General features: G+C 41.4%; 1 protein-coding gene across 4 annotated transcripts; it reads right to left on the reverse strand.

The window, feature by feature from the left end:
• Nucleotides 1–43,767: 43,767 nt before the first annotated feature.
• lnpa (limb and neural patterns a) lies at nucleotides 43,768–58,377 on the reverse strand. Of its 4 annotated transcripts, none has more exons than XM_014172924.2 (13): nucleotides 58,238–58,377; nucleotides 57,180–57,277; nucleotides 54,853–54,894; nucleotides 53,988–54,175; nucleotides 53,825–53,883; nucleotides 53,550–53,590; nucleotides 50,591–50,671; nucleotides 50,406–50,457; nucleotides 50,104–50,313; nucleotides 47,422–47,527; nucleotides 47,153–47,223; nucleotides 46,633–46,821; nucleotides 43,768–44,810 (listed from the first exon to the last, which is right to left on the reverse strand). In XM_014172924.2, the coding sequence occupies exons 2-13, from the start codon at nucleotides 57,204–57,206 to the stop codon at nucleotides 44,641–44,643; spliced, it is 1,236 nt and encodes a 411-aa protein (XP_014028399.1). In that variant the 5' UTR covers nucleotides 57,207–57,277; nucleotides 58,238–58,377; the 3' UTR covers nucleotides 43,768–44,640.
• Nucleotides 58,378–72,089: the final 13,712 nt, after the last annotated feature.

Below are 72,089 nucleotides of genomic sequence, written 5' to 3' on the forward strand. Positions count from 1 at the left end.
TCTCTTGTTGGATGGGAGAGGCGCTTTATCAAAAACAGCCATTCATCAGGCGCTCTGCGAGACAGCTCACATCTGACCTCTGCTGCAATAATGCTGCATCAAGTAGGCCAACTACCCAGTTTAGCGGCAGAGCAGGGAGCAGGGGCCGGCTCCAAGATTAAGTGCGCTGTTTCAGGTTTTCATTCCCAGGGGCTCCGCCGGCTGATGTTGTATTGATTGCAAAAGTTTACCAGTAAGTATCACAAACAACAATAGCCAGGTCAACGATCGGTGATGCCTGAACCACTATTCCCCGGCGGGGGGCTGCACGTTCAGGGCTAAAGCACTGCCATCATCATGGCTGTGTGCAGGGCTGTGAGAGCGCTCGCCCGGGCTGGGGGGAGAGGAGAGGGCCGCTCCGCACTGGGCTGGGCTGCCTGCTCCTTCTGACATTTAGGAAAGCGATATGTCAGTGTGAAATGAGCAAGCGTGAGATAATTATAAGCCTTTGCATTATAAAAGGCTGCATCGACAAACTGTCCGCCTGCCACCAAGCACCAAGCCCTGTTAGTTGCTCCTAAGTACTCCTTCTCCAATTTAATTGCCAACAAATGTTTGTAACTCTTTTTTTCCAAAAGCATATACACCATTGACTTTATATATATTTTTCTATAATTTATGAAAATAGGGAACCTAAACCGAACACTGATCATTACCTATCCTTCTCAAATTATTCCACATTCAAGGAAATAAGAAAATGGCTACACCAGGTTACAGTATGTTTTCTCGAGGAGGAAAAGCACACTGACATGAGTGAAGGGAGTGAATGTGAAGTAGAGGATTCACCCTGAGGCCATCACTGGCTGGCTGAATGATAGCGCATCCTTGGCCCTGCATGAGGGACAGTACACAACTCTCCATCACAGTGCCATCAGACCATTACCAGGGGACTGCGGCTTGGAGCTGCACCGAGCAGGCCTCCTCCACTGCCCCATGGAGCTAATCATGTGATTTGATGCAATGACAGAGTAATGACACAGATTGGTGGTGTGTTCAGCTTCCCCCTGCTGGAGGCTCACGAGGAGGCGCTGGAGCCACTGTGAGGAGGCGAGGAGAGCAGAGAGCCGAGAGAGAGAGATACAGTACTATGCAACACTACTATAGACGTGAAATGCTGCTGATAGTCTACAGATTTGTTGAGCCTCTATAGATTGATAAATGATATATATATGATATATATCGAGATGCTACTGAAAGGCTAAAGATATGCTGTTGAAATGCTGCTGTAGAGCATATACAGATGGACTATCCAAATAAAGTGTTACCTTTTGAATAATCATATAACTACTTAACTAGTTGCTCCAACCGTGCTGCACACACCAGACCCACACAGGACAGGGCCTCCAGGGGCCCCCATTGATTTTGTTAGTAACTCTCACTCAAATATCCTTAACATGGCATAAGTCATGGCAAAATGTGTAGAACTGCAGGAAACTTGCTTTAGGAAATTCACTTAAACTAAAAATGTTCTCTCCGCAGTCAAGACTGGGGCCACATTTGTTGGGGGCCTCCCAACCAAATCTCACTTAGGGCCCTCAAAAGGCTAGAGCTGGCCCTGATGATCATGATCTAGAAATGCTTAACTTTGTTTTCTTTATTTGGTCCCTCCAACGTGTCTACTCACCCCCACTGTTGAACTGGCTTTCAAGGTGAGCGCGTGCCAGTCGTGATGCTTGAGCCACAGGTTGCGTGCCTCTGGTCATTTGGTTCATCCCTGAAAAATCTGCTAGCTGGAGCTCGTCTGAGTGGTTGGCTGGAGCTCGTCTGAGTGGTTGGCTGGAGCTCGTCTGAGTGGTTGGCTGGAGCTCGTCTGAGTGGTTGGCTGGAGCTCGTCTGAGTGGTTGGCTGGAGCTCGTCTGAGTGGTTGGCTGGAGCTCGTCTGAGTGGTTGGCTGGAGCTCGTCTGAGTGGTTGGCTGGAGCTCGTCTGAGTGGTTGGCTGGATATGTCCTCACCCCTAGTAGCTTTAACTGATTCACTAAGATCTGCCCACTATAGTGTTGTCCTGTCAGAACGTGATGTTGAGGCCCATTACTATACACTTTGTCACCACCACTCACACAGACAGGTGACAGACAGACAGACAGACAGACAGACAGACAGACAGACAGACAGACAGACAGACAGACAGACAGACAGACAGACAGACAGACAGACAGACAGACAGACAGACAGACAGAGAGAGCGAGACAGAGAGAGCGAGACAGAGAGCGAGACAGAGAGCGAGACAGAGAGAGACACCGACAGAGAGAGACACCGACAGAGAGAGACACCGACAGAGAGACACCGACAGAGAGAGAGGGAGAGACAGAGAGAGACACAGACAGAGAGAGAGACAGAGAGACAGAGAGACAGAGAGAGAGACAGAGAGAGAGACAGACAGACAGACAGACAGACAGACAGACAGACAGACAGACAGACAGACAGACAGACAGACAGACAGACAGACAGACAGACAGACAGAGAGAGACACCGACAGAGACACCGACAGAGAGAGACACCGACAGAGAGAGGGAGAGACAGAGAGAGACACAGACAGAGAGACAGAGAGAGAGAGAGAGAGAGAGAGAGAGAGAGACAGACAGACAGACAGACAGACAGACAGACAGACAGACAGACAGACAGACAGACAGACAGACAGACAGACAGACAGACAGACAGACAGACAGACAGACAGACAGACAGACAGACAGACAGACAGACAGACAGACAGACAGACAGACAGACAGACAGACAGAGAGAGAGAGAGAGAGAAAGAGACATAGACAGAGAGAGGGAGAGAGAGAGAAAGAGACATAGACATAGACAGAGAGAGAGAGAGAGAGAGAGAGAGAGAGAGACATAGACAGAGAGAGAGAGAGAAGAGGCGCCGCCACATGGTAGAGCATCTTTCAGGAGATCACCAAGTAGTCTCACATGTGAAATCAAGATTAATGGGGATGTGGAGGGATTCTTTTTATGTCCTCAAGTAACTATATTTCTCTTAATGAGGTACATTAACAGTAATAGAACTACTGAGAAGTACAAGCCGTTAATTAATGCCTCCACAGTCATCACCAGTGGATGGGAGGAGCTGGTCAGTGGGGCCCATTGGACCAAAGATTATAGGTGCAATCTATAAGATTTTTCATTGCTCTGTGCTAATTGATCAACTTCTGGAAGAATATGAAGAAGCTACTAAATTAATAAACTAGCTAATAGCAAGTCCCGTGTTACAAACCTCATCAAAAATACATACATTTATTTGCACAGATGTGAAATATTTGTTATTGTTACACTGACAGTGAAAAAAATGATTGCTGGACATTTGATTTCTTCCCGAAATTCATTTAATGTTCAGAATAAATCTAGTATAAATCACACAGAACGCACCTTTTAAGGGGGTTTATTTTGCCTTTTGAAATGCAATATATTTAGTTATCTTAGGTGGTCTTCTATCGCGTTCTTCTGAAACCCATTTCCATACACACTCTACTGCTCTCTCTCCATCTCTGCTGGCTTATCTGGGCTGTAATCCTGGCTGTAATGTTCTCTTGTTAGGCTAGCCGTGTTGGCCCACACCCGTAGCAACAGAGGGAAGGCCTGAGGCACCACTGGAATTAATTACAGACAAAAGCGATGGTGTTTGCAATTGTCATGCCAAATTATCACTAGCCATTTAATGTACCTCATCTGAACTGATCCACACTAGCTGAACTGCCTTAGGGCACCTATTCTTCTTTTTCCAGGGGTGGGTAGGGGATGCTCGGTGGGTTGTGAGTGTGTGTGTGTGTGTGTGTGTGTGTGTGTGTGTGTGTGTGTGTGTGTGTGTGTGTGTGTGTGTGTGTGTGTGTGTGTACGGGGGAGTCCACATCTGCTGGGGGCCTGCCTAAATCCTGGGCTGGAGGCAGTGTACTAACAATGCCCCAAGCAAATAAAACGTGTCGACCATAAGGAATGACCCCCCCCCCACCCCCCCACCCCCCCCCCACCCCAGCCCCTCCAGCCCCTCCGATCCACTCCAGAGAGACGTTCAAAGCCCGTCCTGACATCTTTAATTCTGTCACTCTGGTGATGATAATCCTTGATGTGTTTAGATGTGCTGTCAGTGGCCATTTGCTCCACACCAACGTGCGCCTCCACACAGGGTCGCTTTGCCGTAGATCCTTAGATCTACTCCTTCAAAAAACACATAACATACAAAAGTCCATGGTTTTCAAATAACGTTCGGAGGTGTCACACATCGAATCCGAGAGATAGCAAATATTCTCTCTCTCGGTGTGCATGGCAACTGCCCATTAGCACACGGATTGAGGCGCAGTGTGGGAATCTCAGCGGAGCTGAGGAATACTTAAAATCATTTAGTTGTTTTCTTTAATCCTGCCATTTATATGGCTTCTTATATCAAAAGGACACCAGGCCTTCCCAAATGTACACTTACACATAAGCCACCATTATTTTTCTGCTTCTACAGCAGAAAACCTAATACCTTAGTTCAATAATAGTACGAAAGGGACAGCTTACCCATAGTGCAATAGAGTTATTCCACCACTATGAGCAATTCTATGTTGTCGAAAACACAACACAGACCTGTGATACCTCAAATTGCCAAGGCAAAATAGGGATAGCTACGGTAATATCAATGATACCATTAGAACCCTAAACAAACCCTAAACAAACATATTGGTTTCTTTAATAAGATAACCATCCGACAATTAGTCACTGAGTATGAATGAACGACCTATCCCTCTGAACGGCCTCGCCGCTGATGTTTTGACCATACGCCTATAAGCGCAAACCCTATGTCCACATGCGCACACATTCATAGTGACGCTTCTCCACCGTACTGAACCTGCTACTGAGAGCGTATTTTCAAGGATGCCGACAAACAAACAACACAAAAAAAAAGGGGGGAAAAGCCACAGAAACGTGAAGGACACAACGGGTTACTCTCCAAGGGACTGCATTCATTCCTGCCATTGTCATGCAAGCCCGGTTGTAAGTAATAATGTGGCCTTTAATGACGGAATGATGGACCTGCCAAACACTGCTCCTGCCATATACTGTCTGCATGTCCCTGCCGGCAGGCGCTCAGATGCCCATCTGGGACATATTAGCATATCCTCGTCAATCCACAGCCCGCTTTAACATAATCCATATTTGTTGGGTAAAGTCCAACAGTGAGCCTCCAGTACAACGGTCATATGATGCTATGACACACCGCAACCTGCTCACATAAAGCATGCTTGGGCAGCTAAGCAATTCAGAAATGCAAATATCAGGGCACGCGGCTCTCTACCTTGTACCTAGAGGGACAAATCCCTTTTGGCCAGACATCTCCAGACTGTTGCCTTGGTATTCCTCCACGACTGTTCGTGTGATTTTTATTCTAAGTGTTAGAGACAGAGGGGGGAGAACAAAAAGAACCTGCTGTCATGCCTGGAAGTGAGTGTGTAAAATACATTTAGTCACTGAGGCATGGTACAGTATGCTTCACCTATCAGAGAAATAATGCCGTATTTGGATACACATTTGCTTGGTAAACATGTTGCTCTCTTTCCCTAAAAGGCACAGCCCGGGTTGAATTACCTTAAAGCCCTTCGCTGACTTATTAGTGCTGTTATTTGCATGCACTTGCTGGAATATGTCGTCCTCACGTCAACATGTGTAGCTACACAAGATGGCTTCCTACGCGGCTACTTGCTATGTGCATTCTAGAAACTGATAGTGATCTAGCACTGCACCGTCAAGCAGATTGGTTGTCACTGACAGGAAAACACTGCAGTGGGTTGATGGTATCATCTGGAAGGATTGTCAACCTGTGCCTTCACGTACATCTTCTGCACGAACCAGTCTCGTACAGAAAACGCCCCCCTCATTCATTTCTCTGTATAGATGACCTCGTATCAGTTAGATGATCAAAGATGCAACATCATGGGTCCTGGGTCATGGTCGGTACCCAAGGAAAGGAAAGCCACATACATGTTCAGTCATGTACAACACAATGAAGAAGACAAATGGGTAATGAACGTGAAATGTATTTGAACAGCTCGTACAGAGTCGTACAATAAAAGCGGGTCAATATTTCCTCTGATCATTCTCTCGACATCAAAGAGGGGTGTAATAAACCTTTAACCTGCCCATTAAGCACATTCATTCTATATAAACTGCAGATTCTACAGCAGCACTCTCTGGTAATACACTATATGGACACGGTGACCTTTTCAACTTTGGGCGAGCTGTCATCGATGTCAATCTTAATGAGATCCTAATCTAGATCTGGAAAGTGCATCTTGCTGGCAGACCTGCTTCTCATGAAATGAACTAGCAAGTTAAGTACATGTATGGGCATATTACAGCTGAAAGGTTCCTGAACAAGTAATTTATCAACTTCAAAGGCAAAGCTGTTTACTAGTGTAAATATAGCAATGAACCTGTTCTTTTCTCCAATATTGGAACACTGGCAATAAAAAGGATACTGTCCAAAGCAGAGTTAAAACCAATACAATCCTCTAAATGTTATCTGGCTTACATCTAAGGAGGGTATATCCATCTCTAGAAACTATTTCCAACAATATAATTGTTGACAATTTAATAAACATTTTGTCTTTAACATACTGCCATTCCAAAAATTATCTTTATTTTGATGCCGAGGGGTTTGCTTTACAAAACCATCCCACTGGTTAATTTTCAAGAAACGTGCAACGCTATATTTGTCCAGATATCTCACTGTTGTGATTTTTCTTTAAGTTGGCTACATGGCATAGTCTACAGATAGAAATTCAGCAGAATTCTGCTAGCCACTAGAAAACAATACCTGTCATAGACCATCATCACATAAGCCTTCTGAGATATCAACTCAGAGAACTTTTAACCCAGGAATTTCAAATCCTTCTGTCAAAGAGGGAGCAGAGATCCGGGGATCATGACACTTTAGTCGGCAGCAGTCACACAGCTCTGAGCTGGCTGCTACTCCAGCTGGACTCCACTGCTTGGCAGACAGGGCCAGAGGGGAGGGGGGCATTTTAGTTTGCCTTGTACTTAAACACACTGAAATTGATTCCACTTATATCAGCATTCACATTGTTCTAGAAGAATACATTATAAATGCTCCCTGGCATTGTTCACGAAGTAAATAAAGCGCATACTGCTGTCTAAAGCTGAACAAAGTGGAATAAACAGCAACATAAAAAAGGCTGGAATTTTTTGGAGACCTGTCAATTGTCAGATCTACCTAGTAGAGCTTATACCAGATATGTCTAGCTGGAGACGGACTCAGACAGTGGACGCTGTATTTTAATTAGATTCACACCACTGCGCTCGAGGGCATCCCACGCCAAATGTACCGTATCCATACACACCCTCGCTCATTCATTTCACAAAGTTGAAGAAGGAACTTCCTGTGCCTCCCTTTCACCTGCAGAGCAATTACAGGATGAGAGCTATTCAGCATCAAGGCATCACACTTCAACATCCCTAACAATCCTCCTAAAAATGCAACCCCCCCCACCCCCCAAAAAACGATGAAACAAACAATGAAAATTGCCCAATTTGAGCTGCGTTTCGGGAGAGGTGAGTAGGAGCCCTGCAGTTCACACACCTCCCCTAACCCAGTACCCACAACGAGGAGCCGGAGAGGGCCTCGTCTCAGAGGGGTGTCATGCTGCATGTCATCAGACTGCTTAAATTGCACTGCCAGTGGATAAGCAGCAGGGGTCACATGAGGCCCAGTGTGGACTGCAGTATGTAACGCTTGGAGGACCACGTTCTGAAGGCCAGCCAGTAATGACCGCCAAGCCGTCCCAACAAAGATAGAGGGGGAGCTGTTTTTGTGTTTTTATTTCAACATGCGCGTGCACATACACACAGTGGATAAAAGGCCAAGTGAAGCCCCTCTGTGTAACCTTACAGAGAGTGCAAGGTTTTGCTCATTTGGACTATACATGATCAATATATCTACAGCATGTCAATCTTCAAGAAGGCAACTGAGTTTGGTAGGGTCCATTTCTACATTAATATAATCAAACAGGATAGAGTATCACGTTTAGCTAAATCTCTGTAAAGGGCATAGCCGAGGCCGAGCAACTGCTGTTGTAAACCCAAAGCCCACATGTGACTTCCCCAGGCCTCAGTTGGGCAGACAGCAGAGGGAGTTAACAAAGCTAATTAGGAGAGGCTGACATGTTAAAATGAGCTGCGGCTCGGGAGCCAGCTCTATCACATATGTTTCCTTTGTGGCGGGTGAAGTGGCTCCTTTGTTTGTGAATTGATGGCGTTTCGCTCGGCGGTCCCTTTGGGGAGAGGCACTGACCTGCGGAGGCCTCGACAGCGAGAAGTGGCTCCTTCTCGGTCTCTCCAACGCCTGCGCCTCCAGCTGTCCCACTCCCTGCCCTCCCCAAAAACCTCCCCCTCTCAGAGCCACTGAGGCCCAGAGAGATGGGCAACACCTGTAAAAGAGCGGGCACCCCCTCCACCCAGGCACCCACAGGCAGCCTGCCCACCTGCTACTGAGCTCTCTGGGCCCTGCAGCTTAAACGCTCATTTTGTGCCTCTCAGCACGGGACTTATTGATATAAATAGCTGTGCACAAAGTGCACACTCTGTTTTCTCTTGGTCTGGTGCAGTAGGTGTGTGTGATTATATTCAATGTGTGGCTCTTTCAGGGTGGGATGGAATATGAGCAGACTGGACACAGGGTAAATGACAATCAAAATGACCAATCACTGACGGTGATGACTGTTAAAGTTACATTTAGTATAGTGATGGAATTATATGTAGACCTACGTGATTTTGGCACCCCATTTTAGGAATTGACTTGAAATGTAAAATGCTAATTTATTTGTTTTAAATACTAGCGCTCAATAACCTTGTCATTTGTCATGATTCAGGATTGTCAAACTTGCTCTGTAAACAAAATGTTAACAGTGTTCTTGAATAGAGCTATCCATGTGGCAAGTATCAGATACAACCTAATTTGAAGTAATATTGAATACAGTGTGGAGTCTGGGGTAGATAGGTTATGTTAATATTTCAGATTTGATTCTGCAAATACTGTTCAGATTAAGACAGGCAAGGGACAGTTTACATCTGAATGATTTTTTAAATTATTTTTTTTAAATCATACAGACTGAGTAAGATTAGTTCATTATCATTTACTTATACATGTAATTACAACTGAGTTAGTTTAAACATGAATAATCAGAGGGAACCTTTACTCTAAAGCACAGGGGCCCGGGCATCGAAGAGTTAACTTGTTTTATTGGTGTGTAAACAACGCTCCGAAAAAGTCCATCTCTTTCACCCACCTAAACCTACATGGCAACAGATTAATCTTCCCCTATTAAGATGACAACACAATTTGCTGAGAAGTTCACTGTAAATAAATACGCTGAGGAGGAGATCATACGTCAGGCTGCAGGCTGGGCTATACCATTACAGCAGGACATTTGTTTCCATACACACTGGAAGCCATTCAGGGGATGCCATCGCCTTCATGAGGTGAAAGTGAAATCTGGGCCCGATGAGGAAAATAAGGACATCAGGACAACCACACATTAACTTTCATCACGAAAGTCATTTCAACCACCAGGAATATAGAGGCTCCTTCTATCCTGCTCATAAAAGGGGAAAGGTGTAATACACTGTTTTCAGTTGAAAGGATAACAGTAGTTTTGTCTCCATTAGACATTTTAAACAACAGTAACAACAACGCACCATCTGGTGCCTTACTATTTCAACAACATCACAGTAAAACACGATCTGGAGATTATTTTCTCCTTAAACAGTTCAATAGGAAATGACCCCAACATGGTAAACATGTTCACTATATAGTACTGTAGCATTCCTGAATATTCTGCAGCTTGAACAGTCCAGACCTTAGTTTTGCTGGGGAAACAAAGCACTCCAGTCAAGTGGCTGCATTGATTTTGCAGTAATTGATCTGATGGTTCCTTGTGATAATTGACAATTATCCCTGATTACCAGACAGGGGCTTAGAATCAGTCTAAGAAAATGACCAGCATTATGGGGTGTTGTACAATGGAAGAACAAAGATAGATCAATACAACTCTCAGACAACAGCTGAGAAAAACAACTGAAGGGTGTCACACCGCATAATACTTCAGGAACGCTGACAACCCTAACCCAGCAAGGGGTGCTATTGAAAAGGGGGCTAATCATTTGAGGACAGACAATCACAGAAAAGGGTTACGATTTGAGGCTGTTACAAGCGTCTGTGCAATGTGTGTGTGTGTGTGTGTGTGTGTGTGTGTGTGTGTGTGTGTGTGTGTGTGTGTGTGTGTGTGTGTGTGTGTGTGTGTGTGTGTGTGTGTGTGTGTGTGTGTGTGTGTGTGTGTGTGTGTGTGTGGACTTGCGTGCCTGTATATATGTCTAGTATATGTCTATATATCTCTATGTTAGTGCGGATGTGACCTCTGCTGATTGGTCCCCTCGATTCCAGCAGACAGATGCAACTCATTGCAGCTTAATAAATAAAGGAGCCCAGGGGATCCCTGCTAAATGGTTCTATTAAGTTGGAAACATGTCAGCCAATATAAAAGCGGCCTGACCTCGGGAAAGGTCAACTGTGACATGCATGTTTACTCAGGAAAACAACCAAAGGCTGGAAGGTCTTGTTTTATAGGGCTGCTTCAAAAGGGAGAGTCAGGGCACCGAATTATTGGGATTATGTTGACTAGGGCCTTTGTTCCCATAAAGAGCGGCTCGACGTTGTCACTGGTGCTTTGCTAAGGAAGCACTCAAATCCTCACCGCCGCCATCAAAGGGTAAGGTACTGAGATAAGCATTTCATGGTTTCAAAGCACACAAAGCCTCGTCAAGCTCCACTGCTTAACAACACGCAGAGAGATAGATATATATAGATATAGAGATAGTAAGAGAAAGACAGAAAGATTACCACAGTATTAGAGGGAAACAGAGGAGAGAGAGGGAGAGAGAGAGATGGGGCAGAAAGTGAGTGGGAAGAGGAGAGTGGAACTGGCAGTCACCCTGTCTGTGACATGAGCGCTGACTGGAGAAGGCTGCAGCAGGGCTGCTTTAAAAAGAGAACAGACCCTCTCCTGCTACAGCAGCACAGTGAACCCTGTCGCTCAGACACAAGGGAGGTGAGGAGGCCCGGCTTCCCTTCCCCACTAATCAGCCTGTATTATGTTTAATCAGCTGATCAAAACACTCGGAGAGAGAGAGAGGAGTTTGCTTGCTTGGTGTGCATATTAGGCATGCAGTCACAGCGTTAACTAGCATTGATGAACTGTTTGCTTATGCAGTAATAATTAACTTCCATTACATTACTTTGTGTGATTACTTTCTTAATTGCCTGAATTATGCATCAATTTAATATCTAATAACCAGTCTCAGACATTAGACAATGTATCAGACACAAATTGCAAACAGTTTCCTGGCTTTAATTAAACACACAAGAATAAATGAAATGTTGTAGGATGGATGTCTTGCAGTGATTTCCTGGCTGCTTAAATATGCTATTTATTATAAAAACATGTAAAATTAACTTTCTCCTCAGGAAAGCAAACCACAAGATGCCAATTACAGTATGCAAGTTGCTTTGCCGTGGCTATTTTACAATCTAGATGAATACGTCGGTTGAGTGCGACTCATTGTTGCATTATGCAAATGCATCAATGAGAGAAGTCACTGACACAGTAGGTTTATGGCTTGTTTCAAACAGAGCGTCTTGGTCTTACGAAACGGTTATTAAAACAGATCCCCTGACAGAGTGCGTGACCTCGCTTTTCGATCATACTGCAACACATGAATTAACAAAAAAACAAAAGCCATCCTTCTTAATTATGCCCTGCTCCGTAAATATACGGCCGTTTGATTTAAAACGTTACCTCCACGACTTCAATTGGAGCTGATCAAGAACCAGCCCATCTAAACACCAAATCGTTACATGAATTGACGTTTACTTTTTACTCCTCTTGTATCTTAATTTCACCCTCATTCAAAAAGTCATCCATTCATATTAAGAAGGAGATCAATAACAGTGTCATCAACAGTGACTCTTGGTGAGCAAGCAACAAAAGGAAGCGCACGAACTACCGACCTTTCCCACCAACAGTAAATAATAAGTGCTAAAAATGGATGGTATTGAAATGGATGCAGAAGTCAGACATCAAGACGCTGCAATGACAGCGATCTCTTTAACTGATCTAAACTCATGCAAATCCACCAGACTGGTGTTAGGCCTGGCAGCGCCATTAGTCTCTGCTTTTTAAATGATCTCCAGGGCTGGTAAGGGCTGTGAGCTGCTGGCAATGCAAGGTTAGACACAAAATGATGGCAGCGTGTGGATGCTTCACAGACCTCATGATAGTTTCCGTCTGTCATTATTTACGTCTGACTAGACGCGTCATGTCAGCTACCTAGAGAGGCACTTTTAATGTGAAACCCCCCATTCGTTCTCCTATTGCTTTTGCACAAGCAGAGTAGGATACCATTATTTCTCTGCTTCACTACACTTAGGTGAAGCTTGCCCCCCCCGTCTCTCAGAATCAAAAGACAGATCCTCCGCCTGCTATTATACATGCTTGTGTTCTAACGGAGAGAGTTGACACAAAACGGCCATTTCACACATACATACTAGCCTACGTCTGCAAAGATTACTCAGCGTTTGATTTAAATGACAAAAACGCTACAATACTTGAAGTCGCTGTTGGGATTCCATCAACTAGATCTGTGAGGGAGACTTCCACCTGCAGTATGAAGCTACATTGGGATTCATAGACTCAAATAAAAGCAGTGATATCAAAACTGGATCCACATTCAATTTAACAGCTCTACCATGTCTAATAGAAGTTCATTCAGGCGCTGTGAAGTCCCTGAAAACCCCAAACGTACATATTTTCATGGTCTCATTTGTAGTTTCTCCTCACTACTAACAGTTTTTATTTCAAAGGGGTTGTTCTGAGGCTCAATAAGCTGGTCATTTATCAAAAGACCATCCATGAATCAAGCAATGTTGCAGAATCAATCATTGATTCACCTTATTCCCATGTTTTTCCATCTGAGCCATATAATGATCATTAAACTGACCATGGCATGTCTGAAAAATGGATTCATAATCCACTGATAGCATCACCAGAGATCCTGAGAAGAGCATCTTAAGGGTAGGAATAAAGCAATAGCCTGGCACACCACAAATTCAATAATGGACTTTTATAATAGTAATAATAATTGACTGTGCGTGTATACCGCTTTCCACTAACATCTATAAGCACTAGACTATAAAGAGCCAAGGAGCTGGGCTAAGGAGAGCTAGCCTTCATGTTCCTGGCTGAGGTCCATCCTTATGCTTTGTGCACGTGATCACAGCCTAGATGAGCATGCCTTAATGGGCCTGCTTAGCCCCATCATGACCCAATGAGTGTCGGTTGTGGAGTGGATGTGTCTGGTATGCGTGTTCCCAGCAGGGAGACGGGGCCTTACGAAGGTCACCATTACAGTAGTCCAGGGGCTCTCTAAGTGAACCCAGGAGAGGATGATAAGCGATGTCCAACACTGTCTCTCTGTGCTCTCACCGTGGCCTCAGCTCTGGCCAACCTCAGCACTCCAAATGAAAAAGTGTATTTTTCGTTTTGAATATAGACAGCGCAATTTCTACATTTATTGTATAAATGAATATCATTCTATTAAGTTTTTATACATTTTAGTGGAATTATTCAGCGAAACAAAATGAACTACAGCCAAGAGGGTAAAAAATATATATAATACTACTACCTTGGTCCAGAGTGAGAATCAAAAACCAATATTTTTATGTTTTGCAAACCAATACTTGCGTAAGTATAATAGAAAAAAAAGAAGCTTTTTGCCTCCCGAGATATCAGTTCTCATAAAGTGTGTGACAATATTGCCCTGTGTTATGGCCGCCTAATGGACAATGTAGCATTAATTCAGCTTCAGATGAACAGGCAGGACAGCAGAATCAAAAATGAAGAGGGGCCCAAGGTGTATGAATTATGCATATTATATTACCATACCCCTGCAATACCATGTATGACAAAACAATGCAGCGGAAATTGGCCTGCAACCGAGATATTGAACAATTTTCTACATGGTTCTTGCCCACCTCAGATGTGAAATTTTATTTCGCTTGTTCAATAAGAACACAGCAGTCCATATAAGGTCTGTATGTTCCCATCCAGCACTTCTACAGAATGTAATGTAAACAAGGGGGGATAATTGAAAAGAAAGGTCTCCTGACTGACCGCTTTCCCGGAGACTTATCATTGAGGTGGATGGGAATTTGGCTGAGTGGCAGAAAAGAATTACCTTCTTTCATTGATTTTCCTTTAGAAATCAAAGGTAGATAAATCAGATAGGGCAATTTGCTTTGGCTGGCCCAGTAAAGCCATTCATGTAGGCTGAACAACATGTCAGAAACTATTATTTGCAATCATGTACCTCTTATAAATCCAGAGCAAAAATGAATACATGAGAGTTCACAAACAAAGGAATTCACTGAGAAACAATGCATTTTGAGTTTGTATTAAGCTGCCCACACTCTTTGGTGGGTAGAAAGACCCAACATGTTTCAGTACAGGAGTAAAAAATATAATAGAAATTAACAGAATGTACAGTACACACAAATGACATCAGTAAGGACATCCTCTATTCCATTTCAGGGATATATTTCCACCCCAAGCAGTAACCCCACTCTAAAGGTCCTGTTTGGGTTCTGTGTGGCTTAGTTGGGAGAGCGTGGCGCGTATAAACACCAAGGTTGTGGGTTCGATTCCCAAGGGGGAACAGTACAAAAACGTATGAATATGTATCCACTCACTACTGTAAGTTGCTCTGGATAACAGCGTCTGCTAAATGAATAAAATGCCAAAGCTGACCACATTCATTTACACATTATGCAGTACTGGTTCGATGCTATTTCAGGGGCATGTTTCATTTCCAAACAGGAACTCCTTTTTAAAGGTCTGGCTTGAAAGCTGACCAGTGTGACCGCATCATTTACATAATTTAGTCTGCTGTTAGTGGAGCCGTACACGTCCCAGTGCTGTGTAACACAGTAAGTGGTATTGGGCAGTTCTTTTGTTCTGGTCTCGTAATCATTACCTGGCATCTTATGGCCTTTATGGCTTTAAAACTTCAGTGTCCTCCCCAGAAAACAAACAGGGAGTTATGGCTGATCTTTTATTAAAACTTTAGGAGAGTGTCCCCCTCTGGAGGGGGTGGAGGAGGAGTGGGACAAATTAGCGTTGACAGTAGACACTTAAAGCAGGAAAATCACAGGCCCTCTGGGAGCCAGCGGCCACATGGGGCTCCCCGCCTGTGTAAAGAACACTCCAGATTTCACTTGAGATGCAGTCGCCTTTTAACAGGGCAGGGGGAATGTCAACAGACCCTCTTGAATGAGCCAATGAAAACACTAAAGGAACAGGATTAACCAGCTGATATCACAGAGAGTGGTTTGTTTAGCAAACCACCTCCCCTCATTGGAACAAGGCCCAAAACACAATGTGGACTGACTATACAAGCAGAACCTTTCTTTTGTTTAGCATGTTTCTAATGGACCAAAATAGTGTGCTTAGTGTTTCTAATGCCATTTTCGAGCCGCTGCACAGTCTACCATTCAATTAGGTTACAATTATACTCTCTTTTAAAGGAGCGGTGGCTTTTGAAACATAAATCCAAAGCATGGACGACTGTCTCTCCAAGCCCCATAAATTACTTTCAGGGTAAGTGACAAGTCTAAAGAGATGTCTAAAAGAAGTGAAGATATCCTTTAACATATCAGAGCCAAATGTACTATGACCTTTTAACTCAGAGCATCTTCTTTTCCAATTACGGTCTGATAGGAAATTGACTTACTTGTTCCTAAGCTCGCCCTCTAACCTTTAACCTACATCTTCTAACAGACATTTAATTCCCACTTAATTCCTTGTCTGTTGGCTACTCCATTATTCTTTTTATTGTCCATTTAGTGCAGAGCTCTACGGGTCATAAATTACCATGTAACAACCTGAAGCAGTAATTACCAGACATCAGGGGCATTCAATCTCCTAGTAATTTCTCAGCAGCTGTGATGGAGAGCTCTCAGCACAATTAATGCCTCAACATTCTGAACAGGCAATGTCAAGGCCTCCTCAGGACCCACCGACTACACGCTAAACGAAATGAAAGCTAACCCTGATGTGTATTAGAGACAAAATATAGCATTTGATTTGCTTGCCAAAAGCTTTCGAGCATCGGTCATCCAATTACGTTGGCGCAGAACTTTGACCTAGATCCTCAACTACGACTAAAGCAAACACAGCCAAGAAGTTGACACTTGATATGGGATAAATATATCATGGTGGGTTGATGTTCTAAGGGTATGCGCTCTCTATAGAGACCTAGGTTAATGTATACTGAAACAAGAGAGGATACAGTTAAATATAGCTATGGCCACGCTAAGCAAAGCCATAGTGAAATCCTCTGAGCAACACAGGGGCAACCCTCAGACTTTCACGGTCCACAACAGGCTTGTGTAAACTGTGTCATGTTCCAACAAGAAAGCACAAATTGGTGTTAATATCCAGACAAACCTTTGTCATGTTCTTATAGGCTACGGTAGTGCACTCAACTCCGAAGATGCTGTGTTTATTGCCATTAAAAGAAAACTAACTGTACAAAACTCTCAATGAAAATGTAATTGTCGCCTACTCTCAGGAAATGATTAAATGAATGGTACTTTTTAAGCAAGCCTGATACTGCAAATGATCCATGATTTTTTTTCATTAATGGAACTTAATGCTATCATTAGAGCTTAATTCACTGGTTAATATACAAGCTGCAGAAGTTCCTGTCATGCACCAAGAACATGTAAACACACAACAAGTCTGTGCGTGTCATAAATTGAAAATTAGCTCGCTCTTCTCCAGAAATACTGCCGAATGAAGTCGAATTTATGAGCTTGGACCACCAGAGCTTACAGCTCGTGTTATGACCTTGAGTCCATGTTTATTCGAATGCAAACAGTATTACTCAAGCTATTTACATGTAATATGCATTGCCATGGGCCCAAACTAATTCATCCAATAGGCCTGCTTGAGAGTAAATGCATTCCTTAAAATCTGCATAAATGATGATATGTTTCCCCTCTGATTACGACTGAGCTAGGTCACCATTGATTAAACACTGACTGTTGATTTTACACAATACACAAGTAATATCTAGTGCAAAAACTCAAGGACTGATTTACAAAGATAGCTAATTCTGAGCAATAAAAAAGGAAAATGCTTGCTTAATTTTTTTCAGTTAAGTTCGACCTTTTTGTAAATACTTTATGATGAGATTTTGAACAACCGGGGAAAATAATACACTGGTGAAGACTGACTGAAATGACAGTCGCACCGACCAACGTACTATCCCAAAAATGTTTTATTGCAAGATATTTTAGTACAGTTGGGTTAGTTAGTAGCTACGACTGAATCAAAATAAACCATCTACCTTAAGGAGCTGATTGGGTCGGGATGTCCAAGTAGAAACGCTGTGCCTTAAGGAATAAAAAAAACATTGTTAATATGAGTATCACACAAAGGGATTCACAAAAAATACAATTTGTTTGTCTTTTGAGCATCTTTCACTGCTTTCAAAGACAGCTCTCTAACTCCTGTGACAAGTGATGGGGATGTGAGGCGAGTTTAGTCATTTGCAATGGGCAACTAATTTATTATTGAAAAAAGTGAGGGTAAAACATTGAAGGATTTCCCTTTAATCAGATCTCTTAGGAATCCATGTAGTGGACCAATGCCCCAATGAGTTCCCTTTAAAAAGGCAGGAAAATAAGATTGGCTGCTGCACGCTGGCTAAGCTTTACCCTCAAATCAAGAGGAATCTGGGGAATTTACTTCAATCTAAGAGCCATTCGCATCTGTGAAAAGTTCATTTCTCTTCACCTATTAACTCTGAATAAAGCCACCATCATTTATGCATTTGTTCATTTAGAAATCCTCAAGCTCCTAAGCTAAAGATCTGAGCCAAATTTGGAACTTACGGATGACTAATCACAGAGGCGCTTCAGAACTGGAACCACAAATGGATCCTTCACAGCATTGTAAATCAGTACCTCAAAGAGTATAATTTAGCCACAAGCATAGACTGCTTGTTTATCAGATGGTGCCCGGGATAAGAGTCTAGGATGAAAACCTTCCCGTAAATCTGGGTACCTTTTATGTGCTCATGGAGACACACTGGCTGATTCAAATTGTGCAGGGCACTCCAGAATTAAAAAGGAGAGGAGGCCTTTCATGTCAAGCAGTGGGCGTTATATGATGAGCTCTCTGCAAGCTTAATGGACGTCCTTTATGGAGACATCCAAACATGGTGTAATTGGTCTTAATGCATTCTGAATAGAAGAGCACGGCACTGACAGGGAGGCATGAGAGAATTTGGTGTCCTGCTATAACACTGTCATAACAAAACACAAACACACTTCCTGAAAAAGTTGGAGTATTTTTTTGTGCATTCATGTGCTTTTAAATGTAGCCTAGCAGAGCTAGTTAAATTAGCATCGCAGGCTACGCTTGTGTTTTGAGAGTTGACAAGCTGCCTGCTCAATAAACAAACAGTCTAGTTAGTTTTCTGATATACTGCTCAGAGTGACACTGCTAAACCCCAGACGATGCATCAAAACTCACAGTGACTGATTCTGATATCTCAATAAGCACCTGGATAGCTCTTAACATGTCACACCTGCACTTCTATAGCATTCCCCGCCTGGCCTCACTGGGAGCTCAATACACCTGCTTCATGCCTTTTAACATCTCAGCATCTGGAAGCTAAACATCATGCATGATTAATTAGAAGGATTTAGGATCTTGGGAACGCTGTTGCGATTTTTAATCCATACTTTTCATACTGACATCTTTCAGGTGTCTACACTGACATACCTACTAATATTATATACAGGACAGTGACAAAATACTGGGCTATGTGCACCTCGGTACATATACACTTTTGTTGCATCTGATTAAGTTATTTTCACAGTGGAAATGTGGCCTACCTGTTGTGTGTCATCAAAAGCTTTGTCTCCTTCCACAGTCCTCATCGCTCCACGGTCCTCACCGCTCCGCGGTCCTCACTGCTCCGCGGTCCTCACCGCTCCGTAGTCCTAGTCCTCATCGCTCCACAGTCCTCATCGCTCCACAGTCCTCATTTCTAAAAGACAACAAAATTAAGGAAATGGTCAAGAAAATGATTAGAGTTAGTCCTGTGAGAAATACCATTAAAAATGAAAGCATTTTCTTTCGATCTTAGTGTCACCCCGTATGCTACCATATTCAGAGTGCAAAGTACGATAAATAGTTTCCATTTAATGAGCATATGCTATTTAACAAGGGAATACCAAGGGGAGACTTTGTTGATCAATATTATCGCATACTTCCTATTCAATCAATTTAGTGTCTGCTTATGGTCCATTACCTAGTTTAATAAATTGTGTTATATCAGAAAAGTGGAATATACTAATTCCCAACACCCAAAGGCATTTATTAAGCAGCAGAGAAGTGTTCAATGCCAGACAAATTCCAAACACATTAAAGTAGTTCCATGCATATCACACTGTGATATAATCAACAATTTACAAATACAATTCACAAACAGAATGAACTGTTACTTTATCAAAATGGCTAAATAAATATAATACATTGATTATCGTACAGGCCTACACAAGTCATTTCCGTGATCTGTAGTTATTCAAATCTTTCATCGAGTGTGACTAAGCTCCAAACACAACTATAACACTGACTTTGGACCAAAGCAGGTGTTTCATACTGGAACAAATCATGATTCCAATGATGAGGCATACAAGCTAGCCTTCTGAAATGGAATGCAATCTCAACAAAAATGATGAACCATAAAAGTGGTAATAAAAACATTTCCACATTAATTTCTGTGTTTGTACTCTAGAAAACCCTGGCTAACTGTACATGATGTCTCAGTGCCTTACAGTCTACTCATTATAGGGCTATTATAGCCACATGGACTAGGATGCCAGGGCCTGAGTGATTTGGACAGGAAGTGACATTACCATTTGAGTCATGCCATTTTATGAGGCCAATCCTCTAGTCTTTCTGATGGTACGCTATTGATTATGAGGTGAGAACTCCACCACCACCCCTGCCAAACTGTGTCCACCACATGTCAGGTCGTAACACTGATTTTGCCTTCCCACTGGGCACAGACGTCAATTCAACGTCTATTCCACATTGGTTCAACGTAACTCCGTTGAAATGACGTGGAAACACCATTGATTCAACCAGTGTGGTGCCCAGTGGGTTGTGTCCTCCTATGTCCCATTTTGATATTGGATCCAACATCAGATGAGCAAAGTCCTCCTGAAAGAAGCGGAGAGGGCAGCGACGTGATAACCCAGAGTGTCCTAATTATGGTATTCATGAAAAGATGAAATTGAGTGCAGTGTAAATCTGTAGCTCCAGGCTAAATCAACAGCTCGACATTACACCGTGACCCCCACACGTCTGGAGGATATGGCAGGCATACTGAAACGGTGTTTTTTTTTCTAACCGGCAAGAGTGAGGGAATGAAGTGCATCGATTGCTTGTGATTATTAACTAGACTGAGATAAGCCCTCTCCTTATTATGCAGATTACTGAGGCTCCCCGCTCCAGCATATTGTACAGATGCAGGGGAGCAGCTGCTCTTACAGATGGTGGGTACACGGATCTATCATCGTGCCTCCATTGTCTACACTTCAATTGTTTGGGGGGGACAAGAGAACTGCATCAAAGAGGAACCCGACTGTAATGAATTAAGAAAGAGAAACGAAAAACCATCAAGTAAATTTATACACCGGAGGCCTCGGGAATGGGGAAGAGCAGAAAGCACAAGCCATTTCATATATACAGCCATGGATTCACCGCTCATGTATACTGCACCCAAAATCTGTTGGATGCAGCAACGTGCACCAAACATATGTTGTTTTTTAATGGCTATGAAATTGGTGCAGGAGACAGGAATAAATTCAAACTTAAGAGTCAAGCTTGCCTTTTGCCAAAATAAATACTTAACCTCATTTAGAGTGCGATAAAAAACAAACATTTTCCACTGACAAGCATCGATTTTTGCAGCTTCTTAATACCAATTTAGATGTTGATGAGTTATAGCAAGGGATCTACTTCTTTCATCACTTTGCAGGATTAACCATCAACTCTCTCATTAATTACACTACATTAATTGCCCATCCATTTGCTGTAATCCATATCTCGGTGCATGCTCGTCCCCTTTCAGATAGTAGCCAACTCCACCTTATCCCAGTACGAGGCCCCCAAGGCTACTACAAGTCAAAACATTGCACGGAGCCAAGCAAAATGAAGCAGGTACAGTATATGCAGACAATGTCAATTTTGCCCTCAAGGGGAACTTGTAGTTGTTCTTTTGACTCGCCACGCCTCCTGCTGTGCATTGCTGAGATCAGGACACTACAACCAGAGGTACCTCCTCTGCCCTGATCAAACATGACATTCCACTAGAGGGAATAACATGCTTAAATTATAATAGAGAAGGTCACAATGCTGTTGTAAGTCATAAAGGCAGTCTCGCAGAATGGTGCGGTTAGCAAGGGTAATATAGCTTAAAGAATTAGTCCATTGACACCAAACTGAATACAATAGTCTTTCTTTAACCTGCCCTCAGACATGCTGTGAATTACAATTTAAAATGAGATTATCCTGCCAAATTCAAAACTAAACTGTTGTATACACTTGCTATTGATGTAGATCTTATTGATGGACCAAATGATTTTGCTTTGGTTTTCTTGGGTTTCCAGAACAAATATTATATTAGAAATGGTCCCTGAAGTTCTTAATTTCAATAATAAACACAGGCTCATTGTCCGTCATATAGGATATGGACTTCTACATGGCCATGATGATCCAATAGGACACTCGATATCAACCTTACTGAACATTAACATAGATTTGGAAAATGTTAGAAACACAAAAATGTTACTTATTACAAGAGTCCTTTGACAATTGAAACCCACAAGAAAATGTAACTATACCAAATCAAGAGTTTATTTACAACACTGAATAGATAGACCAGCCGGATCCAAACCATATCAGTAACAAAATGTATATTTTGCGTGTCCAGACCTCCCATTTAAAAGCAACCTCCATGTTCAGATAAGCAAGCTTGCATTAAAATGTCATGTCTCCAGACAGGGTCAAACAGATCCTCTTCAGCCTGACATAGCCAAACAGATCCTCTTCAGCCTGACATAGCCAAACAGATCCTCTTTAGTGAATTTTTTCAGCACACTAGGCCTGTCTAGTGTACATGCCTCCAACCAGTATGTGCTCTGCGCATGATGACTCTTGAAATCAGAGGCCAGAGGGAATAGGATCTTTACCGCCATAATCTTTGCTGTTCTAAGACCACAGAAAACCTCTACAGGGCTTTACATGGAGTTAGTATTGTAGGGTTGTTTTGGGCAGTAGTATTATAAAAACATGTTAACGGTACTTGTTTTATGCTAAATCAGGAGGTCATGACAGAGTAAGTTTTAAGTACGTTTTTCCAAAAGAAATGCTAAGTTAATTTATAAAGCTCGATATTGGTGTTCCGTGAGGGGAGAAAAAAAAAATCTGCATAGTAGGTAGTACTTAATGTTAAAGCAGCTATTGGGTCCACTGTGGTTAGCTGAAATGGTTATTAAACAGGAGACTTTTCAAAGCAGTAGGAAATCCCTCTCCCCTGTCCTATCTGATTTCATGCATATATTCAGTATTGACATAGAATTTATGGCATAAATCACTTCTTCCTACAAAATTCAACCCACCCTGAAAGGAACCTCTGGTTAGCATGGGAAATAAAAAAAACACATGGTGAGCAGCAGAATAAGTGGCTGTCTGCCAGCAGGTCAAAAACACACTTGCTTGTGTTTTATAATTAATTCATCTCACTTTTACCTACTGTATATTTAAAAAATGTTTGCCCATCTCAAGCAGAGTGCCATGGCTAAGGAGAATGAGCCTGGGCAGCACAAAGCCAAGCCCCCCTCAAAGAGTCCACTTTAACTTGTCTGTTGTTAGGACCAGGTCCACATGGGGCCCAAATCTGATTGGAAAGCCCAGAGGGAGGAGTTCCACCAGTCACTGGGGCATTGTTAGTGGCTTCAAAATGACCAGAGAAGAATGGCTGATTATGCAACCACAGCCAGTGTTACTAATAGGAATTCTATTTGAATTTCTAACATAACAGATGTTTGCTGGGCACCTCCATGGAGTGTGCATACACAGTTATGCTAATTTGCCAGTGTTTCCCTTCAAGTTAGCTCTGAGTCATTAGAGCACACAGCTAGCTTGGATCCCTCTGTCAAACTAATAATTGGCCATTATTGATATTAATTAACATTTTTGCACCCCCATCTCCTTTTCTGACCTGGTATCTGTTGGTAAATCTAGTTACTGTGGCCTATTAAGGCGCTGAAATCCAAGGGACCTTAGTAGTCATGAACCATTTATCAGAAAGAGAACACAAGGCCAATTATAGGCAGTGGGCAGACAGTTGTCTTGGTTCTCCACTGACTACTTTTTGATCACCATTGTAAATTGCTAATAGGGCAGAAACTGCTAAGCAGGGAGTCTGTGGAGGGGGGTTCTATTGCTCACTCCCTGACTGACAGGTGAAAGAGACCAGTGACGGCTTCTAAGCTTGATGAGGTTACCTCATCAGTTGTTCTTTATTGCCCAGGCTCCTGATGTCACAGCTGTACCTCTGTGAGTCAATCATTAATTAGGCCACGAAATGTACAGCAGGCAATCGTTATTTGATGAGCCCAGTTCTTTACATATCACAACACTTGACAAACAAAGTCTCCACCATTCGGTTCTAATAAGGGTTTAAACTAAATAACGTTTATGGCCACAGATCAAGAGACCCTAATAGGTGTATATTGACAATAGTTTTTTTTTCTCTCAAGACTCAAAGGGACTTGTCTTGCTGTAGCAGGAAAATATATCAAAAAGACTATCGTCAGTGCTTGGATGTTCTGTGTAAAATCAATAGTGAGGCATAGATGGCTAGAGTTTTCACAGTTCTCCTCCGTCATTTAAAAAAGACTGCACAGTGCAGAGCAGGCCCCAGGAGAATTGTGTAACTTAGCAACCATGCGGTTACCACCGATTAGCTAAGGTTTGCAGTTTTGCCTTTTGTTGCAAATATTGATATCATGATATCACATGATGAAGTTCATGCAAACACACGGGCGCCATCGCGTTAGCAGTGTTTCCAGAAATGTCCAAGGTTCCAGAACTTCCCCATCAATTCGCGGGCTACACTAACACACACTCTTTGATAGGTAACCTATTTGGTGGAGCAGGAACTGTTGTTGTGGAATAAATTTAGTGGGCAATAAAACATGTTATGCCTTGATTACGTACGTGCATGTATGGATGGAATAGGAAGCTTTGAGCACGCGAGTGATTTTCGGGTAGTTTGAGACGCGCACTGAGAAACATTTGACAACTTGCGCGCCAAATCTTTTACTCTAGATCAAGTCTGATTTACCGTTCCAAACCATTCCAAAACTAGCACATGCAATTGTGTCCCTGTCACCTGGCATGTACTTACTTGTTTTAATGCTGCATTGTCAGGTCAGGTTGAAGGATATGGTCATTGGGCAACATGGTTCAGTGTTTTTGCTATTTTCTATTTACCTGAAATCCCTCTTTAATTTGACTGGCAATTATATGCACTGATCATGTGACATAGGCCAACAATCCATCATACGCTTTTTTCATCATTTGGTAGGCTGCATTAATTTAATTATCAGTCCAGAGGATATTGTTGTGGCTATACTGTACTGTAGGCCTTACAGTAGATAGGCTATTCATTGACTATCACAAGACTTCCAATCGTTCCTGTTTCAGTGAAATATTTCATATACTTTCAAGTGAAGGCTCTCCCCAGAGAATTACTCTCACAGCCCAATTACAAGTTCCATCATCAATCATCAGCATTATTTATTCAGTAAAAGTAATTTCTAATTAATAACTGATGAGCATTATGGCCTCGAAGACTGTAAAGCTATTAATTATGGTTGGCAATAGGGACTACAGTATGTCTGTAAAGGACTACCTGGCAAGTATTCATAGCTATTAGTATCACGGCAGCACAGAGTTAATGTCCAAAAAGACAACAGCATTAAACTGTTTCCCATTGAAGCTTTAATGTGATAATTCCATTCATAAATGTTGTCTTGGGTCCGTCATACAATAGCAATAAATGCAACAGTTCAGCGCAGTACTCTACAGTATGTGCAGGCAGGAGCAAAGTCATATTAGAGACCACCGTTTAAATGTTTAACAAGTTCAATCAATAGTGTTGCGGATACAGCGGCCTACACATAGTGCTGGAGTGTAACTTTCTGTACCCTCTTTTCCACTGCGCCTACTCTCCCCTCTTATGAATGCATTTTCCCAACCCCAACCTCTTTTCAAATGTCAAGATGACATTAGCCATGGGTCGTCTTGAACACAAGATACTCAACAAGGTATTGGCTTTTGAATCCTGGAGTTAGGGGTTTCAATGGCTTGTGGCTATTTTTACAGTGGACATTGCTCCTTAAGCAGTTCGACCAGAGGTCAAGGACACAAGCAATAAACTCCAGTAGACATTTTACTGGTTCCTGATTACCAGAAATGTGTCCTTGTAGGTAACAGACCATATATTATAAAGAGTGAAGTGGTTGCAGCATGTGCAGTTGTACTGTGCTTTCACACCATCAATCCAGCTCCGTTCTGAAACAGTGGCTCCATTTGAGTATAGATATTGGTTTCGGGGGAAATGTATAGAAAATGTATTATTTTGACTGACATTACACCATTAGATGTAACCAACCAGTGTTGTATGCTAATTGAGTTTAGGTTGGTGCCAATGAAGAGACAACCTGGTATGGTCCTGTCTTTGTAGTCAATTAAAATAGTTTCTACCATCTGCAGGTTTACCAATAATATGAAGGTAAACGGATTACTTGTTAGGGATGCACACCCAGCTTCTCAGTGCAGAATAACCCTAAAACAACATAGACATGCTGGTAAAGCGATGATCTAAACGTTAGTGTTGGTGCATAGGCCTAAATGTTCCGAATCTAGATGGGAGGCTTGATTGAGAGGGGATACTTGCACTGGCTTCCACACATGCCTCGTTTTATTCAGGCTAGTGTTTAACTGATCATTTTGATGATGGATTTCAATTATGTTGATTTCAACCTTGGGTCACAGCATGGGTTGTTTGAATATGAATAAAGATTATTGTTTGATTTTCATCTAGACACGTTGTCAAAACAGATAGATTATGGAGGGGACAAAAGGGAGTCAAACTTATGATAAAGAACCATGAAAAGCTGTAATTCTTTCATTTAGGAAATGAAAATCAGTGAAGCAGCTCTTTAATTTATCCGTTGTTACAATTCAGCACAATTTCTGCACATTTGAGGCACTTTTTTTTGCATATCTTCATCTCATAAAATCTAGCTGCAACAAACAGAGATGGATTGAGTCATGCATGGCTGTTTGAGCCATCCCGAGCTAAATGTAATAAATGTGGATGACTATAATGCTGAATTGCAGCATAGTGTCTTAATCTGTATGGCTGCTCTGTTTAATAGAACACCATATTAAGACTTCGTACCCATGACTGAAATCACAAAGCTGTTTCTTGAAATGTAAAATGTTTTACCTGTCCTGATTCAAAACGGAAGTTCCTGAAAAAATATTGTCAAGAGATTTGCGTATAGCACTTTGACCCAAAAATCTAATTGTGAATTGTTGAAAAATATCATTCATTGTCTCCATCCTAAATGTGAAATAATGGCACATCCGATTGGATTTTTCTTTCCTTAATTAATGGATTGTACATGTTGGCATCTAATGACAGCAGTACAGTGCAGTGCACATTATGCCACTGTTAAGTACAGCATTGCAAAGGAGCACTCACCCACGGCAAGAAGCTATCCTAGCTCATCCAGAGGACAACAGTGTCCCCAAGGTGAGTGAGACGTGTAGAATAGAATAGACAGGACACTCCAAACCCCATAACTGTCTCTGACGGTTTTTAAAGCTATAACACACACACACACACGCACACACACACCGCACGCACGCACACTGAAGGAAAGCTTATTTTTTGTTTCCATCTGGTAAAGCGGCTGTTGTGATTGATTTGTGGATTTACACCCTCTTTTTTTTCTATCCATTTAAGCGAAATAATGTATGGAAGCAATCTAGCGACAGACATTTTGGAAAATCTATTTGAAATCATTTCAGCTCAAGTCATGGCAGTTTGTCTTCTAAGGGGAGAGGAGCAAAGGATAATTGTCTGTAGTCTAGTAAAACACAGTATAACTGCCATCACACTTGAGTGAGCTTATAGCCAGCTAGTCCCAGGGCCTCTAGAAGATAGAGCAGTTAATGTTCCCTTTTATTTTAGAGGATATGTCACTTGTATCACAGATTTATACCATGATACAGCAATTTTGTCCAAACAGATGGATAATGGTGTCAACAGGAAAAAGCCCTGTTTTTATTGAGTTTCGCTTATATTGTTTAGATAGGGGCTCGTGTTGAATGGCTCTGCCAGCACTTTTTCTCTTAATCTCCCTAATCTTGCTGGTATTAGATTTGATCATTTTTGTTTGAAGGAGGAAAATGTGGCAGTAATGGGTTCCTAATAGCCAACACAGGGGATACAAATCCAGAGACCTGTTCTGCAGCGCTTCCATAAGCACCACTGATTTATAGAGGTCTTTATGACAGAAAGGAAAATGATCTGCTGCAGGTATAAATCAGGTGTGGAGTAGGAAATTGAACTTAGATATCATCTTGTCAGATGCTTAATGCTCTTCCTCCTGTCACATTCGATAGGGCCAATTTGGAGAATCCTGCAGAGGTAAAAAGAAGACAATTAACAATGACAGTGTGGTAATAGATGAAGCCATAAAATGAACCTGCTGCCCGCAGGATGCTTTGTATGATTTCCACATGAGGTAGTGCCAGGGGTGTGTATGAGTCCAGACCAACCATTCTCCATTTCCCCTTCCAGAACCAGGAGAGCTTTGCTGTTGGATTCTGGAGCACAACAGGAGATGTATTCCTCTCAGAAAAGTCCCTTGGGTAGAAATGTCTGGAAACTAGAATTTGTTTTACATGATTTTGTGTGTGTGCTATAACTATTACAATTATAGCACACATAAAGGCACTTGAACATTTGGTAAATCGCTTTGGCTTCTCATCGATTTCGAATACAATGTTATTTTAGAGTCATTTTAAGTTGAATCAATGTATCTGGGGTGTAGAATGTAATTCTATATCCATATCATGTGGGAAATACCTTGGCATCACCGAACCACAATCATCACCCATCAACTAATGATTGATATCTGAACACTTTCCACCGGTAATAGAGGCTTTAATAAGAGCATCCTTCTGGCCCCATACTCCCATGTGTGTTGAACATGCAGGAAAACTTCTGTTAGGAAAACCTTTGTCATGCATTTGAACGGAAGCCCCTGAATATGGCTTTTAACCTTTGTAATGGTACTGAATAGGCAGAGTTTAAGGTTCCAAATGAGTTGTTGGGGGAAGAATTTAGGAGGGAGAGGCTCCATTTAAAAAAAAGCCTGATCCTTGAATGTCATTGTATAAATGACTTGGCAGTAGTTTATTGCTTATGTGATGCACTCTATGCCATGCGTTCATGAATAAATGAAATGTGGGAGAAAAATTGAAGCGTGGCTTCCTAATTGTATTTTGTGGTTTGAAATGATAATTTGATTTTTAAAAACTAATTTCTTAGAGGCTCATGACCTTTTGTCAAATGTATTCATGCCACTCAACTTTGTCAAGTGGCATTTAAAGTCCAAGTAGCCAAGAACTAATGGCCAGAAATCAACTGTTCAGAAACAATCTCCTATTATAAGCCATCAAGGCCAGCTCTTGTATAATCGTCTAATTTGATTTTAATGCTTCTCTGAAGGAGCTGCTGCTCATATTACAGTGTAATGATGCTGTTGTCAAGAACCCATGGTGATCTCTAATACTCCGGGCATGTTAATTGCTTTTGTGACATGTCTTCTAGGCATAAGTATTTTCACATTGTCTCATACACACTCTTGGATGAAACCCCAAACAATCCTTCATAGCTATATTTCTATATTTTAATGATCTACTTTACTTTGGACATAAACATAGTGTATCTTTAAAAGTAAATGTTGTATTATCATTTTGTGGAACGGTATCGTATTTCTTTTGTATTCAGTACAGTGGGTAGATGGATAATGATAAAGGTCTTTTTTGAGCTGAGGAGAATTTTGAAGTGCTCACATTCAGGGGCAGCAAATGGAAAAGTGACAAGCCATGGTGCACTTGTCTATTTTACTTATTCTGTGCCTCTGTTTCATATTCTGCCTCAACTAGCGAGGTTATTTTCCTCCAGGGTTCAGGAGGCCACGCTCTTTCATTTCTTCAGAAAATTGTTTCGCAGGATTTCAATCTTTGGCTGCTAGATATGACAAAACGCAATATCAAGAACACTTATGTTTCTTATCTGCCATTTTTTCGGGGTATAAATAAAAGATCAGTATAAATTTGAGTCAAGTGGCCCGGAATGCCCGTGTGAGAGATGAGTATGAAAAGAACCATGGACCTTGGGACAGCCCGGCTGTACATTTTGATTCGCGGCACAGAATTACCTTGGCACTGAGGCCTTGTATGTCATTTGTCATCCTTGAAAATCAATTAGTGGCTCACTGATAACATAGAGCAGATGCAATCTTCCTACTGTGGACAAATGGAGAGAAAAAGCTGCATCTCTTCATTTTCAAATCATGTCTATCTATTGGTTGGAGTTGCTTACATAACTTGTGAAAGAAGTTGCCCTTGAGGTCAGTTGCAGACAATTGTTATTTTCAACCTGCTGATAGGCCATGTGACTTGTAAGCGGGTCTCAGTCGTTCATTATACTCAAAGAGAATGCCCATCAGGAGCATCCAGCAATTCAAATGTTAGTGGTAAGAGAAAGTAATACGTCTTTTGTCACTATTTTTAGGTTGCATTATTCTCATATGCAAGGTTGTGTTTTTTTTTTTAAATGATTGTGTTTTGAAATAGTTGCAGGGGTGGATTTGTTCAAATCTCTATCTGTTCTCTGAAAGATGTATAACCTTGACGGTGTTTTTTAATATCTCCATCTGTTCCTTGGGTGAAATCTTCCATAAAAGAGAAGAAAAACTATCACTGAAAGATTGGATGCTCTTAAATTGATGTGAATTCAAAACACTCTGCACAAACAATCATTTTGGTGACTGTGCAGTCAAAATGACAGATAAAATAAATGTTATTTGACAAAATGATGAAATACAGCAGGTAGATTCATAAAAACTGTAAACAAAATGAATGTTCACTACATTAGCGTGGTGGTATTTAACATGCTCACTGGGACCTTAGTGGTAATACACACACAGTATTTAAAAAGCATCTCTGTGGTGAAAAAAAGATTCAAACACTGTCTTATTTTTTTCTGTTTGGCTCTTGTCAGAGGTCAACCTCAAGCAGCATGCAGTGGAATCAGGTGTTACTGTTCATGTCACATTGATGCATTACTAAACACAGAAGGTCATGTCTCCGTAAACATACATTATCAAAACCCAGAGAAAAACGTGTGACGTTGACCCCACCAACAGTTTACGCTGTATCTTCGGGGGAAAGGGTCGTGAAAAGGCAGAGGGCAGCTTTGTAGCAGCGATGACTCTCTCCTTGCAAATGAAGAGGGTCAAGCAATCAAGATTGGCTGGGGTTGTGTGTCAACACCATTATCTTACGCTGTCTGAAATGATCAATGAGCTAAAATCAAATGATCACAAGCTAAAATAGGCTTGCTAATGAAAACGGACTGTTTTAACGTGTTCTTTTAAATGTCCCATGGTGATAAGTGAAGTGGAACAGAGGCTAGGTGGACAATAAACCAGCAAACTAACACGCTTAATATCTCATTTCAACAAAGTAGGGACCATGGTTTCACCAATTTTTGTGTAAGATTGATTGAGTGACATGCGAGATAAATGATCCCGATGACTATGGGGGCATTAATGAAAATGAGCATTTATATGTTTACATCTCCTCGCTTCAAGATCTTCCATGTGTGAGTGATAGTAAGGACAATCACTCAACCTTTATGAATCATAAGAAATGATCAATACAAGCATAAACCAATATGGCTCATGGAAATCTAACCTTTTTTTTTTCAAACCTTTATTCAATAACATGGTCAAATTATGAAATTGGCATTTTCAAAAGCACATCAAGGCACCTGGGTGCAGAGTACAGCAGTACATCCGTTTTCTCCTTTTAAGCACTACGTGTATAAGTAAGCACTTCTATGATTGTACCATTGCTATATAAACATGCTTGGAGTACCAACAATCACAACATATATGGATGTTCATCAACTGAAAGTGCTTAGCTGTTCACATGTATTGTGTATAAAACTGCTAGCAATGAATGTATTGGACATGTACATTTGGAAAATAGGGTTACTTGGGTATAAGGTTATGTTTTACTATCATCATTACATTCACATTGCTACCATTATTCTGACAATAAAATAATCTATTGAAAAGCACACTGCTAAGAAAATATCAATTTGTTTAACATTCCATTCAACCTTCAAAATTCTATGTATAGGTAGAATCCTGGTAAATATCCTGGACACAAACTGAATCTTAGTTAGGATCCTGTACAGGATTTCATTCCTGAGTAGAATCTAAAGATCTCGTATCTTTGCAAGATTTGATTAGGATCCTGAATATGAATAGGATATCTGACAGAGGACACTATTTGTGGCGAGGATCTTGCCTAGGCTCTTGCTCATAATTAAATAGTTAAATAAAGGTTAAGTAAAATAAAAAAGAATTAGGAACCTTGAAAGATCTTTAAAGACACTACAGGATGTTACAAGATCTGTCCGTTTTCTCTGGGACATCCTTCGCGTCATTGGTCTTCTCCAGGGTAACTTCCAGCATGCCGTTTGACTTCTCTGGGTGACTTCCTTGGCTTCTGGTGTTTCTGGCTCCTTTAGCTTCTGAGGCTACTGGCACTTTTATTACAGGAACGCTATCTGTGGCCAGAATCACTGGCTCCTGGAACTCGTTGCTTAGAAAAACTAAACAACGAGGACATTGATGTGATTCTTCCATTGCATTTTTTTCGAGTGGGCACACCATTATCCAAATAAAAGTTTTAGTCAGCACTTGCTCTAAAAGTTTTTCCCAAAGATTAAATACAATAAAATACATTTGGGAAATTTGTGTGAATAGGGTGAGCAGAGGCTTACCTGTAACAGCATCAGGAGTACCAGGGGCAGGTGGTGTTGGAATGGGTGCTTCAGAAATCAGCTGTACATCTTGGCCAAGACTGAACTCAGGGAGTTGGGGGGCCTGAGAGAATTGGCATTTCAGATCGAGCAAACAAATTATACTGAAAACGAATCATTATTCAAGTAAAAATGCTTAGCTAGCTGAACTAAGCTTTGCGTGTGTTGAAATGACCTTCTATTTCACCTCCATGGCTGAGACATCCTGCTCTCTGTCTGACCTCTCTGGGGTGGCTTCTGACTTTTATTTCTTGGCCACCAGGGGCTGCACTCTGTTTGGTTGTCACGATAAAACTCCTGGGTTATCAAAATGTAAGACAAAAGAGCCCTATTTAAACAAAAAGGGTAATTGGGTTATGGGTTAACGGGTCGACACAATAGATCACAAAAATTATATACTGTTTAATCTTGAGGTGAGACATACCTGCAGCAGTGAGGCTTTCCTCAGCATCAGCAGTACAGCTTTCTCCTTTTAAGCAATAAATATACACTGAGTGTACAAAACATTAAGAACACCTGCTCTTTCCATGACATAGACTGACCAGGTGTATCCAGGTGAAAGCGATGATCCCTTGCTGATGTCAGCTGTTAAATCCACTTCAATCAGATGAAGAGGGGGGATTTTTAAGCCTTGAGGCAATTGAGGCATGGATTGTGTAGGTGTGACATTCAGAGGGTGAATGGGCCAGACAAAATATTTAAGTGCCTTTGAACAGGGTATGGTAGTAGGTGCCAGGTGCACTGTTTTGAGTGTCAAGAACTGCAACGCTGCTGGGTTTTTCACACTCAACAGTTTCCTGTGTGTATCAAGAATGGTCCACCACCCAAAGGACATCCAGTCAACTTTACACAGCTGTTGGAAGCATTGGAGTCAACATGGGCCAGCCTCCGTGTGGAATGCTTTCAACACCTTGTAGAGTCCATGACCTGGCAAATTGAGGCTGTTTCTGAGGGCAAAAGAGGGGTGCAACTCAATATTAGGAAGTTGTTCCTAATGTTTTGTACACGCAGTGTATAGGTAAGCACTTCTATGACAGTGTAAACATATGGTTATCCACATTATGCTTGGAACCCAAAACCTATTCCATACCAGTATAAAAACCCTATTATCACAGTACTGCAGTATCTTTAAATATCATTACCTATACATAAACAGTACATATATCATATCACACCAGACAGGATATTTAGCATTTATGAAGAGAACATGGATTGAGACATTCAGTCAAAAGATAAAAACAATACAGCAAAAATGGGTCAAATTACTTCTGGTTTTACTGTAAAACAACATAGTCAATGAAGAGAACAGGTTTATATGGATGTGCATCAACTCAAACTGCATAGCTGGCTATATAAAGAAGTGCTTTATAGTTCATGAATGTGCTGGGCATTTACATTTTTTACAATTATTTTGGCTTTTCATTACTATTGAAATCCTCAATAAATTGATGTAATTATAACTGGCAAGAAATGACACAGTACACATGACCATTGGCTGTTATTCTGTTACTCTTCCTCAACAGCAATTATGTTTTAGTCTAACAAGTATAAATGTTTACATTAGAAAAGATAAACAAAACCAAATAATGTTTCAAAAGAAACAGAATAAAGCTCCAGTATGAATTAATGTGCAAAAATGACATGACACAGGGGTTTTCTAGTTTAGATTTTCTATGTTGTTATGTTCTAGTTTTTGCATTTCTATGTTGTTGTTTTTTTTGGATGATCTCCAATTAGAGGCAGTTGGTCATCGTTGTCTCTAATTGGAGATCATAATTAAGTAGTTGTTTTTCCCACCTGGTTTTGTGGGAGATTGTTTTTGAGTTAGTGTATGTTGCACCTCTTTGTCACGGTTTGTTGCTGTTCTTTAGTTTATTTGTATATCTTGCATAGTTTCACAGGGAAAATAAAATGTGGAACGATACACATGCTGCGCTTTGGTCCCATTCTTCAGACAGCCGTGATTCTGGGGCAGCTGGCTCCTTGGATTCTGGGGTTCCTGGCTTAGTGACACTTTCGAGGGCACTCTTAGTGGCCAGAAATCAATATTAGCAGGTAATATATATATATTTAGAGTACAGGCATTCAGCAATGATTCTTCCAGGTGATTCTTCCATTGCTCTTTGGACCACCATTACCCAGAGGAAAATTCTAGTCAATACTTGATCGAAAACGTTTTTTCAAAGATATCAAGTAAGTTTTAAATATACAGCATACATACAATATACAATACCGTTCAAAAAATTGGGGTCACTTAGAAATGTCCTTATTTTTTTTGTCCATTAAAATAACATCAAATTGATCAGAAATACAGTGTAGACATTATTAATGTTGTAAACGACTATTCTAGCTGTACACGGCAGATTTTTAATGGAATATTTACACAGGCGTACAGAGGCCCATTATCAGCAACCATCACTCCTGTGTTCCAATGGCACGTTGTGTTAGCTAATCAAAGTTTATCATTTTAAAAGGCTAATTGATCGTTAGAAAACCCTTTTGCAATTATGTTAGCACAGCTGAAAACTGTTGTGCTGATTAAGGAAGTAATAAAACTGGCCTTCGTTAGACTAGTTGAGTATCTGGAGCATCAACATTTGTGGGTTCGATTACAGGCTCACAATGGCCAGAAACAAATAACTTTCTTCTAAAACTCATCAGTCTATTCTTGTTCTGAGAAATGCATGCTATTCTATGCGAGAAATTGCCAAGAAACTGAGGATCTCGTACAACGCTGTGTACTACTCCCTTCACAAAGCAGCACAAATTGGCTCTAACCAGAACAGAAAGACGAGTGGGAGGCCCCGGTGCACAACTGAGCAAGAGGACAAATACATTAGTGTCTAGTTTGAGAAATGGATGCCTCACAAGTCCTCAACAGGCAGCTTCATTAAATAGTACCCGCAAAACACTAGCCTCAATGTCGACAATGAAGAGGCGACTCCGGGATGCTGGCCTTCTAGGCAGAGTTCCTCTGTCCAGTGTCTGTGATCTTTTGCCCATCTTAATCTTTCTTTTTATTGGCCAGTCTGAGATATGGCTTTTCTTTGCAACTCTGCCTAGAAGGCCAGAATCCCGGAGTCGCCTCTTCACTGTTGATGTTGAGACTGGAGACAACGCAGGAGTGGCTTTGGGACAAGTGTCTGAATGTTCTTGAGTGGCCCAGCCGAGCCTGGACTTCAACTCAATCTAACATCTCTGAAGAAACCTGAAAATAGCTGTGCGGCAACACTCCCCTTCCAACCTGATAGAGCTTGAGAGGATCTGCAGAGAAGAATGGGTGAAATCCCCAAATACAGGTGTGCCAAGCTTGTAGTGTCATAGCCAAGATGACTCGAGGCTGTAATCGCTGCAAAAGGTCCTTCAACTAAGTTCTGAGTAAAGGGTCTGAATACTTATGTAAATGTGATATTTCCATATTTTTTATATACATTTGCAAAAATGTTTTAAACCTGTTTTTGTTTAGTCATTATAGGGTATTGTGTGTAGATTGATGAGGAAAAAAATCTATTTAATCAATTTTTGAATAAGGCTGTAACCTAAGAAAATGTGGAAAAAGTCAAGGGGTCTGAATACTTTCCAAATGTACTGGATAGATCCAAAATGATTCACACCCGTAATAAAGATGAGCAAATATGACTAATAACGTAAATCCTGACATATATTGTATGCTAAAAGCAATGGGAAAATATTATTGTATACTAATACTAATATACTAGTACAATTGTCAAGATTATTGGCAATATCATTCAATACCCCACCTTGCAAGCATAACGACACTGAGCATTTTTCTGAAATGTTTTATGAGATTGGAGAACATATTGTAAAGGATCTTAGAACATTCCTCCAAACACAATCTTTCCAGATCCTTCATGTCCTTCGTCTGTGCTTATGGACTGTCCTCTTCAATTCAAACCACAGGTTTTCAATGGGGTCCGGAGATTGAGATGGCCATTGCAAAATGTTGATTTTGTGGTCAATTAAAAATGTCGTTGTGGATTTTGACGTGTGATTGGGGTTAATGTCTTGCTGGAAGATCCACTTGCAGCCAAGTTTCAGCCTCCTAGCAGAGGCAACTAGATTTTTAGCTAAAATATCCTGGTACTGGTTAAAGTTCATGATGCGGTTGACCTTAACAAGGGCAACCAGGATGAGTGGAAGCAAAATAGACCCATAACATCAAAGATCCACCACCATATTTTACAGTAGGTATGGAGTTATTTTCTGCATTTGCATCTTTCTTTTAACGCAAAACCCACTGGGAAAAATTTGGTTGAATCAACATTGTTTCTATGTCATTTCAACAACAAAAAGTATATGAGATGACGTTGAATCAATGTGGAAAACTGATTGTATATACAAAAAGTAATCAATGTAAAGGAATTTCATATTTTTTCCCCTTCAACTTCTAACCTAAATCCAATGACATGGTGACAGTTTCTGTTGATTTCACGTTGAATTCAAGTTGGTTGACAACTCAACCAAACGTAAATCAAAATTAGACGTTGAACTGACATCTGTGCCCAGTGGGAAACCACCACTGGTGTGCGTGGCCAAATAACTTTATTTTCAAGTCATCTGACCAATGTCATCTGGTTCCAATTCAAGTGTCAATGCTGTTTAGCAAACTCCCGGTTCATATTTGTTGGATGACATGAAAATAGACCTCTTTGGCCACGCACACTAGTGCTCATCTTTATCAAGGGTGCCAATCATTTTGGACCTGACTGTAGATACACTTACCAAGAATTAGCACAATGAATAACAGCTTTCTCAGTGGTTTCTAATTGTAGTTATTTAGTTGTTACTTTGTGCCCAGGTCTCCCCTATGTTTCATTGGTTTCAAACTAAACAGGCCCCAGCTGCCTCTCTGACCTTTAAAGTATTTTAACCAATGATTCAACATCTTTATATTGCCAAAAGTGCTTAAAATGAAATACTTATACAAAATAGTTATTTGTTAGGTGGGATAATAATAATTATAGCAGCTAATGTATGAAGGAAAATGTAAATTTTGCTGGACCCCTCAATAGCATTTTGAAATGGACCCCCAAAAGTCTGTCCCTGCAAGAGCTGTCGCTCCACTTTTCAAGTCTATTTCAAGTACTTCACTCGCACTTCTGAAGCATTCTCAACTGATTAAGGTGGCTTTTGATTTCTTCCCTCTTCGCTGCTTCCGGTGTAGCATGCCAAAATCAAAACACACGTGCAATGAAGACTGGGATGTTTCACTTGAAGTGGCAAACAAATCCATTTTTGATAATTACAAACTTATCAATGTGGAAAATGTAGCTAGTTTGATCATATTGTCAATGATAATCAAGCTAGCTAATTAGCAACGTTAGCTAGCTCATTTAGCTAAAATCTTGTTTGTTTAAAAATTGCTCCAACTTCAAAAGCACTTGAACACAATTATGTCGGACTTACAACTCCCTTAATGGAAAGTTTCCCGACGAGCATGTGAATGCCCCATAAGCTTACAGTGTCGTTTACAGTAAACTTATCTGGTTAACTCATTGACCCCACTTTCTGAAACACCCCTCTGATCTGATTACTTTTTGCTTTTGGTAGTGTATGTTAAACCGGCATTTTTTCAACCATTTTTTTTTCTTCTGCGGGTTGAATAAACACACCATTTCCTTTTGTCCTGGCAATTGTTTGTTCCTTATGTGTAGGTTTAGGTCTACTGTTTCATGAACTGCATCACAAAAAAAGTTACCTCACTGGAAAAACAACGTTATATTAATTTAAAGGTCCAGTGCAGTCAAAAATATGATTGCCTGTGTTTTATATACATTTCCACACTATGCGGTTGGAATAATACTGTGAAATTGTAAAACAAATGATGATAATGCCCTTTTAATATAAGAGCTGTTTGAAAAGACTGCCAAAAATGTCAGCCTGTTTAGGTGGGATGGAGTTTTGTCTTGCATGGTGAAAACACCAGGTGATAAATGAGTTCATAGACCAATAAGAAAGAGATTTCCAACCCTCTCTGCCAATAACAGCTAGTTTTCAGTTTTCCCCCTCCCCACTCAGACTACTCCCAGAGTCCTAGCAAAATTTGTGCTTGAGAAATCTGCTCTTTGACCATTTTAATTGAAAACAATCACAGTAAGGTACTTAATTGTTACCCAGAACTGAATTGACATTGAGATAAAAAAATAAAAAAACTCTGAGCAGGCTGTCATGTGCCTTTTACCGAGGAGTGGCTTCTGTCTGGCCACTCTACCATAAAGGCCTGATTGGTGGAGTTCTGCAGAGATGGTTGTCCTTCTGGAAGGTTCTCCCATCTCCACAGAGGAACTCTGGAGCTCTGTCAGAGTGACCATCAGGTTCTTGGTCACCTCCCTGATGAAGGCCCTTCTCCCCCGATTGCTCAGTTTGGCCGGGCGGCCAGCTCTAAGAAGAGTCTTGGTGGTTCCAAACTTCTTCCAATTAAGAATGATGGAGGGCACTGTGTTCTTGGTGACCATAAAAGCTGCAGAAATGTTTTGGTACCCTTCCCCAAATCTGTGCCTTGACACAATCCTGTCTCGGAGCTCTACGGACAATTCCTTCCACCTCGACACTTGGTTTTTGCTCTGACGTGCACTGTCAACTGTGGGACCTTATATAGACAGTTGTGTGCCTTTCCAAATCATGTCCAATCAATTGAATTTACCAAAAGGTGGACTCCAATCAAGTTGTTCTAGAAACATATCAAGGATGATCAACGGAAACAGGATGCACCTGAGCTAAATTTCGAGTCTCATAGCAAAGGGTCTGAATACTTACATAAATAAGGTATTTCAGTTTTTTGTGGAAAAAGTGACGGGGTCTGAATACTTTCCGAATGCATTGTATATGTACACTATAAAAAGAAAAGATTCCTAGAGTATCCTTTAGGGGTTCTTCAAATTGAAACTGGGGGAACCCCTCTTAATGGATCCTTGCAGAACCTTTTGGGGTTCATTTTTTAACTTAACCCCCTCCCGTTATTATTATTAATAATGATAATAATAATAAGAGTAACAACAATAACATAATACTTTTGTTGTCAGTGCTTGTGATTTTAGTGGCAAAGCAGAATTAAAAAATCTAAATGAGGTAAACTCCCGACAGAGCCCCAAGTCCAATGGATATATTCTCTGGCGTGTTGATGTTAGTGTGTTGATGTTCTCCGTATCCATAGCCAGAATGATTTTGTAGTGCATGGTGATCGAACAGGTTTCCTGTTATATTCAGAGGTGTAGGGAGGGTTAAGTCTGTGAATCCCAAAAATAGTAATTATACAGATGATTAACAAAACATGCACACGACAGAATTCATACCTTGGTTGTGGTATATGTGAAAAAAATTAAATAATTGATAATGGTTTTCATATACATACCTTGTCCATAATGTAGAGGCCTATGGGATATTCATTGAAGAGGTAAGGGAGGAGCATGGTAAATGTGATCTGCATAAAATACCAATTGAACTACCTTTGTATGCCTCCTTGTCTGTATACCTGCTAGGAAACACTGTTACCACTGATAAATCCACTATAATTGAGAATTTCAATAAGCATTTCTCTACGGCTGGCCATGCTTTCCACCTGGCTACCCCTACCCCGGTCACCTGCCCGGCACCCTCCACAGAAACCCGCCAAAGCCCCCACCATTTCTCCTTCACCCAAATCCAGATAGCTGATGTTCTGAAAGAGCTGAAAAATCTGGACCCATACAAGTCAGCCGGGCTAGACTATCTGGACCCTCTCCTTCTAAAATTATGTGCCGAAATTGTTGCAACCCCTATTACTAGCCTGTTCAACCTCTCTTTCGTATCGTCTGAGATTCCCAAAGATTGGAAAGCTGCCGCGGTCATCCCCTCTTCAAAGCGGGTGACACTCTAGACCCAAACTGCTACAGACCTATTTCTATCCTACCCTGTCTTTCTAAGGTCTTCGAAGGCCAAGTTAACAAACAGATTACCGACCATTTCGAATGCCACCGTACCTTCTCCGCTATGCAATCTGGTTTCAGAGCTGGTCATGGTTGCACCTCAGCAACGCTCAAGGTCCTAAACGACATCGTAACCGCCATCGATAAGAGACATTACTGTGCAGCCGTATTCATCGACCTGGCCAAGGCTTTCGACTCTGTCAATCACCACATTCTTATTGGCAGACTCAACAGCCTTGGTTTCTCAAATGATTGCCTCACCTGGTTTACCAACTACTTCTCTGATCGAGTTCAGTGTGTCAAATCGGAGGGCCTGTTGTCCGGACCTCTGGCAGTCTCTATGGGTGTGCCACAGGGTTCAATTCTCGGGTCGACTCTCTGTATACATCAATGATGTTGCTCTTGCTGCTGGTGATTCTCTGATCCACCTCTACACAGACGACACCATTCTGTATACTTCTGGCCCCTCTTTGGACACTGTGTTAACCAACCTCCAGACGAGCTTCAATGCCATACAACTCTCCTTCCGTGGCCTCCAACTGCTCTTAAACGCAAGTAAAACTAAATGCATGCTATTCAATCGATCACTGCCCGCACCTGCTCGCCCGTCCAGCATCACTACTCTGGACGGATCCGACTTAGAATACGTGGACAACTACAAATACCTGGGTGTCTGGTTAGACTGTAAACTCTCCTTCCAGACTCACATTAAGCATCTCCAATCCAAAATTAAATCTAGAATCGGCTTCCTATATCGCAACAAAGCATCCTTCACTCATGCTGCCAAACATACCCTCGTAAAACTGACCATCCTACCGATCCTCGACTTCGGTGATGTCATCTATAAAATAGCCTCCAACACTCTACTCAACAAACTGGATGCAGTCTATCACAGTGCCATCCGATTTGTCACCAAAGCCCCATACACTACCCACCATTGCGACCTGTACGCTCTCGTTGGTTGGCCCTCGCTTCATACTCGTCGCCAAACCCACTGGCTACAGGTTAACTACAAGTCTCTGCTAGGTAAAGCCCCGCCTTATCTCAGCTCACTGGTCATCATAGTGTAACAGTGTAGGTTCCGTCCCTCTCTTCGCCCCAACCTGGGCTCGAACCAGGGACCCTTGCACACATCAACAACTGACACCCACGAAGCATCACCCATCGCGTCACAAAAGCCTCGGCCCTTGCAACGCAAGGGGAACAACCACTTCAGGTCTTGTAATAAAGATAATCTAACGTTTTACCTAATGATATATAAGGAGGGCATTTGCACAACATGTTTCACAACAGCACACAACAAAACTCCAGAGACATATTGAGCAACCAACTGATACCAATCACGACCACACCCAGAGACTGATGGCGGACTAAGCACTCACACAAAAATGTCATGACATGAAAGCACCCTAGCCACACGAACTGACCACTGGTGTAAAGAACAACATTCCATGAATATCGCAAGCACCCAGACACGAATTACCAGAAATACACACACACACACACTTAGGTGTGTTGGACTCCGAGGACAAAGGACACTGCCAAGGGCCAATGGGAAGTCGACACCACCTGGAGAATGGACCGTCCCTCCACTCATCGACCAGTCAGGAGAGCGGACCTACTAGACTCAACGTCAACACACTGTTATTTCATTGTATAAATTGGATGTACACTATGTTTCGGGGCTCTCTTCTGCTAGTTCCCTATGCGCTAAACGAAGGAGTCCGTGCACGCTCAGCCAAATATCTTTGTCTCATAATAAACTGCCTTAATATAAACTGAATCCACCTGGTACAGCGTCTTGACTTGGTCTCCTTCTCAAGTAATTGATCATCAACAGTCTCAGAGCGAGTGACGTCACTGATTGAAACGCTATTAGTGCGTACCACCGCTAACTAACTAGCCATTTCACATCGGTTACAATAGCAGCACCCACTCATAGCACGCGCTCCAGCAGGTATATCTCACTGGTCACCCCCAAAGCCAATTCCTCCTTTGGTCGTCTTTCCTTCCAGTTCTCTGCTGCCAATGACTGGAACAAACTACAAAAATCTCTGAAGCTGGAGACTCATATCTCCCTCACTAGCTTTAAGCACCAGCTGTCAGAGCAGCTCACAGATCACTGCACCTGTACATAGCCCATCTGTAAAGAGCCCATCTATCTACCTACCTCATCCCCATGCTGTATTTATCTTGCTCCTTTGCACCCCAGTATCTCTACTTGCACATTCATCTTCTGCACATCTACCATTCCAGTGTTTAATTGCTATATTGTAATTACTTCGCTACCATGGCCTATTTATTGCCTTAACTTACCTAATTTGCACTCACTGTATATAGACTTTTTGTTTTATTTTGTTCTACTGTATTATTGACAGTATGTTTTGTTTATTCCATGTGTAACTCTGTTGTTGTATGTGTCTAATTGTTATGCTTTATCTTGGCCAGGTCGCAGTTGCAAATGAGAACTTGTTCTCAACTAGCCTACCTGGTTAAATAAAGGTGAAATAAAAAAATGAAATAAAAAACGGACACAAAAGTGAGCAGTTCAGTCATCCGCACCCAATACAGCTAGCCTTCAAAATTTTCTTACCTCTGTTGATTGATATCCATTGAATTCCTCCACCACCAAACTTTACAGTTGGCACTATGCATTGGGGCAGGTAGCGTTCTCCTGGCATTCGCCAAACCCACAGTCGTCCGTGGGACTGCCAAATGGTAAAGCGTGATTCATCACTCCAGAGAAGGCATTTACACTGCTCCAGTCCAACGGCGGCATGCTTTACACCACTCCAGCCGACGCTTGGTATTGTGCATGGTGATCTTAGGCTTGTGTGCGGCTGCTCGGTCATGGAAACCCATTTCATAAAGCTCCCGACAAACAGTTCTTGTGCTGAAGTTGCAGCCGAGGACAGGCAATTTTTACACGGTATGCATTACAGCCGTCCCGTTCTGTAAGCTTGTGTGGCCTACCACTTTGCAACTGTGCCATTGCTGCTCCTAGACATTTCCACTTCACAATACCAGCACTAACAGCTGAACGGGGCAGCTCTAGCAGGTCAGAAATTTGGAATGGTGGCATCCTATGATGGTGCCACCATTGAAAGTCCCTGAGCGCTTCAGTGAGGCCATTCTACTGCCAATGTTTGACTATGGAGATTGCCATGCAATGTGCTCGATTTTATACACCCGTCACCAACAGGTGCAGCTGAAATAGCCAAATCAACTCATTTGAAGGGGAGTCCACATACTTTTGTATATATAGTGTACCTGTTAAGTGTTGGAATGGGTGCTTCAGAAATCAGCAGTACATCCTTCAACACTGAAATCTGGGAGCCTGAGAGAATGGAGATTAAAACTTGAACTCCAATAGAATGGTCACATGGAACTGGCATTTTCAAACGCATGCATTCTGACAATGACTCAAGTCTTTATTCATTTCAAAGTGGAAAGATAAAACACATCAAGGCACTCAGGTGCAGAGGACAGCAGTACATCATTTCTCCTTTTAAGCAATAAATAAGAACTACTATGACTGTTCTATTACTGTGTAAACGTGGTTAGTCCCATTGTACTAGGACTACCCAAAACCTAGACAATACTGTTAAAAAGGCACTAACGTACACCGTAGTATCTATAAATATCTGCCCCCTAAAAATATTTCACATCACACCAGACAGGACATTTTTTGCACTTTTGTAGACATGGTAAGACTTTTCAGTCAAAAGACAAACTTCTAAAACAATGTAGCAAATTACTTAAATTACAAAAAAAAAAAAAGAAACCTTCATCGTACATGTGCATCGACTAAAACTGCTTAGCTAGATTTTGCCTCGTTATCATCATCATCATGCATGTCTGTAGACAACATGGATATAGACGAGTCACAAATACAATAGTAATGTGGGAAATTGCTTATCCGCGTATGTAGAACACACTATATGTGCATCAACGTTAAACGCTTAGCTAGCTGAACTAAGTGTGCTGTCGCTTAATGTATAAAAGTGAAAGTACAGTTCATGAAAGTGCCGTGGACATGATGTAAAATCTCAAGCATTGGCTGTTCATTTTTATTCCAATCATTAAATTCATATATTGGTATCATGACAACTGACAAGAAAATACCTTTAAGTTAATACCAAACCCGTCGCCTGTTATTCTGCCATTCTACCTCACAGCATTAGTCTAACCATTATTAAGTTTACTTTAAAAACAGAAAGAACCCCCCCCCCAAAAAAAAGAACATAGCTCTAGCATAAATGCATGTGTTGAAATGACATTCTATTCAACCTCCATGGCTGATACATCCAGCTCCCCATCTGACTTCACTGGGGTGAGTTGCAGAGATTGTGAAGTTCCTGGCGCTTCTGTTTCTGGGGCAGTATCTGTGGTCAGAGTCACCAACTCCTGGATCTCCTCTTCAGCTGGGGGAGTAGGCTGCTTCTCGGCAACTAAAATTGGAGGTTCAATTCAATTTACAGGCATTTAAGAAAGTAAGCAATGAAGACAATTTGGCAGAATTTCCTATCAGGGGCCTAAAATTAACACCGGCCACCCGCCAAATGTGATACCATATGAAAGGAAACACTTTGAAGTTTGTGGAAAAGTGAAATTAATGTAGGAGAATATAACACATTAGATCTGATAAAATATAAAGTTTTTTTTTGTTGTTACATTTTTGAAATGCAAGAGAAAAGCCACAATGTATTATTCCAGTTTAGGCACAATTTGGATTTTGGGCACTAAATGGCAGCAGTGTATGTGCATCGTTTTAGACTGATCCAATGAACCATACTGTTCAAAATGTATCATGTCTGCCCAAAATGTGCCTAATTGGTTTATTGCTACATTTTCAAGTACATAACCGTGCACTCTCCTCAAACAATAGCATGATATTATTTCATTGTAATAGCTACTGTAAAATGAACAGAGCAGTTAGATAAATTCTTGTTAAAGCTTCCTGCCCATATCAGATATGTCTGTGTCCTGGGAAATGTTCTTGTTACTTTACAACCTCATGCTAATCACATTAGTTCAACTGTCCCGTGGGGGTGGGGGCCACCGAAGATGTTAAAGGGGCAGGTGAACATTTGTCTCATTGATATTTTAGTTAAATGTAATTAAACAATATACCACATTACTCCTGCCTAGTTACACGTTTTAGAAACATTGCAACGCATGTTCATCCGCTTGTGTTTTGTTGGTGTAATTTTTATGAATATTATTTTATTTGGGCTACTAAAAAACATCTGAGTGGGTGGTAGATTTTTTATTTATTTTTTATCACTGGCTGGCGACCAGTCAAGTTCTTCCACACCGATCGACAAACCATTTATGTATGGACCTCGTTTGTGCATGGGAGCATCGTCATGCTGAAACAGGAAAGGGCCTTCCCCAAACTGTTGCCACCAAGTTGGAAGCACAGAATCGTCTAGAATGTCATTGTATGCTGTAGCGTTAAGATTTCCCTTCACTGGAACTAAGGGGCCTATCCCGAACCATGAAAAACAGCCCCAGACCATTAGTCCTCCGCCACCAAACTTTAGTTGGCACTATGCATTGGAGCAGGTAACGTTCAACTGGCATCTGCCAAACCCAGATATGTCTGTCGGACTGCCAGACGGTGAAGCGTGATTCATCACTCCAGAGAAGGCATTTCCACTGCTCCAGAGTCCAATGGCGGCGAGCTTTACACCACTGCAGCCGATGCTTGGCATTGGGCATGGTGATCTTAGGCTTGTGTGCAGCTGCTCGGCCATGGAAAGCCATTTCATGAAGCTCCCGACGAACAGCTGACGCTGCTTCCAGAGGCAGTTTGAAAGTCGATATTGAGTGTTGCAACCGAGGACAGACGATTTTTACGAGCTTCAGCACTCGATGGGCCCGTTCTGTGAGCTTGTGTGGCCTACCACTTCGCAGTGGAGCCGTTGTTGCTCCTGGACGTTTCCACTTCACAATAACAGCACTTCCAGTTGACCAGTGCAGCTCTAGCAGGACAGAAATTAACTTGTTGGTAAGGTGGCATCCTATGACGGTGCCACGTTGAAAGTCACCGAGCTCTTCATTAAGGCCATTCTACTGTCAACGTTTGTCTACGGCAATTGCATGGCTGTGTGCTATATTTTAAACACCCACGTAGCTGAAATAGCCGAAATCACTCATTTGAAGTGGTGTCCACATATACTATATATGCAAAAGTATCTTCTTGAGCTAAGTAGCTGTGTGAACATCTATATTTGGGAACAAAAATGATGAGGTTGCGCAGAGACATACCTGCAGTAGCGGGGCTCTCATCAGCTTCAGGTGCTGGTTCTACAGGTGCTGGTTCTACGGGTGTTGGTGATGTTGGTATGGGTGCGTGTGAGGGCGTCTTTGCCTCAGCAGTGACCTCAGAGAGTCGGGGGGCTTGGGGTCTGGTCTTTCTCGCAGGATTCAGGAAATAACAATATGCACATCTGAAGGCTGAAACGAGACACATAAACCACCATGCCCAAAGCGCACTGTCACCTGAATGATTGTCATACACTTCCACGTAGACACAGATTCATGTATAATGAAAATGAAACCAATGATATTCCAAGAAGAATTGAGTCAAAGACGCATAAACTCATCAGATCGATGGGTTACACTCGTTTGCATAGTCAATCTAGATGGGTTCTTTTTGCATACAGAGGCTGGTAGTGGCAGAGGCTTTTAAGAGCCTGATGATATACGGCACTGCCAAATGCTAGAGGGCAAATGAAGGCGCAGTGTTTGATGGAGACTGACAGAGTCGGGTTTCTCTAAATCTTACCAACATATTCAAATTCCTCTTTTAATGCCATGCCGTTATGGGTGAGACACTGCTGGCATATGAGGGCATATCTGGAGAGAGAAAATAATCTGTTAGAATGCATACATGCAATGTAATTAATAAAGATAATTTTGCTGTTTTTAAAATGTAGCAATTGTCACTAGAAATACATTTCATTGTAAATTCCTATAGCGTTTACATCTGCACAAATACATTTAATTTCCAAAAGCAAATATTTGGGTGACACTCAAGCAGAAGCTACATTTTACCTATTCTGAGGACCATCGCCAACAAAGTACTCAATGACCCTGTCCATGGTGCCTCTATCCCGGGGGAGAACAGGTCTGGCCAAGGGTGGACCTGGAGGGTGCATTCCTGTTATGGCAGACACACATGCACATTAGCTGCACCAAGTCTGTGGTCTGAAAACACAAATTGTGTCACAATGCGCCAGAGGAGAAGAAATCAGACACATCTACAGTTAGCGGCAGAGGATCATGATAAACGGTTGATATAGACAGGTTTTAATAATGACTTGGAAATGGATCTCACTTGCAAAGCACTTGAACGAGAATCCCTGCTGTGTTGCTGAGCAGTAATTAATATAATCTAACATCAAGAGCAATCATAGGAAGATGACTGGTCATTTCTGGGAGACTTGGCAAAGTCTCAGCTTCCTGCTGCTTATTCATTTACCAACATATGGAAACTCTGTGGTGACTCTTTCTATCAAATTGCTTTTCACTTTCAATTTACCACAAAAGTGCCTGAGTTTCGAGCCATATGAAACATTTGCATGGTGTGCCCATGCCAAACGCAATTTTACCTGGCATTAGAAAGGCATTTAGTAAGATTTCAGTACCAATGCCCAGAGAACAAATGCCGGCCTACCTAATTAATCATAGTTAAAGTGATCTTGGCTCTTGTACACCTCAGTTGGCATTCCACATGGCAATTACACCATGTTGCTTTCTCTGGGAAAGCAAACAGTCTTTAACGGTTTGCCCTCTTTCGCATTTCCTATGCAGTGTCCAAGGCCAGACCGCATGTTTACATAAGAGTAAATATACACTTAACATAAACTGACAGTAGCTAGGTTTCCATCCAATGGTCGACAGATTATAATGTTTTAAAATCTGCATAAAAACTACATAGGCGTTTTCCCACGAGATGACCCATCAAACTGACTTGTTGTGGATAAATGGTTGTGCGTGTTGATGCAGTGCACATAAAAATTACTTCTGCGCTTAAATTCCTATGTACCTAATAAGAAAATACAAATACAAGTTAAATGGTTTCAAATCGTATTTTCAACTCCACTACTGGTTGTCACAACAAATGTGTTGGAAAGCAAATGAGCCCACGCAGGTCTTCGCACATGTGCTCTAGCCAACAGCGGCTTTCACATGACTGGGCAGGAGCGCAACCATGGGTGGGCATAGCCAATCAGAATTAGTTTCTCCCCCCCCCACAAAAGGGCTTTATTACAGACAGAAATACTGCTCAGTTTCATCAGCTGTCCTGTTGGCTGGTCTCAGACAATCCAGCATGTGAAGGTCCTGGGCTGGCTTGGTTACACGTTGTCTGCAGTTGAGAGGCTGGTTGGACGTACTGCCAAATTCTCTAAAAACGACATTGTAGGCAGCTTATGGTAGAAAGACTACCATTAAACTCTGGGAAGAGCTCTGGCGGACATTCCTGCAGTCAGCATGCCAATTGCACGCGGCTTCAAAAGTGTGGCATTGTGTTGTGTGACAAAACTGCACATTTTAGAGTGGCCTTTTATCCACAGCACAAGGTGCACCTGTGTAATGATCATGCAGTTTAATCAGCTTCTTGATATGACACACCTGTCAGGTGGTTGGATTATCTTGACAATGGGAAGTCTCACTAATAGGGATGTAAACAAATTTGTGCCCATTTTGAGAGAAATTAAGCTTTTTGTGCATATGGAAAATTTCTGTAATCATTTATTTCAGCTCATGAAACCAACACTTCACTTGTTGCGTTTATATTTTTGTTCAGTATCATTTCATCTGTAGCCTAATGTAACAGTATAGCTTCCGTCCCTCTCCTCACCCCAACCTGGGCTTGAACCAGGGACCCTCTGCACACAACAACTGACACCCACAAAGCATCGTTACCCATCGCGCCACAAAAGCCGCGGCCTTTGCCGAGCAAGGAGAACAACTACTTCAGGTCTCAGAGCGAGTGACGTCACCCGATTGAAACGTTAGTAGCGCGCACCACCGCTAACTAACTAGCCATTTCACATCGGTTACACTAATAAAGAAAAAGCATTCCTGAGTTGTAGTGCGAGTACCACACAACATATCGCGCGACTCCAAGTTTACTTCCATATAATATATGGGCATTAAGGCATTTCTAACACCATTTCTTGCATAATACATTTTACAGACAAGCGTATTTTGTTTTGTCTACATTTGGAAAGTTTAACGACAAGTCTGCTGTTTCCTTCAGGCCTGTCATGACTTCTTTTTAATCCTACATGTACTTCACTCGCATAAAAAGGTTTGATGGAAACCTGGCAAGTGTCCGGTCTTCTTTGGAATCACCCTTGGTTGTGAGAAATCTTAAAGAAAATACTTTTTTTTTTTTTTAAATTGGAACAAATTTTATGCTGAAAATGGCCCTAAAATCTAAGTACAATTTCACACCTATTGACTTTGTTAACCATTATCGCCTCTCCTCTGGAGCAAGCTTGACCTTCGGTTTGTTTTACAGCAAACCCTACCATAACGGATTAAAATACTACACTTAATTGGTCATAACTACCATTTGTAAAACAAACTGTCATACCTGTACTGTTAAAAAAAAAAAAAAAAACAAGACAAAGAGTCCCATCCCTGAAGGACTGGTGAGACAGGGATGGGCAAATCACCTTAAAATCGACCACATTATGATGTGGTCCCCGCGTGCAGCTAACTCACCAACTCCTGGAACAGGTGTGCCAGGGGTCATGGGCCTCTTCATCAAGCTCTGCTGAGCAGCCTCAGCAGACAGGATTCTCTCTGGGGGTCCTCCAGGAGCTGAGTGGAGGGGCGGTCCTGCATGGGTGGCCCCTGGTGCCAGAAGAGGACGTGCTGCAGCAGGAGTCACCGCCACCGGGGGCCGAGGAGTGACATGCCGCTGACGGAGTTCTAATGGAGGAAACAATGCAGGGATTATGTTTATCAGTGGCATGCAACGCAAGCACATGAAAGGCCTTAATATATCTAGCCAACTATATTACCTTGGCCGGGTTTTGGAGTCATAGGTGTTCCACTTGGAATGGATTCTGGCACCTTCAAAAAGGAAACAAGATTAAGAAGGATACTTTCAAGGTTAATTATAGCGGCAGGTAGACTAGCGGTTAAGAGCGTTTGGAGGGGGGGTATTCAAAGAATTAATGGGCTCAGAGGAAGATGGAATACTCACCTTTGTCTTTGAATCAGGATCAAATCTCTCCAGAATAATTTTTGCGGTTTTGTATGTTTCAGTCTCCATCACCTCTAGAAGCTGTTGGAAAAAAGCAGTTCATATTTTCTATGTAAATGAAAAGGGCAAATAAATTGAAAGTCAGGTTGATTTGTTACACCTGTTTGGGTTATTAAAAAAAAAAAAAAAACAATCAAACATAGTATTCGTCTTCAGGCAAGCATTGGAGTATTGAAGCAAGGATTGGTGTTCCAGTTAACCCCTTTGACTACACAGGTTTCTATTCAAGACGCTTATGTTTGATCTGTTAATTGACTAATGATGTTATGACATGTCACCATTCCATACATTTAATTCTGTTCAAATCCGATGAGTAATGAAGACATCAATGATGCCTAATGTCGTACGTTCCATATCATCATTAATCAAATTAAAAAGAGCAAGTGAACACACACTAATTGATTTCTTGAAATAATGAACTGCTTTAAAAACAGGTGGGTCCTACGACCCACATCTATCCTGTCATGCATCTGCACAGATCAGGGCCCATAAACACAAAGCGTCTCAGAGTAGGCGTGCTGATCTAAGATCTGTTCATACAAATCTGATTCATTATGATCTAAAAGACAAAACTGATGCTAGCTCAGCACTCCTACTCTGAGAAGCTTTGTGGATACAGGCCCAAGTCTTTACAATGCCTGGAAAAATGTTAAACATATCAAAATGATGTGTTGGCGTTTGAAGTCGGGACTATGTTGATATTCTCAACTAGATGTTTCTTCTCCAGTCTTATGAAACTCCACAAGATGAGCTACCTACAAAAGTCAAAATGGCAGCCAGACCGACATTCTATCACTGCAATGTTGAAGGTTGAGAATAAAAGTGCCAGTAGTAAGTCTAGATCCTTTAAAAAAGCCCAATGCAGCCATTTTTTTAAAACTTCAATATCAAATCATTTCTGGGTACCACTTTAGTACCTTACTGTGATAGATTTCCATAAAATAAATTGGCAAAAATTGCTTTTTAGCAAAACTATTGCTCAATAAATAATTTTGTTAGGGCTATCTGGGACTGGTTTGATGGGGAGGGGAAAACCAAAAACTAGCTGTTGGCAGAGAGGTTTGGAACTCTTTGTATACTGGGGCGGCAGTTAGCCTAGTGGTTAGAGCATTGGGCCAAGGATATAGCTCAGTCGAGGTTGCGACCACAGGAATTAAAGAGTGTAGCAAATTTGGGGGCCTGACAAGGTAAAAATCTGTCGTTCTGCCCCTGAACAAGGCAGTTAACCCACTGTTCCTAGGCTGTCATTGAAAATAAAATTTGTTTACCGTAAATTCCAGACTATTAAGCGCACCTGAATATAAGCCGCACCCACTGAATTTTTTACAAAATTATTATTTTGAACATAAATAAGCCGCACATGTCTATAAGCCGCAGGTGCCTACCAGTACATTGAAACAAATGAACTTTACACAGGCTTTAACGAAACACGGCTTGTAACAAAAAATTAAAAAATTGCAGTAAACAGTAGCCTACCAAGAAAGTCATTGCTCCAGACCAAGCTCCCGTGCAGCAGCTCTATTTCCTTTTCCAACAGCCAGATCAATCGCCTTCAACTTGAAAGCTGCATCATATGCATTTCTCCGTGTCTTTGCCATGATGAGGGTGACAAAATGACTATCGTAATCAGAATGATGAGCGCGCTCGATTTAATCTAAACAGTAAACAAAAAAGTTGTTTGACCTTACCCCCATCGGCAATTTCATTGGTCTAATGAAAGCTTCATGCCGCCAAAAAAACTGAGCACGTCACAGAATGCGTTTTTTTTGTTAGTTTTTTTTAATTGAAAGCGGAAAAATCCATATATTAGCCACGTCATTGTTTAAGCCGCGAGGTTCAAAGCGTGGGAAAAAAGTAGCGGCTTATAGGCCGGAAATTACAGTAACTGACTTGCCAAGTTAAGGGTAAATTAAAAAAATTATACTTTTTCTATTAACCAATTTAATGCATGGTGATGTCACCATGGAAAGCAGAAACTCCCGCCAGTGAAAAACTGCTGATTGGAAGGTCCTGTGTAGATTGTATTTTCAACAAGCAACTAATCAGGAAATAACGCTGATAAAAATGTTCACACTTTTACAGTCTTAGTTTCAGATGTACAATCTGATATAAAACAGAGAAATTAATTTGGACTGCATTGGGCCTTTAAAGCTGGAATCTTTAATGGCAGAACAGCCCTGTCAGTTTGCGATATTATACCAAAGAAGTTAATGCAAACTATGACCACCATTTTATGTACTGCATAAACATTTTGCCATGCTGCACGACGCTCCTCAGCTCGGCAACCAATAGAGCAGCCAGGTGTTTGAGCAACTTCCTTTCAGGGAAATACCAAATATTGCTAATTGTTTACGAAAAAATAAGAATTACACACACTACTTCAATAATGGAGTGTGAAAATCCATCAGCCATAATTATTGAAAGTTATTAGTCATGAGATGACAAGCAATTTCTCAGATTTATTTCCTTCTAGCACTTTTCTTTCAGCAGAGTACTTAACCAAGTACAGTCTTTATGCCAATTAATGGCTGCCTGCATTGATTTTAGATTATTTATTAGGTGTAGCAATTATTTAAGCAAAGTGCTATAAAAGCTCAATAATAGCAAGACGCTACATGTAGACTCCTGCAATACTCAATACTTGTAAGTGTTCATCTCAATTTAGAGGAAAATGCCAGATTAAGCCCACATGAAATAAGTTACAGGATGTAAAAATGGATAAGGATTTTTTGAAGTGCAGACATCTCAGCGCTTTCATATGACACCTTCACAAATGATTAGGGGATCCACATTGTTTTTCACCCTTTTAAAGATAAGGGATCAGCTATGGTGGATTCTAATTGCAGCCTAGACAATGTTCATCCAATCAAAAGCAACCCTGTGAAAAAAGTGAATTTACCATTTTTCGTTTTTGTGATTTGAGGTCCTCCAATTTTTCATCTGAAACAAAAAAACGTAATTTGAGTGATTACACCAAAAGCAGAATGTCAAATAAAATGGTATTAGTCACACACGCCAAATACAACGGATGTAGCAGACCTTAGTGAAATGCTTACTTACAAGCCCCTAACCAACAACGCAGTAAAAAATACAAGACTACGTATAGATAACAGAGATTAGCAGCGGTGTCATAATAATGATGAGGCAGAGGTAAATAAAGTTCAAAGCACATACTGTTTTTTTCTGTTCTTCTTTTAAAAAGAGTGAGCAGCCCCTTTCGAAGGAGCCATACACTGTTGAAAGAACAATTAGATCCTCAATTGCAGGTTCAGTAACAAACTATTAGTAGTTATAGCAATTCATTTCTTTAGAAATGTTTTTAAACAGCTATACTTACAATAGTGGAAATACTACAAAAGGAAGGACCAATATGACCTTTCCAATCATCTGTTCAGGAAGGTACCAAAGATACACAATTATGCTGGCCATCAGGTAAAGAAGAGATGAGTACTGAAGCAGTCTCCACACCCATAACTTCAACTGTTTTTGATACAGTTCTTGACATTCCTCACAAGCCTGGATATCCTGTAGAAAACAATGATCATTTTGCTCAACAACAAAAAGTACAATTAAACCAACAAAAAAAAACACATTGAATATAGCCCAGGTCTCTCTCACTATATACACTGACAAAAGAAGTTTAGTATTTCCCAATTATAATACTAATATCAGAACTTTTAGTTATGCAACATAACCCTATGACTACAATGTCAATACTGTACCTCGTGTGTATGATGAACACATAAACAACCAGCATAAAGCCAAACATCAATACAATAGAAGTGTTGGAACCTGGACTGTGGCGTAACATATGACTTTTCCATCCTTCCTCTTGTGATCTTGACAAAAGCCTATTTATTCTATGCAGGCTTAAATCAGACTGCATTACCAACTGGTCTTTCCTTTATATTTAGACGGAAAGGAAACGCCTTTGGTTCTCGGTGTTGATTAACCTCACCCCAAAAATATCAGTTGTTGGCCAGCGTAGCGACCTATCCTTCGCTGGTGCTAGGAAACATGTGTCATTCTACTGGACATGAGTTCCAGTGACCTAAACCTCGAGCGAGACAGCGTCTGTATAATGTAACAAGGTCAATCTCTAGTCTAGAGCAAGTTCCCAAAATACTCTTGATCAACGCCATCTTGAGGGGGTGTAGCCTCTGAGGCTAAATATAATTTTTTCAAAGAGCAGAAACACATACCTTATCAATTCCTTCCAAGACCTCTACAGTTGATGGCTTAGTCTGTTCAAAGAAAAATAAAATGAGATACAATTAGAGATTGAAGACTTGCGGTGAGTTCAGTTTTAAGAAAGCAGGGTACCATCCCATAGGTTATGACCATTGAAGCATAGGCTTATTTTGTGGAATTTTGAGGGTCCCTACATTGTCTTCCAGTTTGCATAAGTTCAAAGTACTGCATGTTCCCACCAAATGTTCAGTCAGAACACAACTTGTGTGAAAAATAGTACTGTCCATTCATCTAGATATGTGCAGATTGTTGCTTCTCTTGGAGAAATGCAAGAAGTATTGCAGAAGTCATTGTAGTATTAAAAAGAATAACTTGTGATGAACAAACCTTTCATTCAAAAGCACTTGCATTTCCACTCATCATTAAATTTACCATTATCCTTTTGATATGATAACAATGCTATTGTCCATTACCCCTTAAAACAGCATTTGTTTTTAGGAAGTGCTAAATAGCAAAGCCATAACATGTGAAAGCAAGAGGTTTTTGTATCTTTCCTGTCCCATGCATGGACATATTGCACTAAACAGAGCTCCAAAAAGTGAACAATCACTGGACTTGAATTACATATTGGCCAATGAGTATCACCCACACATTCTCCTCTATACTAGAAGAAAATGACAGTGTTATTTCAGACATATGCACTGCCAAGCAATGTAGACAGAGTCAACTAATCCCTTTCACGATTTAACAGCCAATGAAAGATATTCAGTAATGTCAATAATACCACAGCGGATTATGCATAATACATCTTGTGTGTTTGTGAGCATTGCAGAGCACTTCTTTAACACTGCACTATTTAAATGTCATACAAGTTACACCATACATTCTATAGCAGGGATGGGCAACTTTGATGGGGGTGGGGGCCACACATTTTGAACTCACGAGAGCCTGCAGTGGCTCGCGGGACTGCGTACCCCACAGCCATACCCACACATGCAGTCAACTGATTTGTGCAGGTAAACTACTTCACTCTAAGCTAAATGCGTTATACTAGTACCTAGGACCAGCCCCTAAGTGAAATTTGGTCGCTCTCCCCCCAGGATAATTTTTTTGTTTTAAAAGTACCTTTCCTGCAATTCTACACATTTTTTTTCTCCATAGGGCGTAGAGAAAGTTAAAGCAAAAAATTATAATGCGCAGTTTTACATCTAATTTCCTGCAATTCCACAAATTTTGCAATGACTTATGCCATGTTAAAGTAAAGACTGTGCATCTCTGGTCGATGAACTACCGATTCCCTGGGTCATTTCATGTGTGTATCTGAGCTATTGCCGTTTAAGCAGGCAGCAATTGGGCCAGTATGACGTAGCATTACAATAAGGCTGCGCTCACTACACTGGAAGTAAACAGGAATATGACTTTGAGATCCCAAAAACATTTATCATACATGTCAGATTTCAATACTGGCCCATGTCATAATGCAGGTTGAACATGGTGAGAATGTAGATTCCTAAATTAACAGTGCAGTTTGTTTAGACGATTTTACAGCTAACTAGCTACTTCACGTGCAGATATTGACTTTGGTATTATTGCGTGTGGCTACGTACCTAGCTAGCTAGCCCATAGAGAGCATTGGCGGTTTTGTAGTAAACTTCAGCTGCAACAGATTTCCACAAGAATTTTCACTTTGCTACCAACCTTATAACGACAAAATGAAACATTTGTTTACAAAATATATTGTCCTCCCATATTAGTGTTTTGTAATACTGTAAATGATAGGAATTAGTTGTTTTCTGTGGATTTTTCCTTAAATGTGTCATCTGAGAGAAAGACAAAAATAAAATAAAAATAGAAATCAATGGGGTCCCCTGGAGGTCTGGGCCCCACGTGCCCGGTCGGTATAAGGCCATGATTACTACAAGTTTAGATAACTGACTAGACTAACTTCCCAATCTCATTTTTTTTAAGCTGACATGGGTAATTGAGTGACCAACATCAGCAAAAAACTGCTGACGCACAACCAAATTTCAAAATTGCACCTTGTGTATTCTACTATTCTAACTAAACAGTAAGCTGAGAGCCGACAGTTCCTAAAAATAGATATTTAATAATTTTGCGCATATTCAATCTATACATATCAGTTGAGGCTGATGAGGGGAGGACGGCTCACAATAATGGCTGGAACAGAGCGAATGGAATCAAACACACTGAAGCCATGTATTTGTTGGATTTTATACAATTCCACTTTTTCCACAAGCCCAGCCTCCCCAATCAAGATGCCACCAACCTACTGTGATACATATCACCAAGAGGAAAACACAGGTTATGCAATACATACCCTAAACCGGGATATTACAACCCCCATGTTGAGGACCAAATGAAGTCAGTCTTTTTAGAGTCCTCTGATTTTGAAGTCCCCCAGTGGAATCTCTTCACCTGCTGACAAAAATGTACTGTTAGGAATGTAGACTGAGATTAGCTATCGAAACAAAATATAAGCAACCCATTATTGTGCAAGGAGGGGAGCTATGACAATGCATGGGTGTGTACAATTTACTGACACTGTAAATTCACTTGAGTGTGGGACTCAAGATCGATAACGTTACCAACTTTTGAAAGCATTATTCTTGATTGACATATTGGCTAAATTACATACATTAGCTAGCTAATCCCAAAGTGGGTCCCATGACGCATTTGTTTACCTGTCCAGGATTCATCAAGAGCGTAGCGTATGTTTTGAAGCTAACAAGCAACAGTTCGATGCGTGTCCAAAGGCACAGAACAGAACAATTTACTATTTTGGAATGTATAGGCTCTAGCTAAGCCTCGAATAAGCTAACTACAGCAGACGCACCGCACTGACTTTTGAAATTTCGCTCGACCACGAGTTGCTGTGAAGCTAGCAACACATTACCTAGTTTAATTTATGATGCATTTCCTAAATTGGTTGACGGTACCGTTCACATTGCCCAGAAAAACAAAATGCACTGTGACATAGTCAACCAAATGTGTGCATGAAATAGCTAGACGGCACACTGCGCTGGAGTTAGCTAAGTACTAGTTAGCATGCAAAAGCTAATTTAGATAGCTAACTAGGGCTTGGCTCATGGAATGAAGTGTTCAATATCAAGCGACATAACTCCCTAGCCAATTCGACCTTACAGCGAAGGGGAAAGCTAGCTAATTAGCTACTAAATTGACCAACTCAAAAGTATGTCAAGTTGCAGCGTTCTAACTAACCATCGTTGTTCTAGCTAGCAACTTTAGCTTCATGCAACTTTAAACTAGCAGTCGCTATTTCATCTAGACACTTAATTGTAAACGCGATTCAATATCAAGGAACACACTTTTTTTCTGCTAGCACTGGCGTTTACAACTAATTCTGAAGCAATTTACCTGGACAGTATTATTGTCCGAAGTTCATCTGTGACTGAAACGAAAATGAACTCTATATTGTTGGTTATATATTAGGGCCGGAAGAACATGCGCGACACACTTATGACGTCATACGCCACGCAAACGTGCCCCTAACAGCAGATCCAGGGTCGGTTTATGTGACTCCACATAATACCGCATACACTGTAACGTTGGCCAAGCTGGCTTCACCACGTGACAGGGGACTTCGTGTCGGTGAAAAAGAAATGTCGCAAACTCGTCATGGCTCCTCCAAACTGCAACGTGTTGCCATATGAGCATGTTGTTGTACTAAGTGCAAAGTAATTGGACACAAAGTTACTCACGCGGGGTAGGCTAATTTGGCTACCCCATACCTCCATTTCTAAACAATCAGCCCATAAAAGTGCAAGACATTTGAATAGTTAAAGAGCGGCTGACCATAAAAAGCAAGGTACCACTTTGAAAACGGTCTTTGTGTCATCGATATGAACCATAAACATTTATTGCAGTGTCAAAATTGGCTACAAAGTGTAAATAGGATCATTTTGGTTATAAAGTCAGTCAGTGTCTTCTAAAACGGCTTTTGGAAATTCACTGCATCACAATCAGTAAATGAAGGTTGGGTTTGGATTACAATTATGTCAACAAATCATGCCCCCTTTTGCAAAACTCCACGTGCAAATCAGCACTCCGCCCACTTCACTTCACCTCATTGAATACTTTTCACTTCATTTTGAAAAACGTTTACTTAAACACTGGATATAAAATGATCCTCCATGGTTAAGACACTTATTATTTAAATAATGAAATATTGAAGATGTGGGCAACAAAGAAAAACAGAATAGCGCATTTTTTTGTTTTATTTAACTTGGCATGTCAGTTAAGAACAAATTCTTATTTACAATGATGGCCTACACCAGCCAAACCCGGAAGACGCTAGGCCAATTGCGCACCGCCCTGTGGGACTCCCAAATCACAGCTGGTTGTTATACAGCCAGGATTTGAACCAGGGTGTCTGTAGTGATGCCTCTAGCACTGAGATGCAGTGCCTAAGACCGCTGCGCTGCGACACTCGGGAGCCCGAGTGGTGTGTATGGCAGTCATATGCAAAGCCATAAGTCAAGCACTGGAGATACAGTGCCTAAGGAAAGTATTCAGACCCCTTGACCTTTTCCGCATTTTGTTACGTTACAGCCTTATACTAAAATGGATTAAATAAAAACATTTCCTCATCAATCTACACACAATTCCCCATAATGACAAAGCAAAAATAGTTTTTAGAATTTTTTGCAAATGTATTAAAAATAATAAACAGGAATACCTTATTTGCATAATATTCAGACCCTTTGCTATGAGACTCGAAATTGAGCTCAGGTTTCCACTGATCATCCTTGAGATGTTTCTACAACTTGATTGGAGTCCACCTGTGGTAAATTCAATTGATTGGACCTGATTTGGAAAGGCACACATCTGTCTATATAAGGTCCCACAGTTGACAGTGCGTCAGAGCAAAAACCAAGCCATGAGGTCAAAGGAATTGTCCGTAGAGCTCAGATACAGGATTGTGTTGAGGAACAGATCTGAGGAAGAGTACAAAAACATCTCTGCAGCATTGAAGGTCCCCAAGAACACAAGAACTCCCCAAGAACTGCATCATTCTTAAATGGTAGAAGTTTCGAACCACCAAGGCTCTTCCTAAAGCTGTCCGCCCGGCCAAACTGACCAATCAGGGGAGAAGGGGCTTGGTAAGGGAGGTGACCAAGAACCCGAGGTCACTCTGACAGAGCTCCAGAGTTCCTCTGTGGGGATGGGAAAACCTTTCAGAGGGACAAACATCTCTGCAGCACTCCATCAATCAGGCCTTTATGGTATAGTGGCCAGACAGAAGCCACTCCTCAGTAAAAGACACATGACAGCCAGCTTGGATTTTTCCAAAAGGCACCTAAAGGACTCTCAGATCATGAGAAACAAGATTCTCTGGTCTGATGAAACCAAGATTGAACTCTTTGGCCTGAATGCCAAGCTTCACGTGTAGAGACAACCTGGCACCATCCGTGTAGAGACAACCTGGCACCGGTGTAGCATGGTGGTGGCAGCATCATGTTGTGGAGATTTTTTTCAGTGGCAGGGATTGGGAGACTAGTCAGAATTGAGTGAAAGCTGAACGTAGAAAAGTACAGAGATCCTTGATGAAAATCTGCTCCAGAGCACTCAGGACCTCTGATTGGGTTGAAGGTTCACCTTCCAATAGGACAACGACCCTAAGCACACAGCCTAGACAACGCAGGTGTGGCTTCGGGACAAGTGTCTGAATGTCCTTGAGTGGCCCAACCAGAGCTCCGACTTGCACCCAATCAAACATCTCTGGAGAGATCTGAAAATAACTGTGCTGCAACGCTCCCCATCCAACCTGACAGAGCTTTAGAGGATCTGCAGAGAAGAATTAGAGAAACTCTCTGGCCAATGTATTCAAACTTTACTGGCCCATGGCGTTAATCCCTTTTTAGTGATATCCAATTTGTAGTTACGATCTTGTCTCATCGGACTCGGCGAAGGTCGAGAGCCAAGCCACACTGCTTCTTGACACACTGCTCGCTTAACCAGGAAGCCAGCCGCACCAATGTGTCGTAGGAAACACTGTCAAACTGATGACCGAAGTTAGCTTGCAGGCAAGGACATCGCGGCCGGCCAAACCCTCCCCTAACCCGGATGACTCTGGGCCAATTGTGCGCCGCTTCATGGGTCTCCCGGTCACAGCTGGCTGTGACACAGCCTGGGATCGAACCCGGTGCTGCAGTGACGTCTTAGCATTGTTGAATTTGCAATTTCCAACTTGTGTAATTTTTATGGCCGATGAGCATCGATATGTTTTATCTATAATTTATCTTCAAATGACAAGGATTGAAAAGGATTTGCCAGTAGATTGCCAACTTGATGCATAATGATGACTACTTGACTAGCTTGCTTGCTAAGATTTTGAAAGTATGATGTTGACATGATCAGTCCAATCAGAGCTACAGTAGATATAACGTGATTTAACGTCATTTTATCTGTGGCCAATGGCCTTGAGCCGCCTTGGATGGGCACTTCAAATGTAAGTCTATTGCAGCACCCAAGGGGCTTGAATTTTCGAGCTTTTGCCATGACGAGATTTTCGAGATTTTGCCATGACGTAGTGTCCCCATGAGTAACAGAACACTGAGCCAATCACGGCGCAACTAGAGAACATTACCAACCCCTACGCTCTGTATTTTCCGCTGGCTGCCCCACCACCACAGAAAGCACTGAGCTGCCTTACTCAAGAAAGCAAAAAAGAGACCATGTTTGTATGCAGCTTTATTAACTCAATGATTATTTATTTTTTTACATTGTTTGCAAACTGATATGTGACATGTATTCATGCCAAAATAACATGCAAAGCAAGGAAAAAAAAAACATATTTTCTCTAAACAGGTGGGGCTCAAAACAGGTAGGGCTCTGAATGACAAGTCGCCACTGTAAACTAGTAGGTTAATTACCCAGCCAAGCAGATACAATTATAGAGTCATTTTGGGTTGTGAAGTGCATCATCAAAAAGCATTGTCCTTTCTTCATAAGAAAATGCAATTTGCCACTTGGCTTTCTATTTTATCACCCTGTAACAGGCCCTCCCAGTCAACACCACCTCATTAGATGAGAAACGCCTGCTGCAGTTGTTCGAGAGATGTCCAGTTTGTTGCCGAACATGCAACATAGAGAAGACCAGAAAGGGGACCCTCAGTATCACCCTCAGCATCACCCAGACATACCCTTGCTGTGAGCATTCCTAGGGCGGACACCTGAATCAGGATGGTGACATTTGACCTGGTCAAAGGACAAAACAGTTTTGAGTTTTTTCTAAATTCATAGCCTTCATGACTTCATAACCTAGCCTGGTGGAACCAGCCTTATTGCTGCGTTTACCATTCTATTTTCATATCATGATATCTGAAGTGAAATAGAAAGGTGAATGCAGTGATCAGGTTGGTTCCACCATGCAAATCATAAACATCATTGATAATGTAGTCAGTGCTCTGTGTGTGTTTGTGTTTGACCGACCAGTATCTTTGATGGGGGGCCAGGGGCTAATCTATGCTGCCATGCCCATTAATGGGGCGCTGGCGAAGACCTTACCTCCAGCCTCACCTGTTGCCTGCTCACCAACGGTTGTCGATGGGGAGACTAGAATTAAGTAGGTTTAGTCTGACTTGTTCAAACTTCAACATAGTACACAGTACTAGTCAAAAGTTTGGACACACCTACTCATTCAAGAGTTTTTATTTATTTTTTCTATTTTCTACATTGTAGAATAATAGTGAAGACATCAAAACTATGAAATAGCACATATGGAATCATGTAGTAACCAAAAAAGTGTTAAACAAATCAAGATATATTTTAGATTTTTCAAAGTAGTCACTCTTTGCCTTGATGACAGCTTTACACACTCTTGGCATTCTCTCAACCAGCTTCACCTGGAATGCTATTCCAACAGTCTTGAAGGAGTTTCTACATATGCTGAGGACTTGTTGGCTAATTTTCCTTCACTCTGCAGTCCAACTCATCCCAAACCATCTCAATTGTGTTGAGGTCGGGTGATTGTGGAGGCCAGGTCATCTGATGCAGCACTCCATCACTCTCCTTCTTGGTCAAATAGCCCTTACACAGTCTGGAGGTGTTTGGGTCATTTCCCTGTTGAAAAACAAATGATAGTCCCACTAAGTGCAAACCAGATGGGATGGCGTATTGCTGCAGAATGCTGAAGTAGCCATGCTGGTTAAGTGTGCCTTGAATTCTAAATAAATCACAGACAGTGTCACCAGCAAAGCACCCTCACACCATCACACCTCCTCCTCCATGCTTCACGGTGGGAACCACACATGCGGAGATCATCCATTCACCTTATCTGCGTCTCACAAAGACAAGGCGGTTGGAACCAGAAATCTCAAATTCGGACTCCAGACCAAAGGACAGATTTCCACCGGTCTAATGTCCATTGCTGGTGTTTCTTGGCCCAGGCAAGTCTCTTCTTATTTGTGTCCTTTCGTAGTGGTTTCCCCTCAGAAATTTGACCATGAAGGCCTGATTGAAGCAGTCTCCTCTGAACAGGTGATGTTGAGATGTGTCTGTTACTTGAACTCTCTGAAGCATTTATATGGGCAGCAATCTGAGGTGCAGTTAACACTAATGAACTTATCCCCTGCAGCAGAGGTAACTCTGGGTCTTCCTTTCCTGTGGCGGTCCTCTTGAGAGCAAGTTTCATCATAGCGCTTGATGGTTTTTGCGACTGCACTTGAAGAAACTTTCAAAATTCTTGAAATTTTCCGGATTGACTGACCATGTCTTAAAGTAATGATGGACTGTCATTTCTCTTTGCTTATTGAGCTGTTCTTGCCATAATATGGACTTGGTCTTTCCCCAAATAGGGCTTTCTTCTGTATACCACCCCTACCTTGTCACAACACAACTGATTGGCTCAAACACATTCACCTGTTAGGGCTAGGGGGCAGTATTGACACGGCTGGATAAAAAACATACCCGATTTAATCTGGTTACCACTCCTACCCAGTAACTAGAATATGCATATACTTATTACATATGGATAGAAGACACCCTAAATTTTCTAAAACTGTTTGAATGGTGTCTGTGAGTATAACAGAACTCAAATGGCAGGTCAAAACCTGAGAGATTCCTTTACAGGAAGTGGCCTGTCTGACCATTTCTTGAACTTCTTTTCCATTTCTATCATTTACTAAGGATCTCTGCTCTAACGTGACACTTCCCACGTCGTCCATAGGCGCTCAGAGCCCGGGAAAAAACAGAATGTCGTCATTCCAGCCCCAGGCTGAAACACATTATCGCCTTTCTCAAGTGGCCGATCAAGGGACACTGGGCTTATGCGCGTGACCCCGACCGCCCCTGCCTTTGGGATTTTTTCCTCTGTTTGCCGAAAAGGAGATTCCCTGTCGGAATATTATCGCTTTTCTACGAGAAAAATGTCGTAAAAATTGATTTTAAACAGCGGTTGACATGCTTCGAAGTACGGTAATGGAATATTTAGGATTTTATTGTCACGAATTGCGCCATGCGCGCGACACTTCTTTACTATTTCGGATAGTGTCTGGAACGCACGAACAAAACGCCGCTATTCGGATATAACGATGGATTATTTTGGACCAAACCAACATTTGTTATTGAAGTAGCAGTCCTGGGTGTGCATTCTGACGAAGACAACAAAAGGTAATCAAACTTTTATAATAGTAAATATGATTATGGTGAGTGCTAAACTTGCCGGGTGTCTAAATAGCGAGCCCGTGATGCCTGGGCTATGTACTTAGAATATTGCAAAATGTGCTTTCACCAAAAGCTATTTTAAAATCGGACATATCGAGTGCATAGAAGAGGTCTGTATCTATAATTCTTAAAATAATTGTTATGCTTTTTGTGAACGTTTATCGTGAGTAATTTAGTAAAATGTTAGCGAATTCCCCGGAAGTTTGCGGGGGTATGCTAGTTCTGAACATCACATGCTAATGTAAAAAGCTGGTTTTTGATATAAATATGAACTTGATTGAACAAAACATGCATGTATTGTATAACATAATGTCCTAGGGTTGTCATCTGATGAAGATCATCAAAGGTGAGTGCTGCATTTAGCTGTCTTCTGGGTTTTGGTGACATTATATGCTGGCTTGAAAAATGGGTGTCTGATTATTTCTGGCTTGGTACTCTGCTGACATAATCTAATGTTTTGCTTTCGTTGTAAAGCCTTTTTGAAATCGGACAGTGTGGTTAGATTAACGAGAATCTTGTCTTTAAATGGCTGTAAAATAGTCATATGTTTGAGAAATTGAAGTAATAGGATTTTTAAGGTTTTGAAAATCGCGCCACAGGCTGGCAGTGGCTGTTGCGTAGGTGGGACGCAAGCGTCCCACCTAGCCCATAGAGGTTAAAAAGGAAAGAAATTCCACAAATTAACTTTTAACAACTTTTAATTGAAATGCATTCCAGGTGACTACCTCATGAAGCTGGTTGAGAGAGTGCCAAGAGTGTGCAAAGCTGTCATCAAGGCAAAGGATGGCTACTTTGAAAAATCTAAAATATATTTTGATTTGTTTAACACTTTTTTGGTTACTACATGATTCCATATGTGTTATTTTATAGTTTTGATGTCTTCACTATTATTCTACAATGTAAAAATAAAGAAAAACCCTTGAATGAGTAGGTGTGTCCAAACCTTTGACTAGTACTGTCTGTTTGTGTGTCAGATATCACCTATCCCTAACTGCCATTGGTAATAGAACAGTGACTGCGTATGTTTTTACAGATGCATCTATTGAGCCAGCACTTGGAGACTTGCAAGATGATGTGATGAAGTCCAGACTGACAGACAAGCTTGATATTGATGTCTCTGAATGCAGAGAGACCTGCCACTCTGCATTAAAATGTTACTAGACACAACTTTTGATTGTGTTGTCTTTTATTATTTAATTGAATGGTATCTGTCAATATGGGGAGGGAGAAACCCTGTGTATTCTGCACCAGGATCAGGGAACTCCTGTTGTATATGGGACACCACACAGGAAGCTATATGACCACTCTGACATGTTTGACAAGGTAGCCCCATTACCACCAGACAAAATGCCGATAGGCACAGTATCTGTATCGACTTGGAATGACAATGAAAGGTGCACATTGTTATATTAGCAGAACACTGCTTCTACAGTATGGTATTATGTAAAGAGTTGTTTATTCTACGTGGACCTGTTATTACATTTTGAAAGTTATCAAAACACTTACACTACATGGCCAAAAGTATGTGGACACTTCAAATGAATGGATTCGGCTATTTCAGCCACACCCGTTGCTGACAGGTGTATAAAATCGAGCACGCACCTATGTAATCTCCATAGACAAACATTAGCAGTAGAATGGCCCATACTGAAGAGCTCAGTGACTTTCAACGTGGCACCGTCATAGGATGCCACCTTTCCAACAAGTCAGTTAGTCAAATTTCTATCCTGCTAGAGCTGCCCCGGTCAACTGTAAGTGATGTTATTGTGAAGTGGAAAGGTCTAGGAAGAATAATGGCTCAGCCGCAAAGTGGTAGGCCACACAAGCACACAGAACGGGACTGCAGAGTGCTGAAGCGCTTAGCGTGTAAAAATCGTCTGCCCTCAGTTGCAACACTCACACTACATTTAGAAAGTTATCAAAACACTTAGTTTAGAATATCTACATAAATTCAGCAATCGCATTCTTCTCATATTACTCTTTAGGCTACAGACCTATTCAAAGCTTCCTCTGTCATCTCAACATATGTCTGCCTGTAATTATTGAACTCAACCTGCAGTATGTTTGTTTGTTGTGATAGAGTGGGGGGAACAGCTGTGGGCAAGGTTCTGACAGATGTGTGTATCCTTGGGGTGGCAAGGAACCCAAGAAACACCCATATCAAACCACACCCCTAAGCCAACTCACATTTGGCTTCTGTCATGGCCGCATTTCTTGAGGAACAAGCAAAAAAAAAGGCCAAATCAAGGGGTGCAGTTCCCCTTTATCATCTACTGTCTTTCCTGGGAAATGACTGATGCTCCTTCTGGCCTTCAGGAGGTATTTTAGCAGCTCAACACAATGTGAAATGCATTAGGCTAGCTATTAAAAATATCGCCACAAAGTCAGATTCCACAGCCACAAAGTCAAAATTGGCTACCAAAATGTACTTTTTGGTCATAATTTAAGGTTAGGGTTAAGCTAATCTAACATAGCAGACGTAGAAGACGCCTGAGCAGAGTTCCCACTTATGTTTCTCAGGAGAAACGGAAGTTAGGTTGAAAATAATTTAGAAGAGACAGGATGTTAAGCATAGGGTTAGACATAAGGTTAGTAGTGTGTTTAAGGTTAGGTTTGAAATCAAATTTTAAGAACAGAAATTGTAGAAATGGACGGGGTTTATGACTTTGTGGCTATAGAAGCTAATAACAACTGACCATTTCTCTTTTCCAGCTGGCTGATAATTTTCAACCACCCTTAACTTGTACAAAGGGAAACCCAGCTGTGAGCTGTCCAGTGACACAAGCCTACCAGAGGAGCTAAATGCCTTTTATGCTCGCGTTGAGGCAAGCAACACTGAAACATGCATGAGAGCACCAGCTGTTCCGGACGACTGTGTGATCACGCTCTCCCTAGCTGATGTGAGCAAGACGTTTAAACAGGTCAACATTCACAAGGCTGCGGGACCAGACGGATTACCAGGACGTGTACTCAAAGCATGCGCAGACCAACTGGCAAATGTATTCACTGACATTTTAAACCTCTCCCTGACCGAGTCTGTAATACCTACACGTTTCAAGCAGACCACCATAGTCCCTTGTGCCCAAGAAAGTGAAGGTAACCTGCCTAAATGACTACCTCCCTGTAGCTATCACGTCGGTAGCCATGAAGCGCTTTGAAAGGCTGGTCATGGCTCACATCGACACCATGATCCCGAAAACCCTAGACCCACAAAGCTCATCCCTAAGCTAAGGACCCTGGGACTAAACACCTCCCTCTGCAATTGGATCCTTGACTTCCAGATGGTCCGCCCCGGGTAGGCAACAACACATCTGCCATGCTGATCCTCAACACTGGGGCCCCTCAGGGGTGCATGCTTAGTCCCCTCCTGTACTCCCTGTTCACCCATGACTACGTGGCCAAGCATGACTCCAACACCATCATTAAGTTTGCTGACGACACAACAGCAACAACAGCTCGACAACGAGTAGACGGTCTCATTTAGAGGGACTTACAAGAGCAATTAGAGTTAGCCTTGCCCAAGCTCACAATGACAGATTTTTCACCTAGTCGGATTGGGGATTCGAACCAGCGACCTTTCGGTTACTGGCCCAACTCTCTTGACCAGAAAGGAAGAGGCAAAGTGAGAGGTTTAACTCTGCCCAAAATATGTCCACAAAAACAAGCCCACGAAGTGAGGAATTTTATATGGCGGTCAATGAGAGAGTGTAGAATTTTGTCAACAAGAAATATAATTGCTAATTCGCTATGTGAGGCTTATTTGATCCACATTTTGTTGTGTTACAGCCTGAATTTAAAATTGATTAAATATAGATGTTTTTGGCACTGGCCTACAAACTATACCCCATAATGTAAAAGTGGAATTATATTAAACTTTTTTTTTTTTACAAATTAATTACATATGAAAAGATGAAATGTAAATGTGCAGATGATGATGTGCAAGTAAAAATACTGGTGTGCAAAAGAGCAAAAAAGTAAATAAAAACAATATGGGGATGAGGTAGGTAGATTAGATGGGCTATTTACAGATGGGCTGTGTCCAGCTGCAGCGATCGGCAAGCTTCTCAGATAGCTGATACTTAAAGTTAGTGAGGGAGATATAAGTCTCCAACTTCAGCGATTTTTGCAATTAGTTCCAGTCATTGGCAGCAGACAACTGGAAGGAAAGGCGGCCAAAGGAGGTGTTGGCTTTGGGGATGACCAGTGAGATATACCTGCTGGAGCTCGTGCTACGGGTGGGTGTTGTTATGGTGACCAGTGAGCTGAGATAATGCGGAGCTTTACCTAGCAAAGACTTATAGATGACCTGGAGCCAGTGGGTCTGGCGACGAATATGTAGCGAGGGCCAGCCGACGAGAGCATACAGGACGCAGTGGTGGATGGTATATGGGGCTTTGGTGACAAAACGGATGGCACTGTGATAGACTGCATCCAGTTTGCTGAGTAGAGTGTTGGAGGCTATTTTGTAAATGACATCGCCGAAGATGAGGATCGGTAGGATAGTCAGTTTTACGAGGGTATGTTTGGCAGCATGAGTGAAGGAGGCTTTGTTGAGAAATAGGAAGCCGATTCTAGATTTAATTTTGGATTGGAGATGTTTAATATCAGTCTGGAAGGAGAGTTTACAGTCTAGCCAGACACCCAGGTATTTGTAGTTGGATGTATTGGATGTATTGGATGTATTGCTACACCACTTTGGATGGTGTAGCAATCCATCCAGTCACTACAAAAATACAGGCATCCTTCCTAACTCAGTTGCCGGAGAGTAAGGAAACCGCTCAAGGATTTCACCATGAGGCCAATGGTGACTTTAAAACAGTTACAGAGCTTAATGACTGTGATAGAAGAAAACTGAAGATGGATCAAAAACATTGTAGTTACTCCACAAAACTAACCTAATTGACAGAGTGAAAATAAGGAAGCCTGTACAGAGTAAAAATATTCCATAACATTATTCCTGTTTGCAACAAGGCACTAAAGTAATACTGCAAAACGTGTGGCAAAGCAATTAACTGTGTGTCCTGAATACAAAGTGTTATGTTTGGGGTAAATGCAATAAAACACATTACTGAGTACCACTCTCCACATTTTCAAGCATAGGGGTGGCTGCATCATGTTATGGGTATGCTTGTAATCGTTAAGGAATGGGGAGTTTTTCAGGATAAAAATAAACTGAATGGGGCTAAGCACAAGCAAAATCCTAGAGGAAAATCTGTTTCAGTCTGCTTTCCACTAGACACTGGGAGATGAATTCACCTCTCAGCAGGACAATAACCTAAAACACAAGGTCAAATCTACACTAGAGTACCTTAAATTAAATCTTGGGCCAAAAGTAGTGCCGGGACAATACCAGTCTCACAATATTTTTTCCATGGCAAAAATGAAAACACGAAGCAATCTCTTTGGTCCTTAAAAAACCTGCTGTAAGTAAAATATTGTGTGCTGTAGCTTGGAAAATAAATACATGTGACTCTGGATGACAACACAATGATGTTTGTTTCCAACATTACAGCTGTTTTCTTAGGAAAACAGCTGTAATGTTGGAAACAAACATCATTGAAGTGAAATCCGCTTTGTGTCTTGTTTCCTTGCCAACATGCTAACGAATATCGCAATACTGGTATTGGCCCGGCCCAAGCAAAAAGGCAAACTCAACTCCATCCTTCATTCATTGAATCAGATGGCGCATTCATCACAAAACCCTCTGATATTGCCAACTACTTTAATGATTTTTTCATTGGCAAGATTAGCAAGTTTAGGCATGACATGCCAACAACAAACTCTGAACCTTCATATCCATGCATAACTGACCAAATAATGAAAGACGAGCAATGTAATTTGGAATTCTGTAAAGTGAGCGTGGAAGAGGTGAAAAAAGCATTGCTGTATACTGTGTCAATAATGACAAACCACCTATACTGACAACAACTTGGATGGAAAATGTCTGAGTATGGCATTCCGCTACCCAAGAATAGCAAAGCACCCTTAACTGGTTCAAATCAGCCTGCTACCAACCTTTAACTTTTAACCCTCAACTTTTTTAACCTTAAGCTTTTGAAAAAAAATGGTGTTCGACCAGATACAATGCCATTTCACAGTAAACAAGTTAACAACAGAATTTCAGCATGCTTATGGTCAGGGCCCGGCTCCAGGCATAAGCGGCATAAGCAGTAGTAAATAATGTATTGAGTCATTTTGGAGTCACTTTTATTGTAGATAAGAATAGAATATGTTTCTAAACACTTCTATATTAATTTGGATGCTACCATGATTATGGGTAATCCTGAATGAATTATGAGCAATAATGGTTAAGAAAGTTCCAGATGCACAAATATCATACCCTCAAGACATGCTAATCTCTCACCATTATAATAACAGGGGAGGTTAGCATTATTTGCAGGGTATGATATTTGTGCGTCTGGAACTTTCTTAACCATTATTATTCATAATTCATTCAGGATTATCCGTAATCATGGTAGCATCCACATTAATATAGAAGTGTTTAGAAATGTATTCTATTCTTATTTACAAAAAATGTAATCATTGTGTGCTAAGAATATGGGACCAAATACTACACTTTAGACTACTTTAATACATATATAAGTGAATTTGTCAAAATACGATTGGTCACCTAAAATGGGGGGACTATGTACAAAAAGTGCTGTAATTTCTAAACCTTTCAACCAATATGGATGACAATACGCACAAATTAAGGCTGATGGTCTAACTTTATGGTCATTGTATCATTTAAAATCCAAAGTGCTGGAGTACAGAGCCAAAACAACCAAACATGTGTCACTGTCTCAATAGTTTTTTAGCTCACTGTATATACTGTATTTTTGGGGGTTTGAAATTTGATTGTGTATCAGCAGATTCTCTCTTGTTTTGTCAGTCACTGACAGTGACTCAATTAGCCATGTCAGCAAAAAAAATGGATTGGTAAGTTAGTCTAGCCAGTTATCTAAACTTGTAGTAATCATGTCCGAATACCGACTGGGCACGCAGGACAGGTGCCCATGGGCCCTGAACTCCAGAGGTCCTTCATTGATTTTGTTAGTCACTCTCACTCAGATATAATTAACACGACATAAGTCATGGCAAAAGGTGTAAAACTGCAGGAAATTTGCTTTAAAATGGCAAACATTTCTCTACACCCCATGGCAAAATGTGTAGAAATGTAGGACATTAGCTTTAAAGCTCTCAAAATGTATCTCCGTCCCATTGCAAAATGTGTAAAACTGCAGAAAACTTGCTTAAAAACTGCAAATATGTCTCTCTGCCCCATGGTAAAATGTGTAAAATCACATGACATTTGTTATAAAATTGCAAATGTTTCTCTCTGCTCAATGGCAAAATGTGTAGAACTACAGAAAACTTTCTTAAAAACTGCAACATTTTCTCGACTACGCCACATGGCAAAATGTGTAGAATGGTAGGTTATTTATTTTAAAACATAAATTCTTCTCTCCAAGTCAAGGGGGCCACAAAAAAATACTGTCCGCTTGGTGGGGAGGCCCCCCAACCAAATCTCACGTAGGGCCCC

This window comes from Salmo salar, chromosome ssa25 (assembly GCF_905237065.1).
Source record: "Salmo salar chromosome ssa25, Ssal_v3.1, whole genome shotgun sequence".
Lineage (NCBI taxonomy): Eukaryota > Metazoa > Chordata > Actinopteri > Salmoniformes > Salmonidae > Salmo > Salmo salar.

What these genes read in the sequence shown, in the direction of transcription:
- lnpa (XM_014172924.2), bottom strand. Translation starts at nt 57,206, where the DNA reads ATGGGGGTTGTAATATCCCGGTTTAGG. An exon ending in TTGTAATATCCCGGTTTAGG is followed by an intron (nt 54,895 to 57,179) that starts GTATGTATTGCA and finishes TTCTTTGAACAG; the next exon opens with ACTAAGCCATCAACTGTAGA. An exon ending in CACACCTGTTCCAGGAGTTG is followed by an intron (nt 47,528 to 50,103) that starts GTGAGTTAGCTG and finishes CTGCCATAACAG; the next exon opens with GAATGCACCCTCCAGGTCCA.